Genomic DNA, 71502 nt, shown 5'->3' with positions numbered 1-71502 from the left:
GCGGCTCTTCACGTCATCCCAGATTGGACAGTGCCATATTTGGCTTATATGACCCGGGGCGAGTTGCCTGAGGATGAAACCTTGGCTAGATAGATAACCCGGCGGTCTAAGTCAATGACAATTGCCAATGGTGAGTTGCATCATCATAGTGTCACTGGGGCGTTTCAACACTGTGTCTCTCCTGAGGAAGGTCTGGAAATTCTTCGTGAAATCCATGAAGGAGATTGTGGCCATCATGCCGGTTCAAAGTCTCTTGTGGCCAAAGCTTTCCGTCATGGATTTTATTGGCTGACGGCTCACACTGATGCGGAGGATCTAGTCAGTAAATGTGATGGTTGCCAGAAATTCTCACGACGGGCTCACGTGCCGGCTCAAGAATTGAGGATGATTCCAATTACTTGGCCGTTTGCAGTCTGGGGGCTCGACATGGTTGGGCCTTTCAAAAGGTCCAAAGATAAAAAGACACACCTTCTGGTGGCGGTTGACAAATTCACAAAGCGGGTTGTGGCAGAGCCGGTTAGTAAGTGTGACGCAGCCATAGCGGTGCAATTCATGAAAAAGGTGATCTTTCGCTTTGGCTTTCCACACAGCATTATAACTGACAATGGTACTAATCTGTCCAAGGGTGCCATGGAGGAGTTCTGTCAACGTGAGCATATCCGGCTTGATGTTTCATCAGTAGCTGACTCCCAATCCAATGGTCAAGCTGAAAGAGCCAATCAGGAAATCTTGAAAGGCATCAAGCCCCGGCTTATGGTTCCTTTACAACGGACGCCGGGTTGTTGGGTGGAGGAGTTACCCTCCATGATATGGAGCATCAATACCACCCCTAACAGGTCTACGGGTTACACGCCTTTCTTCATGGTTTACGGAGCCGAAGCGGTTCTCCCTAGTGACATCCGTCATGACTCGCCCCGCGTGGCGGCTTACATTGAAGTTGAAAACGAACAAGCCCGTCAGGATGCACTTGACCTGTTAGATGAAAGCGTGACTTGGCAGCAGCCCGCTCGGCGATTTACCAACAGGACCTGCGTCGTTATCACAGCAGCCGAGTTAAGTCTAGAACCTTTCAAGAAGGTGACTGGGTGCTCCGGCTCATCCGGGATCAAACTGATGCACACAAGTTATCCCCACCTTGGGAAGGGCCTTTTGTGGTCAGCAAGAACTTGAACAACGGGTCATACTACCTTATCGATGTTCGAGAGCACAAAGACTCACGTAAGTCGAAGGAAGAGACTCATCGGCCGTGGAATATCGCTCATCTTCGGCCTTACTATACTTGAGCCACCGGCTCTCATGATGTACATATTTTGACGATGTATATATTATGATAAGTAATAAAGCAGGACCTCTGTCCTTTTCATCCTCAATGATCATATGTCTTCAGCATCATAATTTCAAACGACCAATTGGGGGCTGATCGTGTTCGAATCCAGCTTACCCCTTTGGTCCGGCTCATGATCGTATTCGAATATAGCTGTTAAACCTCATGATCACTAGGGGGCTTCCTGTTCAAACATGGGTCGTATTCGAACCAAAGAGAACATAGCTGTCGGTACCCTCTTGATCGGCACAATGCCAAACTCACTAGGGGGCTTCTTGATCGTATTCGAATCATAGCTTAACCCCTTTTTGGGTCCGACTTTGATCATATTCGAATCAGAGTCGTTAAAAAACTCTTAAGGTCATTTGGGGGCTTCCTGTTCAAACATAGGTCGTATTTGAACCAAAGAGAACATAGCTGTCGGTACCCTCTTGATCGGCGCAACGCCAAAGCCACTGGGGGCTACATGATCGTATTCGAATCCTAGCTTAACCCCTTTGGTCCGGTTTACTGATCGTATTCGAATCAAAAGCCTCGAATTTTTCTTTCTATTTGGTTTAAGTTTTTTGAAAACAATCTTTGTTTTTGTCTTGAGGCTTTTTGTCCGGATCTAAGTATAAGTATGGTTTAAATTTAACCCGGCTTGGTTTTGGACGATCAATCGCGAGCGTATGACAATCATCATACATGTGGAATTGTTGGCTTCTAAAAGGATTGGGTTATCACCCTTACTGTTCAGGTCACATGAACCGGCAGTGCAAATTCAAATATCACAGGTATGACATATTTTGTTGTATTTAAGCCAATCCTGATTATAGGAGTGTTTTGGGCATTATGACCCGTCCTGCGGTAAGCTGTGGGACACTTGTGATCTGCTTTTTCATACAGGAACAGATTCAGAAGCTGCTCTAATAAGCATCAGTGGCAGATATTAAATTGGCAGTCTTCTGCAAGCGCAGAACATGCGCGATGGCACGACAGATTCAAAGTTTCACTATCCTATTACACAGCCTCCATGGGCTAAATAAGACCAAAGTGTTTTTTCAAAAGCTCAAGTTTAGAGCCAACTGGCGGTTCAGTCTTCTTGGCCTTGCCGCTCGGAGTCTTCTGCGTCATCCTTTGCCGGCTCTTCGTCTTCTTCCGCTCGCTGAAAAGTTGGTGATGACCAATCGATGCCAGATAAAGCTTCAAATTCAGCTTCATCATCTATAAGCTCAGACAGATCGACTTCAGGAGCAAAGGTGTGCTTACGGATTAGCGGGATTAACTCCATCACTTTGTAAGCCGGAGTTGGCAGCTTCTTATTCTCCTGGTCATAAGACGGATGATACTTGGAGAGGTCCGAGTCATTGGCAATAAGAGTGGACATTGGATGGATTTCCTTTACACAGGCTGAGAAGTCTTTCTAATCGAAAGGCGTACCATCTTCTTTCAAGCTTGGATAACCAGTAGCTACCTCAGACGGGTCAAGCTCTGGTACCCATGCCTTGGACCGGCTTAAAGCCGTCACATCGCCGGCTCTAGCAGCTGATCGCTTTATCTCTTCAAATCTTACAGGCAGCACAGAGAGTTTCTTCAAAACATCTATCAACAAAGTTGGTACTTGACCTGCTGGTGAAATAGCGGCTAATGTGCGTTGAGTCCCGGTGTACAGCTGCTCAACAAGTGTGTAGACAGCTTTCAGCTGCATCAGCATGTCTTGATTAAGATTGCTGCTCCTGGGACCTGAAGATATTGCAGAATGCTTAAATTGGTGGGTTATATGATCAAAATACTGATTCACTTTAGATGCTTGATAAAGGCGACTTACCAAAGATAGCTGAAACCATCTGATTCACATGGTTTTTTAAACCGGAAAGCTCAGTGGTTACTTCTTGAAGCGCTACCTCGGCCTTCTCAGCACGTTGGGTCAAAGCCGTCTTTTCATCTGCCCAAGTCTTTTTCTCTGCTTCATAGCCAGTCTTCAGTTTTCCGACTCAGCCACGCTAAATTGGAATTTTGACTCAGCCTTCCGGGTCTCGGTTTCCTGAGTCGCCAGCCGGGTCTTGGCATCATTTAATTGGGATTCCAGTTCAGTAGTGGCAGCCTGCATAAGGAGTAGATTTGTCAAATATCAAGTTTATCAGATTACAAGTCCCAAGTCTTTTGCCAGCAAAAACACTTGACACTTGGGGGCTAATGTCTATAGAAGCAAATTTTTCAAACTAACGGCTCTAATGAATTAAAGTCCCAAGTACTTTGCAAGCAAGACTACTTGGCACTTGGGGGCTAATGCATATCATTTGTTTTTTCTTCATCATGAGCCGGAAGTGATATCACCGTCCCAACCGACTCATGGGGGCTATGCAATCTCGATTTTTCTTCATATACAAAGACAACTTAGGACCGGCTCATTCCCATGGATTAAGCCGGCCCTTGGGGGTTACGGACGGAAAGCTCAACTTATACAAACATCTGGTTTATATTTAAACTGGCCAAGGAGGGATTCTAGGACAGAAGCTATGGATTTTTCTGAAGTCTACAATCTATTCAATCTTATCACAGCTAGTCGACTTGGGGGCTGGTAGGATATGTATACAAATTACTTAAAAGCTGAAAGCCATACCTCATATTTTTGGTGCATCTGCTTCACCATATCAATTTCGAGGTCACGGCTAGTGTGGACCTGGCTGAGATAGCCGGAGAGGATCTCATTGCTGCTCAGGTGCGAGTAGTGAGAAATATCAAACTTCTGTTTCCACCTCTCAATAACTTCTTGTTTGGCTGTATGCTTGGCCAGAGCTATTGGATTTCCTGGCTCTACAAAGCCGGTGCCAGTAATCAACACATCATCATTTTGAGGCTCTAACGGCTTAGGTGAACTTGAAGGGGCAGAAATTGAAGGATTAATGGCAGTATCACCAACGCTAAGATCCGGAATCTCAGGAGGGGTGACAGTGATAGTTTCCTCCGGCTGTTTATTGGAGGCCTCAGGGACAGAGATTTGTTGTTCCGGCTCAGGGATTTCAGGTGCTTCTGTTGGCTTGATCACTTTAGCCTTCTTATTTGGCTTTGCTTGACCACTACAGAGGTTATGACAAGTCAGTATTAATATAAGAACATATGAAGGTATAGAGTAAAGCTAATTGTTATTACCCAGGGGCAGTCTTGAAAGCTGGCATTTCAGTTTGTGATGAGCCGTCAGAAGAAGAACGAGCAAGTTCCTGGTCAATGATCATTAAAAGAGTTAAGTGACAAATAAGCAAGACCCATTGACAAATGAGAAGAATTTTTCAAATTTAAGCACCTCGTTTCGGTGTTTCCGAGGAGAAGGGGTGTTCGGTAAGCCGGAGGATAATTCATCACCTCCACTGGTCCGGGTCTGGCGACAGCTTTCATGCTGCTGTCGTTTCAAAAGAAAGTGAGGATCTAAATAAGCCAAGGGGTGTGAAAAACTTACTTTCCGGGTTACTTGTCGAAGTTTCTGTCTTGGCAAAGATTCTGAGCCGGAGGAAATAATAGTTACCTCTTCTTCAGCTGCTTGGCTGGCTCCCGTCTCAGCCTGATAATAATCAGTGTCAATAAGATGGTTAAAAAATAAACCAAGAGAGTCAAGGGCTACCTCCGACTTAGAGGTATCATCCACCTTAAGCATGTCAGAGGCGCTTGGTTTCTTCTTCTTCTTGGTGGTCTTCTTGGCGGTTTTCCTAGCGGCCTTCTTGGCAGCCCTAGCCTTCTTAGCAGCCTTGTGGTCATATTCTGCTTTCCAGAATTCCAATTTAGCCTGCAGAGGTGGTCAAAAGTTGAGTTAACCAGATATTCAAATAATGAGGTGAAGATATAGTAAGGTTCAGAGGCTTACATCTGGTGGCGGGTTAAGCTTGCTGAAAGGAGCCAGGCCCACTTTGACACAGTCCTCCGGGTCTTCATTTAGAAGAGACTTCACCATTTCATTGATTGCTTCTTCAGACAATGGTTTGGAGCTATGGCGCAGTGAATCTATTGTATCACCACTATAGGTACCCATTAAGCTGGTGCGACGACTCAACGGGATGATCCGCCAAGAAACCCAGCACCTGACTAAATCGACACCAGTCAGCCCGTTTCCCAACAGAGCTTTGATTTTCACGATGGTACGTGCAATCTTCTTCCGTTCAGCGGCAGAGAGCTTTTCAGGGAGATTATGTTTGGGGTCCAGGCGCTCAACACGATAACCCGGCAGAGGATTCTCATCAGCCGGAGAAGTGTCTTTGCAGTAAAACCATGTCTGATTCCAGTCTTTAGGGTGACTCGGCAGCATGGCGTAAGGAAAGATGGTGTCTCTGCGATGTTGAATCGAGATTCCGCCTAGTTCCAAGCTAGGGCCATTGGTGAATTCAGTCTGGCGGTGTAAGTAAAAATACTCTCAAAAGAGTTCAACACCGGGCTCCTCTTGAAGATACACCTCACAAAAGACTTGAAAGTTGCAAATGTTTGACAGGAATTGGGTCCGATGTCTTGAGGATGGAGCTGGAAGAAGTGCAACACGTCTCGAAAAAACTTAGAGCCGGGCAGTGAGAAACCCCGGTTCATGTGGTAAGTAAAGACAATGACTTCGCCGTCTTTCGGTTGAGGTTTCTCTTCGCCTGGGTTAGGAGCACAATAATGCATCACGCTCTTGGCGGGTAAATATCCGGTTTTGAAAAAAATCCTTGAGGGTGCTCTCAGTGATGATGGAGGGACCCAATTGCAGGTGTACACTGTTTTAGGTGGCATTGTGGAAGAAAACCTAAAGGAAAGAAAAATTGCCGGTTCAAACTTAAGCCGGAGAGGAAAAATATTACAGTGCATATTCAAGATGGCGGCTTACAAAGGGGCCTAATGGTACATGACTAAATTATGCCGGGTTACGTAAGCTGCCATGAGCAGTGCAAGTTATTTAAGTTGCCATGATAAGTTGGATGATGTCTGTTGAGCATTTCAATTTAAGTCGGCAATTTGAGCCGCCATGGCTAGGTGGATCTAACAAATGCAGTTTTTGCCTAAGTGTTACACAAACAAGTTTCACAGGCTGCAGCTATTATTTTGGATCAACGACTGTTCAGGAAAAGAAAAATAAATCTAGACCTAAAAACCAGTACAGATGAGTTCATGAGCTTTCACAAGATTTTTCTTCTAGGAAAGGGGATCTACTGATATCAAAAGTGGAAATAAAACAACTACCGCATTGGTTGAACACCGTTTTCAGATCAAAGAAGCTCGCGGTACAGCCTGGAAGATGAACTACGATGAACACAGAGAAACTCGCAAACCCTAATGCAGATCTGAGGTATGGGAAGGTAGAAACTTACAGCTGCAGATCTACTGCGGAGGGTCGCTGCCGTTCTCTGGATCGACTCAGGTTGATGCAGCGGCCGAGGTTGAGGAAGACGAGGTGCTCTGCAGCGGCGGCGGAGCTCGAGCAGCAGAAGGGTTGCGAGAGGAAGAAGACACTGGAAAGGGGGAGAATGAGGAAAGACCGATCATGCCTATTTATAAGGAAAGACTCTTAAGTGGGCGCAAAAAACGAGGAGGCTGAAAATATGGTTATCCAACTACCAGGACGCCTCGATTCTCGGGATGGTCATTAAGATAAGGATCCGTTGAGATACGTTGAATGAAGTGTGAAGTAATGGCAGATGACGTCATGGTGGTTATCACAAATCCAGAAGATGACGTCATGGCGGGTTACGAATTCTCGCACAATGAAGAGCAGAAGATTTTCTATAAGTGTTGAAGATTGACATGAACCAGTTCAAATCAATCTGGGGCCTAATGTTGGGGATATAACTATTAGGTATGACCCGCCCAGGAGGGGCCGGGTTATACCTATGGCGATTCATGAAGCCCAAGACAACTCTGAAAGATGGCGGTTCAGTTAAGGGCCCAAGGCCCAAAGGCGACTCAAGGCCCGTAGAGATAAACCGCCATATGTACATAACTTGTATTATAAGGCAGGGATAGTTAGAGACCGAGCCGGATACTGTTTATGAGCCGGCCGGGACTCTGTGAGCCGCTGGGCGTCGACCCGTGTATATAAGGGGACGACCCGGCGGCGGTTTAGGGCAAGTAACATCAGATCAAAAGCTAGGTCAAGCGGATTCGCTCCCTAGTAATCGAAACATAAGCAATACCACCTCAAACTGGATTAGGCCTTTACCTTCACCGCAAGGGGCCGAACCAGTATAAACCCTCGTGTCCTTTGTCCCGTTTTAACCCCTTTAAGCTTCCTAGTTGCGATGGCTCCACGATTAAGTCCTTTCACTAGGACATCTGCCGTGACAATTCCACAATAGTTAAGGTTTCCTAACCACAGACATGTGTTATCACTTGATAACGGGATCACATCATTAGGAGAATGATGTGATGGACAAGACCCATCTGTTAGTTTAGCATATGATCGTTTAGTTTATTGCTATTGCTTTCTTAAATGTCAAATACATATTTCTTCGACTATGAGATCATGCAACTCCCGGATACCGTAGGAATACCTTGTGCGCTATCAAATGTCACAACGTAACTGGGAGATCATAAAGAGGCTCTATAGGTATCTCCGAAGGTGTTTGTTGAGTTGGCATAGATCGAGATTAGGATTTGTCACTCCGTGTATCGGAGAGGTATCTCTGGGTCCTCTCGATAATACACATCACAAGAAGCTTGCAGGCAAAATGACTAAGGAGTTAGTTACGAGATGGTGCATTACGGAACGAGTAAAGAGACTTGCCGGTAACGAGATTGAACTAGGTATGAAGATACCGACAATCGAATCTCGGGCAAGTAACATACTGATAGACAAAGGGAATTACGTATGTTGTCATAAGGTTCGACCGATAAATATCTTCATAGAATATGTAGGAACCAATGTGGGCATCCAGGTTCCGCTATTGGTTATTGACCGGAGAGGTGTCTCGGTCATGTCTACATAGTTCTCGAACCCGTAGGGTCCGCACGCTTAACATTCATTGACGATATAGTGTTATATGAGTTATATGATTTGGTGACCGAATGTTGTTCAGAGTCCCGGATGAGATCACAGACATGACAAGGAGCTCCAAAATGGTCCGTAGTAAAGATTGATATATAGGATGATGCTATTTGGACACTGGAAGAGTTTTGGGAGGTACCGGGTAACCATCAAATCATCCATATTTCCTTGGATTGTTTGGTCGTGTGGTTTCTCTTTTGCTCTATACTGCCATTTTTTGGTAATACGTATTTTTCACTGCCAGGGAATGCCATACATGCTTTATCTTATGCTCGCCTGTTTATCGTCATCTAGTGGATAAAATGTATAGATTAATAATTATTTTTGTCTCCTTTTAGACATGTTCGGACTAGTTGCAGATCTAGAATTATTTTTTTGGGTGTGCATAACTATCAATTCAATTTATCAATTTACATCACATTCACAAAACATTATTATGTTATTAATTTAGTACGTAAAATGTATCAAAATGTATTAAAGTATATATTATTTCATTACTTTACTCGGAAGGTTGTAACCTTATTCTTGAATGGTTAATGGTTTTGTCCACATTGTTTTTCATAGGAGATCTCAGTAGGGTCATAATATGTAAATTTTCATTGTTCCCTCAAATTTTTGTTGCCTATTATTAGTGTGTGTGTGTGCGCGCGCGTGTGTGAACAACTTTCCTACTATTGGGTGTAATTACTCCAACGTATATTTTGTGATAGTTTTGATAGTATCTGTCGTGCTGGAGAGTATGTAACTATAATATGCGGTATAGGATGTTGGAAATATGCCCTAGAGGCAATAATAAAATGATTATTATCATATTTCCCGTTCATGATACATGTTTATTATTCATGCTAGAATTGTATTGATCGGAAACTTAAATATATGTGTGAATACATAGACAACACCGTGTCCCTAGTAAGGCTCTACTAGACTAGCTCATTGATCAAAGATGGTTAAGATTTCCTAACCATAGACATGAGTTTTCATTTGATAACGGGATCACATCATTAGAAGAATGATATGATGGACAGACCCAACCGTAAGCTTAGCACCAGACCGTTTAGTTATTTTGTTACAACTTTCTTCATGTCAAGTATCAGTTCCTTAGACCATGAGATCATGCCACTCCCGGATACCAAAGGAATACTTTGTGTGTTATCAAACATTGCTTCATTACTAGGTGATCATAAAGTTGCTCTACAGGTATCTCCGAAGGTGTCTGTTGGGTTGCATGGATCGAAACTGGGATTTGTAGCTCCGTGTGATGGAGAGATATCTCTGGGCCCTCTCGGTAATACAACATCACAAGAAGCTTCATGTGGCTAATGAGTTAGTCACGAGATCTTGTATTACGAAACGAGTAAAGAGACTTGCTAGGTATGGAGATACCGACGATCGAATCTCGGGCAAATAACATATCGCCGGACAAAGGGAATTGCATACAGGATTACCCGAAACCTAAACATCGTGGTTCAACCAATAAAGATCTTCGTTGAATATGTGGGAACCAATATGGGCATCCAGATCCCGCTATTGGTTATTGACTAGAGAGGAGTCTCAGTCATGTCTGCATCATTCTCGAACCCGTAGGGTCGCATGCTTAACGTTCATTGACGCTAGAGTAGTATTGGGATATGTACAATGGTGACCAAAGGTTGTTCGGAGTCCCGGATGAGATCCCGGACGTCACGAGGAGTTTTGGAATGGTTCGGAGGTAAATATTAATATATGGGAAGCCATATTCAGGGTACTGGAGAAGTTCGGAGGTATAGCAACATCATACCGGGACCACCGAAGGGTTCCGGTGGACCACTAGTGGGTCCTACCACCCCCGGGTCCACCATGGGCCTAGGGGGCACCTTGGCCTAGATGGGCCAGGCGCACTAGCCCCCCAGAGTCCCTATGGCTGGGGGGAGAGTCCCTAAAGGGGAAGGGAGGGGTCCCATCTATCGTACGGGAGAGGGGCTCCTCCCCCCATTGGCCGCACCCCTCCTTAGAGGAGGGTCTAGGGCCGAGCCACCCCTTTGCCCTTGCCCCTATATATAGTGGAGGGAGAGGAGGGTAGCCACAACCTAAACCCTGGGGTAGCCCCTCCCCCCTTTACCACCATATCTCCTCGGTATAGCTCGACGAAGCCCTGCCGGAGCACCACCACCACCATCTCCACCACGCCGTCGTGCTGGTTGAGATCCCATCTACTTGTTCCCGGAGCACCACCACCATCATCTCCACCACGCCGTCGTGCTGGTTGAGATCCCATCTACTTCTTCCCTTTCTCTTGCTAGATCAAGGAGGAGGAGAAGTCACCGAGCTGCACGTGTGCTAAACTCGAAGGTGTCGTCCGTTCGGTGCTAGATCTGTTGGATCGTGATTGGATCGCGAAGAATATGACTACATCAACAGTGTTATATATGCTTCCGTTCTCGGTCTACAAGGGAATGTAGACACACTCCCTCTCTCGTTGCTATGCATCTCCTAGGTTAGATCTTGGGTGTTCGTAGGATTTTTTTGATTTTTATGCAACGTTCCCCGTCATAAGACTCTTAGGTAGTATATATACCACCTTCTAGATACTACTTCCTCTGTAAACTAATATAAGATCTTTTAGATCACTACTTTAGTGACCTAAAAGATCTTATATTAGTTTACAAAAGGAGTACATGGTATTATTTAACATACTCCTTTATATGCAAATATGAAGTTACTTTTAAAAATATACTAAAAACATGTGAACTCGCTTGTGCTCCCTCAAATCCAAAATAAGGGTCACAGTTTTGAACTAAGATTAGTTTAACCTTAGTTTAAAAATGCAACACTTATTATGGATCAGAGGGAGTAATTTTGTTTCATGCAACTTATTTTGTGTGATCTTACACAACGGCGGAGCTATGTATGTCTTTGGGGGGCTGTGGCCCCCAGCCTTGATATAATTACTGAAGAAAAAATATTTTGGGATGAAAGTGTAGTAATTAGCCCCCCCCCAAGCATGCATGTTTTCTCTTTAGCCCCCCTTGACATCTTCGTCTAGCTCCGCCACTGATCTTACATATAGTATTAACATGTTCAAATCACAAAGTACCATATATACTACCTACAAAGGGGATTAAAATTAATTAAAATGGTAACTTTTGTTGTGTGGTTTTATCAAGCCTATTAATAACGGTGTATTTTTTTCATATTTTTAAGTGATATATTTATATATGTTAGTTTTTTTACATATCAAGTCGTGGTTAAATGTAAATACAAAATACCAATAGAGATTGCAGGGACAAAAGCTCGGTCGAGGGGATTGTGACGGCTGCCTTGCAGCACAAATGTTGCATTGGGATGTCTAAGGCGGGAGAATGGAAGCGTGCATGATATGCTGTTGTAACTTGACTCTCGTTTACAAGCATGTAGATGTCATCGAGCACCGACTATCAAATAGACCAACTGGAGGACAAATTCCACCTAAACCAGACTAAGGGGAGTGTCACGATTAAAGAGGAAGTGGTTAAGGTGTTGCTCATCCTAATTGTTTTCCGTGGCAAAAACAAAGTGCACCCCTCCCTCCTTATGTTGGTCGCACAACACCTGAAAGTGTGACCCCCTACGTTGATCACATAACGCCTGAAGTACGTCCCTTCACGTTGATCGCACAACGCCTGAAGTGTGACCCCTTACAATTGGTCGCACAAACCCATCATGGCCCCTCCGAGCATATGCCTGGAGAGAGAAAGACAAGAGAACAACAAATGAAGAGGGGTACTTTGCTCTTTGATTGTGGGCTCTTCTTCAGATTTCAAAGGGCCAAAGAACTATTGTGAGTCAGTCTCCATAAAAACATCCGCACTTTGCCTGGAAGGTCAATCTGCCACAATTATTTCCAGTTCTGCAGTTGCACTGCTTGTCCGTTGGAAGGACTAGCATCCTGGTAGCCTTCCAACATTGATGAATATCAAGAGAAAGCACATCGATCTGGACACTAGATGCCCCATGTGCTTGAGACTTGACGAGGATGGGGGCATCTTTTTTTTGAAGTGCAAGAAGGTGAAGGCTGTGTGGAGGAAATAGTACTTGGAAGATGTTCGGATAGCACTTTGTGAATGCACTGACGCAAATGAAATGATGAGGAGTATATGCTCCCTTCCAACCAAAAAGAAGATGTCTGTGGCGGTCCTTCTCTGGGACTAGTGGATGACGAGAAACAAAACGTACGCGGGCGAGAAACAACGATCAACAGCCAAAGTGAGCGCCTTCATTACTAAGCACCTGACAGACTTTCAGAGTCTCAAAATACAACCCGCCGCGACAGCTCCAGTCTTAGTTCAACATACTTGGACCCCTCCTGAAGCGGGCCTCATAAGATCCAACATGGACGCATCTTTCCATGCTGATTCAGAGTCAAGGGTCTGGGGGTTCGTGGCGCGGAATGAGCGGGGGACGTTCCTGGCGGCTGCTGCTGGCAAGATGGTGCATGTTCGCTCTGCCTTTCAGGCTGAGGTGATCGCTTGTATGAAGGCAATCGAAGGAGCAGCTGGTCTGGAAGCACAAAGGATTATTTTTGAATCAGACTGTTTGACAATGATCACTGTGCTCAAGGGGCGGGAGTACGATGTTGCTGAACTCGGCGTCCTCTTTAGGGAGGCCAAAAGCAGGTGCCATGCATCTTTTGAATTTTATGACTTTATATTCTGTCGTCGAGACTGTAATAAGGTTGCGCACGCTTTGGCGCAGTTTGCTATGGGTGCTGCGACACCTCTTTCTGTGTGGGCTTCCTATGCCCCAGACTTTGTTTCTGGTCTGGTGACCACCGATATGGTGCACCGAGTTTAAGTAGAATACATGATATTCCTTTTAAAGAAAAGGCCAAACAACCGAGACAACAAAAATAGGGCATATCTCTTAGGTAAAAAACTAGGGCAACAAATTCATCACACGAGGTGTACCTACCTTTTCTCTCCCTCCCCGAGTCCTGACTTACCGAGGCGGCTCTAAAATCTCTCTCTCTCTCTCTTTCTCTCTCAAAAGAAAAGCGGCTCTAAATCTCTCCTCATAGTCAACCACCGTGCCCTATATCTGCCGCCGTGCTGTACCTTAGCGTCACCGGCGGTGCCTCGATCCTGCCGGCCGACGCCGACGCCCCACGCCCCCCATCCCCACCGCCACCCCCACCCCCGGCTCCGAACGCCCCCGCCTCTCACGCGTCGCCGCGATCGCCGTTCCCGTTCTCCCTCATCAGCAACATCGGGTCCCTGCTGTCTCCGCCCCGTCCGCAGTCTTTGGGCATTGGTTTTGAGGTATGAAGTTGTTTTTATCCACCGATTAGTTGAATCCCGCTGCGCACCATCTAGATCCGCCTCCGGTATGGATGGAGGGCCGAGCGAGCACGATTTCGCTGCTATCGCACGACACATCGAGCTTTATAGAACCTGAGAATCGTCATCTAATATATTAATCGATTGATGAACTTGCCATGCTTTGGAATCAGATGTTCCATACGTTCTCCGAAGCTAACCATTTATTTTTCTGTAAGAGCTAGGGTTTTGATTATTACTGCAGCGATCAAAGTCAATTTTGCGATTTAGGGTTATATGTGATGCTTCTTTCGCTTGCTTATTTAGCTTTGAACGCATGAACATGTAAACTGGCATACTGAATGTAGTTTCCTTGCCTTTCACAAGATTAAGCTTGTTTGGATGGTGGTGGTTTGGCTCAATACTTTAGGATACTGGTGGTTTGGCATAATTTAACCAAAATTCCCTAACATTGAAGGGGGTGGGTCTAACCCCTGTTTATCTCAAGAGGGAGTTCTTGATGTCAATTCGTGGCTCACTGTTCCTCGAAACAGGATCTTGCCCCACCTTTTTTATATATAAAGCACAAACAACCAAAGTACACTGTTGATGGTTTGATTAATCAGTCATTATCTTTGTGGAAGATTTATTAGATTCTGCAAGATATAAAGATCGGATGCACGCTTGTCTATTTTTTTGTAATAAACAGATGCCTTCTTTTATGGTTACTATGTCCTTACCCCATAATAATTTATCCATTCTGTTTTCTACTATTGAAGGAATCTTATCAATTTTAACTATGTGATTAAACTACCCTTGGTCTTTAACTTCTTTTGTCCTTTTAGACGAGGACTTTTTTTTGGGGTTCATAATCTATGATGTACAGTGCTGTCTGTCTGTCCATGCTTAGCGTTGAACATGCTAGAATGCTGAATGCTGACTTCTCTATGGAAGTAAGAGATACACCTCTGATCGCCAAAGAAGGGCGTACTTTCTTTGTGCTTAGACCAAGGAAGGTCATCGGGAGAGATTTCTTTCCAATTCTATCCCTAATCTCGAGTCCACCATGCACGCGGCAAGTCAATGGCGAACAACGCTTCATCTCCCTCCACCACGCTCATGTCCTGATCTCCTCATAGATTACATGCTGCATGCAGCCAATAGCAAAAAAGAACTCCTTGATTTGGAGGAAGGAATTAACTACATGCTGCATGCAACCAATAGCAAAAAGAACTCCTTGATTTGGGGAAAGGAATTAACTGCACTGCGTTTTTTGGAGAGAGAACCCGCTAAGCATTTTCGTCACTCCACCCCTAAACTTCCTCCCGTCGCCATTCTTTTGGGCAAAACAGATGATATTATCCATGCCCTTCTTTGCGATCAGAGGGAGTAATGTGTACTGTCTATGTCTTTAAGGCTTTCACTTTTTGTAGTACTATATTGTTTTTCTCCTTGATATATGATATACTCGTGTCAACATTCGCATACCACTTGTTCCTGCCTTAAATGTTAAACGAAACCAGGGGCTTTGCTAACTTGTAGATTCAAACTTGATACTCCCTCTGTAAACTTTATCTTTTAGATCACTAAAGTAGTGATCTAAAAGATCTTATAAAAGTTTACAGAGGGAGTAGTTTGTAACGTGATGCAATATGTATCGCTAACTAATGGATTTCACTTTATGTAGATTTAATGAGCTGCAAACCCTTGGAGACTTCCTTGTAGCCAATACAGATATCTGTACTCGATTACAACAAGGAACAGCTGGAGTGTATAGCTGATGTCTGGCCCACCTGTTTTTTCTGTGTTACAGGGTAGCAATACAACCCACAGCATAAAAGGTTAGCTAAATGCTATTTATCAAGCCTTCTCGCAGCAGTGAAGCTGAAATTTATGGCTTTTAACAGACAGTATGCTTTAATATGTATGCATATATCTTTCAGGGCAACAAATCTCAATGATTGGGAATGGTCATTCTTTTCAGCAAGGGGTAATGCCTGATGGTCTTCATATAATTTAATATTCACAAATTACCTTTTTGTTTGTGTTAACATATTAAATGTTACATGCAGGTGTATGTCATGGACCCTTCTTCTTTTAACCAAGGTACTGCACAACCCTTGACATAACTTTCTGATTATGTAAACTGCTATATATGTTTCACTGACCATGGTGTGCTTGGTCTAGGTATTTATGCTGAGAAGCAAAGCAGTTTCGCGGAGCGTGCCAATATGATACAGTTAAATGTAAGCTGCCCTGTCTCCTCAATAATGTTATCCAGTCTAAAAAGTATTTTCTGAGATGTTTGTGTTTTTTTTCTGTACAGAACTTCATGGCAGACAATTCTTCGCCTGGTACGTTTTCTTCTAAACACATATTTTCCAAATTTTATACACTTGTCCAAACATGCCCTTTTTTTCCAGAGTCCATTATTCTCAAAAAAGAAAAGAAATACGAGTAGTCCTTTTCTGCACTTATGTTGGAAACTTCCACCATTTCTTCGTAAATTTCTATTTGCTCATAGTTATCTTGATGTCTTCTCATTGTATGGGAATGGGTTTTAGATATATCTATTGGTGCTAAACCAATATATTTTGGCAGTTTGGATAAGATCAGACTGCATGCATCGGCACAAACAATTGGCTAATTGAAATTCATTCTGGGATGAAAATCTATATTTCTGTAGCGTGTGTAATCTTTCTCAGGCTCATATTTTTTCTTATTGAACAGCTGGAAACCGCTGCCAGAGACTTGGGTGTAATGAAGTTGTTGAAGGCCAGACAGCGTTCTGCAAAAGCCACCGTTTAGGCCAACAATGCCAGATGATTGGCTGCCCTCAGATCCCACCAAATGGCGTAGCTTTGTGCATGTCCCATGGTGGAGGCCATCCTGGTTCCAGTGCAGTACCACTCACTGAATCTGAAGGTTCAATGAAGTACGAAGGAGATGGACAATTTAGAGTGATGGAAAATGCTATGGGTAGCACAGTCATGCCTAATCCTGATGGCGAAGTTGTGATGTGCAAGTACGAAGGATGTAGCAAACGATCCCAGGGAAATACTGTGTATTGCAAGGTCCACAGTGGTGGTTCAAAGGCCTGTATGGTTCAAGGTTGTACCAAGGGAGCACATGGAGGCACTCCTATGTGCATTGCTCATGGAGGAGGCAAGCGCTGTTCCGTTGCTGGATGCCGCAATGCTGCATGCGGAAGCAGTCAAGGTCGCACTGACTGCTGCGTGAGGCACGGTGGTGGCAAGAGGTGCAAACATGATGGATGTGGAAAGGGTGCTCAAGGGAACACAGATTTTTGCATTGGACACGGTGGGGGGAGGCGGTGCAAGTTTGAAGGATGTGGAAAGAGTGCACAAGGGCGGAGTGATAACTGCATCAAACATGGTGGTGGCAGACGCTGCAAGTTTGAAGGATGCAGCGCCAGCGCAAAATGGGGTGTGGATTTCTGCTCTGCACACAGGAAGAGCATGCTGGGTGAAGGTGATACTGCCGATGGAGCACCAAAGCCGAAACGTCGGGCCAAGAAGTCTGGGACGAAGAAGGCCGAGAGGGCCAAGAGGGCAAAGAAGACGGTTGATCCAGCTGGTCCCTCCAGCGGGGATGTTACCATGCCCGCTGTACTTTCTGCTGACATGCCCGAGATGGGCGCTATCCATGTCGCCGCCCCCGTTTCGGACCGTCCCAAATCACCTGAGACCGCTATAGGGCTTCAACAGCCACCGCTTCAGCTTCAAGAACCACCGCCGCTTCAGTCCCCGGCTCCATCTGGATTGGCCGCCTCAGCAGAGGAAGGTCTGCCAGCAACAGGTAGTGTATTCTTTGGTTTATAGAAATCATACTGTCCATGAAGATGAAGGTTGTCTGCATAGAGTTGTCAAACTAAACGGTTGAGTCTGTTACAAAGTGTTGTCCTGCGGATCTTAGGAGTTTAGTGATCCAGTGTCCATATGAACTTGAGTCCTGTGAGTTGACTAAATGGTTGACTGTGAGTTCTGTGAGTTGACTTAAAAAGTATAACTGCACATTGTGGTTTACATTTCGTTTGTCTGTTGTCTGCTCGTTGTCGTTTTTGTCTGTGAACATCGTGAAAGGTGCAGCGGCTCCCGCTAATCCGAAAGATGTTCTCGGATATGCAGATTTTCTTCGCTTTGTTTTGATTATTGCCGCACGTATGTATAGAGTATCTGCTCCAGGTGGCAGATGATCATATTTCTCCATGAGAACTTGCGAACGTAGATTTTTTTAAAGTTATATATATAGGTTGAAGAATAGATTAATAGTCATCTCATAAAAAAATGGATTCATAGTACATACTGTGCTCTAAGAATTCGTCTCACCGAGCGAGCGACCTCCACACACATCTTGTGCTCTTTATTGTAAAGAAGGCGCGGAGAGAGCAGAAACATGCTCAGCGGTGCGGATCTTTGGAACATGGAGCCAATGCACCTGAATTGGAAGACGTTTTTTCCAAAAAGTGTTGAAACTTTCTGAAACCTTTTTTTTTTTACCAAAGATGGCCTAGCCTATTACTTGTGTAATAAGTTTCACAGATGAATGACTGTCGTGGTATCCTCGGCAAAAAGAAAAGAAAGAAGCAAAATCGCAAGTCCAAATAATATGAATAATATCGATTTTGTTTTTTTGTCCAGAATAGGTATTCATTCTCTCGTGAAACTTTTCACACTAGCATTGCACTAAGTCATATTTGTAACAAAAAAGTTTTAGAATTTTTTGACTCCTTTTCATATCTTAAGTTCTTCTTTTCCCAATCCGAGTGCAATGGGGCCGAGACCCATAGGCTATTTCCGAGATGCTCAATGTATTTACTAGTTTGGGAGGGCACAACGGATCAAACTGGAGGTACGGGCTGAGTACAAAATTTGACGTGTGTTCCAATGTTTCGTAGGTGTCAAGAAAGTTAAGTTAGCATCAAAGTTATAGGGACCTACTACATATGTAAGTCGCCTAATTTTTTCCCCTTCCTCCTGCCGTCTTCCTCTTCACTTTGAGTCGCCCTCCGATGCCAGGCCAGTTACCCTGGCTAGGCCGCTTCCACGTGCGCATCGCTGCCTGCCATGTCAAAGTTGCCCCCTCCACCATGCTACAACAATTCCATTGCCATCTCTCTTATCCTTTCCCATCAATACGCTTCTTCTCCGGCGCCGATGTCCCCATCTTCCACTCGTTCCTGGCTCATCATCATCAAGACGTCGCAGCCGACTGTCGCCTCTGTTTTGAAAGCTCCGCACTACCTCAACCTTCTTCACCAAGGAATATAAACCTGCACCTTAACCATTTTCATACAACTTACAAATAGAAAACACGTAAGTTATATAGATACTTTCATCATAAAATAAAAGTTATATGGATACTCCCTTTCAAATTCCTTGTTAGAAGGTTGGCCATGGCTACAACGAGTGGGCGAGGAAAGACCATGGAAGGACTTTAGGATCGGTGTGCCCAAGGTATCTAGGGCACTGTTTCGTGCGGCTACTCGAGCTACAGTTGGTGACGGGTCACTCATCATCTTTTGGGAGGACCGTTGGATGGATAGAATGCGAGTGGAAGATGTAGCACCACTAATATATGCTGGAGTCCCATGACGAGCAAGGGAAGGCGGGAGGCTCCAAGATGCACGGTTGACGGGATCTTGGGTGAACGATGTGCACCCTAATCTATATTTCGAGGCTCTAGAACAATACTTGCACCTGTGGCAACAGCTACAAGCTGTCCAGCCGAGGGATGGAACGCCGGACGTGCAGTCGGCCTGGGAAAGGGATGTCAAATACTCAATTCAGCATATGCCTCCAAGTTCGCGGGGAGAGAGGTGATGCCAACCGCGGACTTCACGTGGAAGTCGAGAGCACCCCTTCAATGTCGGCTCTTTCTGTGGATTGCCATCAAAAACCGGTGTTGGACTTCGGATCGCCTTGCACGTAGGGGCCTCCCCCATCATGACACCTTCCCGTTTTGCGCATAGGAGGAAGAAACCATTGAGCACATATTGTTGACATGTGGCTTTGCAAGGACCAATTGGCGGACTCTATGCACGACCATTGCTAAAGCAGAGTGGACGCCGACGACACAGGACAGACTAGCGGATTGGTGTGCAAGCAAGCCAAAGGAGTTTCGGGCCTTCGCCACGCTAACGCTCTGGGAATTATGGAAGCATAGGAATTCCATGGTCTTCGAGGGTGTCTCCCCCTCGCTCGAGGCTGTCATCAAGAGGATTGCAGACGAAGGGTCAGCTTGGTACCGAGCTGGATGGCTCAAGGGTGACTGAGATAGGATAGCGACGGAGCTCTACTAGTGGGCGAAACGTGAGTAGTACATTGTAGGCAACTAGAGTGGACTTGTAAGCTAGATGTTTAGGGTGTGGCGTTGGTTGATGTTCTTGTTTTGTTGTAACATCAGCTGTGGATTAGGGTTCTGTACCCATCCCCTTTCTATATAATATAATACGCACACTTGTGCGTATTCAAGAAAAAATGAATGTTGAGAGAGATTTGCGGGCTCAATATCCTCCACATGATGGAGGACAAAGACAAGTAAATGGTACCCATTGACGATTCGAGAACTCATTGTTGTTCACAATGATAATGCTAGCTTGATGACAGTCCGGTTCCATCCACGTTGTCAACATAGTTACCGACATAAAAATATGTGAAGGTTGTTTGCCCCTAGCGGACAGTCACTGCCGCTTCACCTTTCCTTAACTATGTAATTCAGATTAGAGACATGGACGAGTATTTAATATTTTCAAATTTTCACAAGGGGATATTTATAACCACATCATGTGCGAGGCACATGCCAACTTGCGTGCACCTTACCCATATGGAATGACCATGTAGGTACTATACGATGACTAAATATAGTTTAGACCGTAGACACTCTCGAAAGGCAAAATTAACCCTAATTTGGTACTAGTGTTTTTCTGTCCCAAAGGGGTTTGGATTGGAGGAGGGATTTGGTGATCCCCTCGCCTTCGCGCAGTCCCCTTCTCTCATCACAAAACCCTTTTCCATCAACCTCTTCGCCTAATATACTAGGTTTTTGTAGTGTATTGATTTCCACTAGAATATGAGGTTTTCGTCAAGGGTATACGACGATGAATTTTCTTTGCTCCAACGGATAATATTTTTTCCTTCCAACCACTGATTTTCATGATAATACGATCAATCAGATACTGGAAATAATCAATTTTGTCCAAATACATATTAGTTGGCAAACCTAAATATCTGCCATTAAGGGCTTCAGTCATGATATTCTGGGTGGTACACATCAGGGATCTCTCGATTTAGACCGATCAATTTGTGTAATGTGGTGTAGAAGATTATTTCAAAAAAAGTGGCCACTCGTTTGAAGGATCTTTCTACTAGAGATTATTAGTCCAACTCAGAGTGCTTTGTGACTAGAAGAATAATTACAAACAATGCATTAGGCTTATGAGTGCTTTCATACAATTCAAAACAAGGGAGAAGGCAAGGGTCTATGTGCTATCAAACTTGATATGCACTGTTGATATGGTTGAGTGGTCTTTCTTGAAGGGGATTATGTTGAAACTTGGCTTCCAAGAGAATTGAGTCAATTTTATTATGCAATGTGTATCTGTTGGGGAGCATAGCGGAAATTCAAAATTTTCTACGCATCACCAAGATCAATCTATGGAGTAATCTAGCAACGAGGGGAAGGGGAGTGCATCTACATACCCTTGTAGATCGCGATGCGGAAGCATTGCAAGAACGCGGATGAAGGAGTCGTACTCGTAGCGATTCAGATCGCGGTTGATTCCGATCTAAGCGCCGAACCACGGCGCCTCCGCGTTCAACACACGTGCAGCCCGGTGACGTCTCCCACGCCTTGATCCAGCAAGGAGAGAGGGAGAGGTTGGGGAAGACTCCATCCAGCAGCAGCACGACGGCGTGGTGGTGATGGAGGAGCGTGGCAATCCCGCAGGGCTTCGCCAAGCACCGCGGGAGAGGAGGAGGACATGGAAGAAGGGAAGGGCTGCGCCAAGAGAAGAAGAACTTCGTGTGTTGGGCTGCCCCTTTGCCTCCACTATATATAGGGGGAGAGGGAGGGCTGCGCCCCCACCTAGGGTTCCCTCCCTAGGGGTGGCGGCAGCCCCAATCCCCATCTGGGGTGGCGGCCAAGTGGGGGGAGAGGGAGGCGCACCAGGCATGGGCCTTTAGGGCCCATATCTGCCCTAGGGTTTGCCCCCTCTTCTCTCTAGGCGCATGGGCCTTGGTGGGGAGGCGCCCCAGCCCACCTAGGGGCTGGTCCCTTATCACACTTGGCCCATGTATGCCTCCGGGGCCCGTGGCCCCTCCCGGTGGACCCCCGGACCCCTCCGGTGGTCCCGGTACACTACCGGTGATGCCCGGAACACTTCCGGTGGCCAAAACCATACTTCCTATATATAAATCTTTACCTCCGGACCATTCCGGAACTCCTCGTGACGTTCGGGATCTCATCCGGGACTCCGAACAACATTCGGTAACCACGTACATCTATTCCCTATAACCCTAGCGTCATCGAACCTTAAGTGTGTAGACCCTACGGGTTCGGGAACCATGCAGACATGACCGAGACGTTCTCCGGTCAATAACCAATAGCGGGATCTGGGTACCCATGTTGGCTCCCACATGTTCCACGATGATCTCATCGGATGAACCACGATGTCGGGGATTCAATCAATCCCGTATACAATTCCCTTTGTCTATCGGTATGTTACTTACCCGAGATTCGATCGTCGGTATCCCGATACCTTGTTCAATCTCGTTACCGGCAAGTCTCTTTACTCGTTCCGTAACTCACATCATCCCGTGATCAACTCCTTGGTCACATTGTGCACATTATGATGATGTCCTACCGAGTGGGCCCAGAGATACCTCTCCGTTTACATGGAGTGACAAATCCCAGTCTCGATTCGTGCCAACCCTACAGACACTTTCGGAGATACCTGTAGTGCACCTTTATAGCCACCCAGTTACGTTGTGACGTTTGGTACACCCAAAGCATTCCTACGGTATCCGGGAGTTGCACAATCTCATGGTCTAAGGAAATGATACTTGACATTAGAAAAGCTCTGAGCAAACGAACTACACGATAGGCTTAGGATTGGGTCTTGTCCATCACATCATTCTCCTAATGATGTGATCCCGTTATCAACGACATCCAATGTCCATGGTCAGGAAACCGTAACCATCTATTGATCAACGAGCTAGTCAACTAGAGGCTTACTAGGGACATGGTGTTGTCTATGTATCCACACATGTATCTGAGTTTCCTATCAATACAATTTTAGCATGGATAATAAACGATTATCATGAACAAGGAAATATAATAATAACCAATTTATTATTGCCTCTAGGGCATATTTCCAACAGTCTCCCACTTGCACTAGAGTCAATAATCTAGTTCACATCACCATGTGATTAACACTCACAGGTCACATCACCATGTGACCAACATCCAAAGAGTTTACTAGAGTCAACAATCTAGTTCACATCACTATGTGATTAACACTCAATGAGTTCTGGTTTGATCATGTTATGCTTGTGAGAGAGGTTATTAGTCAACGGGTCTGAACCTTTCAGATCCATGTGTGCTTTACGAATATCTATGTCATCTTGTGGATGCTACCAGGCGCTACTTGGAGCCATTTCAAATAACTGCTCTACTATACGAATCCGGTTTACTACTCAAAGTCATCCGGATTAGTGTCAAAGTTCGCATCGACGTAACCCTTTACGACGAACCCCTTTTCACCTCCATAATCGAGAAAATTCCTTAGTCCACTAGATACTAAGGATAAGTTCGACCGCTGTCATGTGATCCATTCCCGGATCACTATTGTACCCCTTGACCAACTCATGGCAAGGCACACTTCATGTGCGGTACACAGCATAGCATACTGTAGAGCCTACGTCTAAAGCATAGGGGACGACCTTCGTCCTTTCTCTCTCTTCCGCTGTGGTCAGGTCTTGAGTCTTACTCAATACTCACACCTTGTAACACAGCCAAGAACTCCTTCTTTGCTGATCTATTTTGAACTCTTTCAAAATCATGTCAAGGTGTGCGTTCTTTGAAAGTATCATCAGGCGTCTTGATCTATCTCTATAGATCTTGATGCCCAATATGTAAGCAGCTTTATCCAGGTCTTCCTTTGAAAAACTCCTTTCAAACAACCCTTTATGCTTTCCAGAAATTTTTTACATCATTTCGGATCAACAATATGTCATTCACATATACTTATCAGAAATGTTGTAGTGCTCCCACTCACTTCTTTGGAAATACAAGTTTCTCATAAACTTTGTATAAACCCAAAATCTTTGATCATCTCATCAAAGCGTACATTCCAACTCTGAGATGCTTACTCCAGTCCTTAGAAAGATTGCTGGAGCTTTGCACACTTGTTAGCATCTTTCAGGATTGACAAAACCCTTCTGGTTGTATCACATACAACCTTTCCTCAAGAAAATCTTCGAGGAAACAATGTTTTGACATCCTATCTGCAAGACTGCTAATACAATTCCAACAGACTCTTAGCATCGCTACGAGTGAGAAAGTCTCATCGTAGTCAACTCCTTGAACTTGTCGGAAAACATCTTAACGACAAGCCGAGCTTTCTTAATGGTGACACCTACCATTATTGTCTGTCTTCCTTTTAAAATCCATCTGCACCCAACAGCCTTACGACCATCAAGTATTTCTTCCAAAGTCTACACTTTGCTTTTATACATGGATCCTCTCTCGGATTTCATGGCCTCGAGCCATTCGTCGGAATCCGGGCCCACCATCGCTTCTCCATAGCTCGTAGGTTCATTGTTGTCTAGCAACATGACTTCCAAGACAGGATTACCGTACCACTCAGGAGTAGTACATATCCTTGTCGACCTACGAGGTTTGGTAGTGACTTGATCCGAAGTTTTATGATCACTATCATAAGCTTCCACTTCAATTGGTGTAGGTGCCACAGGAACAACTTCATGTGCCCTGCTACACACTAGTTGAAGTGACGGTTCAATAACCTTATCAAGTCTCCACCATCCTCCCACTCAATTCTTTCGAGAGAAACTTTTCCTCGAGAAAGGACTCGTTTCTAGAAACAATCACTTTTGCTTCCAGATCTGAAATAGGAGGTATACCCAACTGTTTTGGGTATTCTATGAAGATGCATTTATCCGCTTTGGGTTCGAGCTTATCAGCCTGAAACTTTTTCACATAAGCATCGCAGCCCCAAACTTTTAAGAAATGACAACTTAGGTTTCTCTAAACGGTGTCGTCTTAACGGAATTGCGTGGTGCCCTTTTTAAAGTGAATGCGGTTGTCTCTAATGCCTAACCCATAAACGATAGTTGTAATTCGATAAGAGACATCATGGTATGCACCATATCCAATAGGGTGAAGTTATGATGTTCGGACACACCATCACACTATGGTGTTCCAGGCGGTATTAGTTGTGAAACAATTTCCACAATGTCTTAATTGTGTGCCAAACTCGTAACTCAGATATCTCTATGATCATATCATAGACATTTTATCCTCTTGTCACGACGATCTTCAACTTCACTCTGAAATTACTTGAACCTTTCAATAATTCAGACTTGTGTTTCATCAAGTAAATATTCTCAGCATCTACTCAAATCATCCGTGAAGTAAGAACATATCGATATCCACTGCGTTCCTCAGCACTCATTGGACTGCACACATCAAATGTATTACTTCCAACAAGTTGCTCTCTTGTTCCATCTTACTGAAAACGAGGCCTTTCAGTCATCTTGCCCATGTGGTATGATTTGCATGTCTCAAGTGATTCAAAATCAAGTGAGTCCAAACGATCCATCTGCATGGAGTTTCTTCATGCATATATACCAATAGACATGGTTCGCATGTCTCAATCTTCTCAAAAACGAGTGAGTCCAAAGATCCATCTACATGGAGCTTCTTCATGCGTTTTATCCCAATATGACTCAAATAGCAGTGCCACAAGTATGTGGTACTATCATTACTTTTGGCATGAACATGTGTATCACTACGATCGAGATTCATTTTAGGTGCAAGACCATTGAAGGTATTATTCAAATAAACAGAGTAACCATTATTCTCCTTAAATGAATAACCGTATTGCGATAAACATAATCCAATCATGCTCAACGCAAACACCAAATCTCGATGGTAGAGGGAGCATGCAATGCTTGATCACATCAACCTTGGAAACACTTCCAACACATATCATCATCTCACCTTTAGCTAGTCTCCGTTTATTCCGCAGCTTTTATTTCGAGTTACTAACACTTAGCAACCGAACCGGTATCTAATACCCTGGTGCTGCTAGGAGTACTAGTAAAGTACACATTCATATAATGTATATCCAATATACTTCTGTCGACCTTGCCTGCCTTCTCATCTACCGAGTATCTAGGGTAGCTCTGCTTCAGTGACCGTTCCCCTCATTACAGAAGCACTTAGTCTCGGGTTTGGGTTCAACCTTGGGTTTCTTCACTAGAGCAGCAACTGATTTGCCGTTTCATGAAGTATCCCTTCTTGCCCTTGCCCTTCTAGAAACTAGTGGTTTTACTAACCATCAACAATTGATGCTCCTTCTTGATTTCTACTTTCGCGGTGTCAAACATCGCGAGTTGCTCAAGGATCATCATGTCTATCCCTGATATGTTATAGTTCATCACGAAGCTCTAATAGCTTGGTGGCAGTGACTATGGAGAACCATCACTATCTCATCTGGAAGATCAACTCCCACTCGATTCAAGTGATTGTAGTACTCAGGCAATCTGAGCACATGCTCAACGATTGAGTTTTTCTCCCTTAGTTTGCAGGCTTAAGAAATTTGTCAGAGGTCTCATACCTCTTGACGTGGGCACTAGTCTGAAATCCCAATTTCAGTCTTCGGAACATCTCATATGTTCTGCGACGTTTCAAAAACGTCTTTGGTGCCACAATTCTAAACCGTTAGCAATACGCACTGAACTATCACGTAGTCGTCAAAACGTGTATGTCAGATGTTTCGTAACATCTACAGACGACGCTGAGGTTCAGCACACCGAGCGGTGCATTAAGGACATAAGCCTTCTGTGCAGCAATGAGGACACTCCTCAGTTTACGGACCCAGTCCGCATAATTGCTACTATTAACTTTCAACTAAATTTTCTCTAGGAACATATCTTAAACAGTAGAACTAAAGCGCAAGCTATGACATAATTTGCAAAGTCCTTTTGACTATGTTTATGATAATGAAGTTCATCTGACCATTTAATGAACTCCCACTCAGATAGACATCCCTCTAGTCATCTAAGTGATACATGATCCGAGTCAAACTAGGCCGTGTCCGATCATCACGTGAGACGGACTAGTCATCATCGGTGAACATCTCCATGTTGATCGTATCTACTATACGACTCATGTTCGACCTTTCGGTCTCTTGTGTTACGAGGCCATGTCTGTACATGCTAGGCTCGTCAAGTCAACCTAAGTGTTTCGCATGTGTTCCGAGGCCATGTCTGTACATGCTAGGCTCATCAACACCCGTTGTATTCGAACGTTAGAATCTATCACACCCGATCATCACGTGGTGCTTCGAAACAACGAACCTTCGCAACGGTGCACAGTTAGGGGGAACACTTCTCTTGAAATTTTAGTGAGGGATCATCTTATTTATGCTACCGTCGTCCTAAGCAAATAAGATGTAAACATGACAAACATCACATGCAAATCATAAAGTGACATGATATGGCCAATATCATCTTGCGCCTTTTGATCTCCATCTTCGAGGCGCGGCATGATCACCTTTGTCACCGGCATGACACCATGATCTCCATCATCGTGTCTTCTTGAAGTTGTCTCGCCAACTATTACTTCTACTACTATGGCTAACGGTTAGCAATAAAGTAAAGTAATTACATGGCGTTTTTCATTGACACGCAGGTCATACAATAAATTAAGACAACTCCTATGGCTCCTGCCGGTTGTCATACTCATCGACATGCAAGTCGTGATTCCTATTACAAGAACATGATCAATCTCATACATCACATATATCATTCATCACATCCTTTTGGCCATATCACATCACAAGGCACATGCTGCAAAAACAAGTTAGACGTCCTCTAATTGTTGTTGCAAGTTTTTACGTGGCTTGTTATGGGTTTCTAGTAAGAACGTTTCTTACCTACGCAAAAACCACAACGTGATATGCCAATTTCTATTTACCCTTCATAAGGACCCTTTTCATCGAATCCGTTCCGACTAAAGTGGGAGAGACAGACACCCGCTAGCCACCTTATGCAACTAGTGCATGTCAGTCGGTGGAACCTGTCTCACGTAAGCGTACGTGTAAGGTCGGTCCGGGCCGCTTCATCCCACAATGCTGCCGAAACAAGATAAGACTAGTGGGGGGGAGAGGGAGGCGCACCAGGCATGGGCCTTTAGGGCCCATCTGCCCTAGGGTTTGCCCCCTCTTCTCTCTAGGCGCATGGGCCTTGGTGGGGAGGCGCCCCAGCCCACCTAGGGGCTGGTCCCTTATCACACTTGGCCCATGTATGCCTTCGGGGCCCGTGGCCCCTCCCGGTGGACCCCCGGACCCCTCCGGTGGTCCCGGTACACTACCGGTGATGTCCGGAACACTTCTGGTGGCCAAAACCATACTTCCTATATATAAATCTTTACCTCCGGACCATTTCGGAACTCCTCGTGACGTCCGGGATCTCATCCGGGACTCCGAACAACATTCGGTAACCACGTACATCTATTCCCTATAACCCTAGCGTCATCGAACCTTAAGTGTGTAGACCCTACGGGTTCGGGAACCATGCAGACATGACCGAGACGTTCTCCGGTCAATAACCAACAGCGGGATCTGGATACCCATGTTGGCTCCCACATGTTCCACGATGATCTCATTGGATGAACCACAATGTCGGGGATTCAATCAATCCCGTATACAATTCCCTTCGTCTATCGGTATGTTACTTACCCGAGATTCGATCGTCGGTATCCCGATACCTTGTTCAATCTCGTTACCGGCAAGTCTCTTTACTCGTTCTGTAACTCACATCATCCCGTGATCAACTCCTTGGTCACATTGTGCACATTATGATGATGTCCTACCGAGTGGGCCCAGAGATACCTCTCCGTTTACACGGAGTGACAAATCCCAGTCTCGATTCGTGCCAACCCTACAGACACTTTCGGAGATACCTGTAGTGCACCTTTATAGCCACCCAGTTACGTTGTGACGTTTGGTACACCCAAAGCATTCCTACGGTATCCGGGAGTTGCACAATCTCATGGTCTAAGGAAATGATACTTGACATTAGAAAAGCTCTGAGCAAACGAACTACACGATCTTGTGCTAGGCTTAGGATTGGGTCTTGTCCATCACATCATTCTCCTAATGATGTGACCCCGTTATCAACGACATCCAATGTCCATGGTCAGGAAACCGTAACCATCTATTGATCAACGAGCTAGTCAACTAGAGGCTTACTAGGGACATGGTGTTGTCTATGTATCCACACATGTATCTGAGTTTCCTATCAATACAATTTTAGCATGGATAATAAACGATTATCATGAACAAGGAAATATAATAATAACCAATTTATTATTGCCTCTAGGGCATATTTCCAACAGTATCCACAGTTAAATACCGAATCTGATTTAACGCGCAACAAAGTGAGAGTTTAAACCTATAAGAGGTTTAATGCAGGGAAATCCTTTATTTCCTTATTTACATTTGTTATGTACGGAGGGTCGGACTACTCTCTTAACGCATGCAGATGAGAATGGGAACATTTCTAGAGCAAATGTTTGCAGACATGCCCCTGCTATCACCAATTCTCTTTTATGATGACTTGTTATCCTCATGAGAGCTAATATTTTCGATCCCGAGTCTTTGAAGTCAGTTTTGGATTCTTACTGTGCTGTTTCGGGGCAAATTGTATATGTTGATAAGTCCAACATCTTCTTCAGTCCCTAGAGAACCTGCCATGCCAGAATTTGCACTAGCGTGTTCCCAGATGCCATACGAAGGACTTTGTATTATTTCGTGATTTGGATACAAACACACTTTTTCTCTTAAAAAGATCAAAATTTTCTCTAAAAACTAGTTCCAACCCTATGTTCATATCCATTTAAGCACATTGTGTAATTTTCATTTGGTTTAGGACTCTATTGTAAAAGGAAAACGTTTAAATTAAACCGGATGATTTCTTGCTTCCGCAAGCCGCCTCCTGGTGTTGACACGCGCCCCATGCGAACCGTCCATCCCGCAACCCCCAACCTTATCTTCTATCCAAAACGAGTCGTCCTCATCCTCCAGATCTCCTCTCCCATCCCTGCAGCCTAGCTCTCTTTCTCTCAGCGAGCCCAAGCTGCTCTCTCCTCATCCCCTGCAACCCAACCCTCTTTCTCTCCACGAGCGCCTCTCCCCTTCCCTGTCCATGACCTTCCCATCCCGGTCGGCGGAGCTGCTGTTGCTACGAAGGTCGGCGGTGCTGCAAAACGCCGGCGACGAGATCTCCGCGGCGACATCACTCCTGCATACCCCGCTTCATCCCGGCGTCGGAGTTGCAATGGACGCTTCGCGCGGAGCCGTCGGGGTTGCTTTGGAGCTCCGCCGGGCTGCAATGGAGCTTGGCCGGAGTTGCAATGGAGCTTCGTCGGAGTCGTCGGTGTTGCGTTGGAGCTCCGTCGGGGCTGCAATGGAGCATGGCCGGAGTTGCAATGAAGCTTCACCGGAGCTTGGAGCTCCGCCGAAGCTGCAATGGAGCTTGGCAGGAGCTGCAATGGAGCTTCGCCGAAGCTTCGGTGATGTGTTGGAAGCTCCGCCGGAGTTGCAAAGGAGTTCGCCGGAGCGTTAGTGCTGCGGTTGGAGGTCCGCTGAAGCTGCAGTGGAGCTCACTGGACGCCGTCAGTGGCTCGGTGCTACGTTGGAGTCGGTCGGGGCTGCAATGGTGCTGCGCTCAAGCTGTCACACTAGACGCTGCTGTGACGTTGCTGTCATCCAATGGCCAGCAATGCGCTAATCGGACGGCTGAATAGGCGAATTTCTAATCATCCGGCTTATTTGTAGCACTCGCCATTGTAAAAACCACCTGCCGCGAACCCAAGCTATTGCTACATCCACCTTCACCATTCAACACCGAATTCTGTTCTCAAAACCCCAACGCCCCCAAAACGGCAAACGCTCCGTACCGCATTCTCGGCGTCATCGTCGTCGCCATGGCGGGCGCCGGCGGCAGGAGCAGGGAGCGGCTCACGTCGCGCGCGGAGGAGGCCGCGGGGGGCAAGCGGCGGAGGCAGAGGTGGGAGGTGGAGTTCGCGCGCTACTTCGCGAAGCCGCGGCGCGCCCCCTCGACGCCGCCGCCCCCCGGCCTCCGCTACATATCCCGCGGCAAGCAACTCCACCAGGGCACCTGGCTCCTGGCCGCATCCCCCGCCGCCCTCTGCATCTCTCGGCCCACCCACTCCTTCGCCGCCCGCGTCCTCACCGTCTCCATCGGCGACGTCGTCTACGTCCGTACCGCGCCGACCCCCTCCCCCCCTCCTCTTTTCATTTTCGAATGCGTTGCTACATGTTTGTTTGCTTGCCCTCTAGCTAAGCATGTTTGATGATCGCATTTGAAAAATGCTTGTTACTGCTGGGGTTAAGGTTTTTTCCGTGCGCCAACCCGTTTCTGCTGAATTAGGCCCTGTTTGATAGCAAAGTATTAAAAAAAACCGCAGTATCAGCAAACTACAATAATTTAGCCTGTAGGCATAAAATACCGTGGTTTTAACATAACAGAGTATTTTAGAGTATTATCACTACCGTTGAAGCTTTAGTTGATTTGGTTCTATAACTTTCTGCTCTTAGTTGATTTGGTTCTATAACTCAGAGGATTCTGGTTCCGAGCGCACGCATGGGTCGACCTGTGCACATGTGTAATTTGGCAGCTCTAAGATTGTTGCATTAGATCGAGCGGTTGGTGACCCAGGCACCCAGCATTGCTCTTCGATGTGTTGGTGCTCTGATATTGATTGTTTCAAGAGTTTGCGATATGGACTGTGTGTCTGTGCATTGTGTTGGAGCGTAAATAATACTATTAATCATGGTTGTTTGTTGGCTAGCACTTTGATTGTCACAACATTGCTAGACAGGATCATAGCCAGTTAACCACCTCTGGCTCTCAGTTGATTTTCCTCACGTTTGAAATAAAGTATGCATGTAGAACTGATTGATGCCCCAAATGTCACCCAAACAATTAATTCAGTGTTTGAGAGATTATGCTGTGTTGTATTTTGTTCGATTTAATGTCGTTTCCCTCAATTATTGCCTGTTCATATTTGTTTATTTTGTTGTAGCCAACCATGATGCTGCATCCTTTCATGTAGTATAGTTTTTCGTCATATTTTTGTATAACTGCATCGATCATTGTATTATGCGCAATTATATTCGTTGTGCATCAGTTTTACTATTTTAGTTTAGGACCTTTTGATTCTAGACGGAAACCTACAAATGTGCTGCATCTTATAGTTCTATTGGAAACAATGAATTACTCCACAATGGTAGAAAGGTGATGCGAGTGGAAGGCCACCAAAGGTGGAAGAACTCTCTGCATGGGTGTTACCCAGTAGTTCTCACTTTCATGTCACCGAACTGCTACACGTGGAGGAAAACACATACTACCTTGAATCATTTATGGGCTTTGGTCAGAGCAAGATTGACATTCATTGCATTATGGTCCCTAATAATGTATACAAGGGGCAACCCTTGAAATTCCTTGAGTTGAAAGTTTGAACTGAATTGTGTCGGATGAACAATTTCATTGTTGCATGTGGTATTGACGATTTGTGTTCATACCTAGTACTGCTCATCTGCCCACAAATTCTCCCACTGCTATAATTAATTTTTTACAATTCTTGATCTAATATTATTTGATAGAAGTTATGGAGGTTGGAGAAATGAGGATATGATGCGATCTTGAACACAATGTTTATTTCTGCTTCGTCATACATTCTCTTTTCTGTCCGAACAACTCAATGCTGAGGTCTATTTTCATGGCACAGGAGGAGCACTATGTGTCTATCCTCAACTTCTCATGGCCACAGGTTGCATGCGTGACAGAGTGCCCAGTTAGAGGGAGCAGGGTGGTGTTCGTGAGCTTTTGTGATAGGTCCAAACAGGCATGTTTCCTTGCATCGCTAAATGTGATTCTGATGACTGATTAGTTGAATGAAAAGGAATTTCTTTGTTGCAAATTGCTCACATGGATGTTTCTACACGCAAAATTACTTATATGAACACATTTCTATTGGCAAAATTTATATACCACCGATTTCTCTGCAGGTCCAGAAGTTTGCTGTACGTTTCCCTCGTCTCAGTGATGCAGAATCATTCTTGAATAGTGTGAAGGTGCAATTTTCTATCCTTCTGTTATCTTCAGATGCTGTTCATATGTGGCTCAGCACAGTTATGTAGGTCTCTGGAGACAATTCCGCATGCCATTCATACAAACTTCTTTCTTGTATTTGTGTTCATTGGAATGCTCTGTTGTGTTTTATGATTTCTGTCTCTGTATCCAGTGGCTTGCTAATAGTGTAGTACTGTTGACTGCTTTTTGTAGTACTGTTGTAGTGTTGTGACACCTTTTCATTTTATGTGCTTATTCTGCATGTGAACTTACTGTATAAGATAAACATGTTTTATCTTGTACATAAAAAAAATCTGAAGCAGTTTTAGATTCACAATAAATAAAATACTAGTAGAGGTTGATCAACAACCTTGAAAATACTCACGACCATTTCTTAAGTATTTAATTTGCACTTTTCTTGAAGGATTTTTTTTATCGATGGTAGACAGCGCCTCCCTGCTTACCTGCTTTAATGTGTGAACAGGAGTACCATAATGGACTGGATAAGACTATTTAGGATGATTTTCAGATTTTCACATACTGACTACGTGTTACTGAATTTCGCTTACATTTGTTGATCACTTTGTTGTGTGGTACTTTACTTATGCCATAACAGTGGTGCTAGTTACTATCTCTGCCCAATTTAGAATGCATTGGTGCAAGTTTGCTTACATGGGAGTCCAGTAATAATATTTACTATTGTGTTAGCTTAGATTTTCGTAAGAGTGATAGAGCAAGTAAAAATGAGTATTACTGTATTAGGCATGATTTTGCTTTCACTTTGTAAAGTATTATGTTCTCTCAAACACTAAATGCATTTGTTTGATGGACTTTAAAGGAACTCTCAAGCAACACCATGGATATCATGCCATCTGGAAGCGACTATATTCCTTCTAATGGACTTCAATACAGGTAATAAGTAAAGAAAATGATCACGTCTGTAGCTTGCGGGAATACTTCCTTTGCTAACATTATATTCTATGCCTAGGCCTGATGAAGCGGTAAGCTTTGAGGAGCCAACTTCTGATCACAGGACAGATGCACCTGCTGTTGGCTACCACATGGAACCAGATCAGCCTGTTCTTCAATCTCCCATTGCTACAAATATCAATAGCATCTACTCTGGTTTTCCCGAGGGTTACTCTGGCTTCCCTGAGGGCTACTCTGGTTTCGCTGAGGGTTACTCTGGTTCAGTTAAAATTGAGAGAGGTCGGCAAATCATGATAGGATAAATTGACATTGAAACCACAAATATCTTCATTTTGATTTTTGCTGGTCTATTATCAATAACTGTTCACACATATAACACAGATGGAGGACCCTTTCCAGCAACTATAACTGATCATGCTCCTGAAAAGGTAATGCTTGGTTATTTGTAAATCCCACAAGTGGTCTCTAAGGAGGTTTTCTTAATATTTGCAAATTTTGCAGGCCTACATACTGGACACTCGGCTTGATGGTACAGATAATTTTATTACATTGCTACTTTTTTTTGTGATGGTTTCATTCCATCTTTTTCTGACCTGTCAGCAATGCTTGTTGCTACTGCAGCTGCTGGTGGAAATTCGGTTGCTGATAAAGGAAAGGGTGCTGGTAAAGAGATTGATGTTAGTGACGTAACACGTGATATTTTGGCAGGGATAGAGGTATGTTGCTTGTCAAAATTGTTCTGCCTTGGTTGTTCTTCAAGCCTCCAGACCAACTTGTATGCCTAACATGTTCTGTTTTACTTTTACTGCTGTAGACATATGTGGGGGACGACTCTTTTCATGGTATGCTTTCTCTCCCTCTTCCCATGGGAATATTCTTGCACAGTAGTATGCTTGATAAATAACTGCCTTTCTTAGGCTGTTACTGACACATGCCAATTTGGAAAATTCCATGTATTTTTATTTATGTTAACTTTTTTTGCGAGGAATTATTTATGTTAACTAAACCTCGTTTCACACACTTGTATTGATCAAGCACTCTTGCTTCCCCTAGATATGCTGTCCAAGCTCGACAAAGCCATTGATGAACTGGGTGGTGACATGTTGCTTGCCTCTTGAACGCCGCTGAAAGGTCTTACTTGCCTCTGACAATATGTACAAATGTAATGGTAGTTCGCCTTAGTATGCCTAATATCCATGTCAGGTCTGCTCCTACAAGAAATACCTAAGATTATCCTTTATAGCTACAGTCCAGATGATAACATTGTGGGATTAGCCAGCAATATGATGTATGCTTTCTCTGATGTACTAGCACGTAGCATTGGTCGTAGTTCGACAGTTGACGAATTATTAATCCAGAAGCTTTAGACCTGGGCGTCCTTGACTGTTTCTGTAGGCTTGTTATTTCAAATTGAGGGTACGCTCTTTGTGTAGTATCCGTGTCGCGCGTTCTGTCATGTTGTTGCTTTTATGTGTGCCCGAGTACGGAATTCCTGGACTTATGGGAGCCTCTCGTATTTTTATTGCTTTTAGGGTAGAGCTTCTCATAGCTGCTTATTACCCAATGTTATTGGAGCGGTTTTGTTTAGCATGAAGCACATGGGCTCATTAGCCGGTCTAAGGAAGGGCAAAAGGTTATTCGGTTAACTGGGTTAGTGAAAAACATTGATGGGCATCCTGTAATGTATGACCGCCTGGAAAAAATCATCTCATTCTTTTTTTTAACATAAGATCATATCTCATTGATGGGCATCCTGTAATGCATGACCGCCTGGGCCAGCGAGATGGCATGCCACATCACACACCCTATAATTTCGTCGATATCTTTTATTATATGTTCAAACGCACAAGGCACCTTCAGTAACAATTTACATGTGACAACAACCTGACGAGCACCGGGCGTGCTTCATCCGCCCACCTGGTAAAGCCACCGAACCTCATTTCAGAGACATGCGTTTGTACTCCCTCATGGTGTTTGTGATGGCCTGCTCAACCGGCAGCCTTTCCATGCTCGAGGCGCCGTAGAATCCATGGACCCGGTTCGTGTTCTTCAGGACAAACTCCGCCTCTCGGGGCCCTGATATGGGACCTGATGGTGGAATTGTGCATCAGAATCACATGATTTATCAAGACACCATATCTGTTACTTGAGGCCTGCATAAAGCAGAGACTGCTTGCTTACCTCCATGGCAGAGAACAATGATGTCAGGGTTAACGCCGACTGCGGCATCGGCAATGGCTTGAACCCGGGCAACGCTGTCATCTAAAGTGGCGGCCGTCTTTGCGCCGATCGACCCAGCTGTTGTGAGGCCCATATGCGTGACTACGATGTGCGCTCCAGCCTTGGCCATGGCAGCGCCTTCTTCTGGGTTGAAAGCATACGGGGTCGTCAGGAAACCCATGCTGTGAGCCCTTGAGATCATCTCCACTTCCATGCTGGCAAAAGATCAAGATCAGTTTAACATAATCTCCTTGAACACGCACTCAAATGCGGAAGTTAGCACGATTTCAGAATTCAGACATGCAAATCTTCCCCTCAGCGGAAAAATAAATAACGAAAACTAACCATCATGAAGTCACTGAAACAGAAACTATATCCAAAATTCAGTACGGAATTTTTCATCTGCGCATTATATGTTCATGGCATGGATAGAACATGTATCTGAAAAATAAGGATGTGGTGAATCGATACCTGTAGCCCATTCCAGTTTCTTCCAAGTTCTGTCTGAAGTTCCCATCAAACAGACCAACCGTAGGGAAATTTTGGACACCACAAAATCCAATGGCTTCTAGTTGTTTAAGAAAGTAATCCATTCTACGAAATGGATCGGTAGCGCAAACCCCAGCAAGAACAGGGACTTCTTTAACGACCTAAATTAGCATCTCGTTAACTTCCAGCTATACTCAAGTCAGTTGTCAGGAAAACAAAAGAATGAACTCCGTTACTAAAAACAACTTACAGGCAACACTTCATTGGCCATCTCAAGTACAATTGCATTTGCGTCAGCAAATGGTAGGAGCCCTGCTAATGACCCCCTTCCAGCCATTCGGAACCGCCCGGAATTGTACAGCACAATCAGATCAACCCCACCAGCTTCTTCAAACTTCGCAGATATGCCCGTGCCAGCACCGGCTCCAATTATAGGAATACCCTCACCGATTTGTTGCTTTAATTTATGTAGTATTGACTTTGTCTTTTGCAAAGTTTCTGTCAGCATTGAAGTGTAAGCAATTAGAATCATTAGGGCATAGAATTGTGTCAATAGATCTCAAGAACTGAAATGAATGACGAACACCCTTTAACATGTCGTGCCAAACAAGGAGACAATGAGCTGAAAATAAAATTATGAAATTTATGTAACTTGTGTGGTATCACGTGAGGGTTCAGAATGCTTATTATACCCTAGAATCTAACGCCGAACTTCTGACCTTTCACAGTTATTTCATCCGTGCACACCGGTACTATAATGTGTAATATCATTAGAGTCTTGACATTGCCCCTTTGTAAAATCATACTGTACTGCAAAATAGACTAAAACTTAGTGCACTTAGTAGCAGCTGAGGTTAATCCTAATTTGTCTGCAAACACGTGAGGTGACATCGAACATTTATGATCCGGCACAGTAGAGAGGTAATAGGTGACGATAGCATTAAGTATTTGGTGATTGATATCATAAAAGTTAGGCATGTGCGCCGAGCTCGTCCCATGTGCATGTTGAGCTCATCCCCAGCTACCTTGAGTTTCTTGAGGACTACATGATTCCTTTGAAACACAATGGAATCTCTTTATAGAGACTTCTGTTCCCAAGTCAGAACTGTGCCTAAGTGCTGGCACCATTTCTGTGCGTCCTTGGGCCAGTGCCTGCGGTCTTCCCCAAGACAACCCCATAATAATTACATGATACTAAGACTAGAGAAAGGTGGACAACATCAAACGGTGAAGCGTACTACAGATTCTTGAAGCACGGCCCCAAAGGAGTTGTCACTCACAACTATCTTGACCTCTTGGATCATCGGAGACACAGAAATTGTGACAAAAGCCTAGGTATGAAGCATGAGAATAAAAACGAAATAAGAACTTCACCCTGAAGGATTTTCTGTAAGGTGGCATAGCAGATAACAAGGTACATACCAGATAACCTTCCACAATTTTTTTATAAGAAACTAAAACAAGTGATTCAATAAAAAGTCTGTTTGTGTGGGCATAATAAAATTTGGGCGCATAAGATGGGAACAGAATCACCGCTAACCTGGTCTTGCATCAGGGAAATCCACGGGGGGTCTCCATATGATAGAACTATCTGAAGTCTTCTGTCCTGAAGAAGCTTCTTTTTCATTTGTGTCTTGCTTTGGTAGGACCATGTTGTTTTTCTGAGTTGTGGTACTAGATGGCTTTATATCCATGCTCAAGAATGCATCCACCAAGGCGTTGGCAAATTCAGGATCGTTTATATGATAAGGAAGCAGCTTCACCTGTCAACAAGCCAATCAACTTAGTTCATTCGATGACCCTTTGTATCCATACTCTAGCGATGCAACTAACATATTATGTAACATGAAGAAACCTGTCTGTTCTCAGTTTTGACAAGACGAGTATTTAACTCATCCAAGAGTGCAGATGTAGCCTCAGGATCATAAAACGGCATTCCAGGTGCATCTATTGCAGAGATGCCCTTCTGTGGAAGGCAAACAGTAACTGTAGATAAAGATTTGTTCAGCTTGTCAGCAATAAACTGAGCAAATTTCTTGTTCTCCTCCACGGTCGTCCGCATCAACGAAATCTGAAAAAATTAGATGGTCTTTTACTCACCGCAAGAAAACTAGGAAATGTGAAATCCTCATAAACAGCGGCAATAAAGTACATACTTGTAAGGTACTCCCTCCGTAAAGAAATATAAGAGCGTTTAGATCACTAAAGTAGTGATCTAAACGCTCTTATATTTCTTTAAAGAGGGAGTAGTAATTACAGCTTGCGTGTAACAGATGGATTTTCTCAACTGAACATGATGATTCCAATCCTATTCTTATTAGGACTCAAACAGGTGTGGTACCCAGAGGAATCCTAGTCAGGACACGTAGTCTACTTGCTTTAGAAGAGGACCGGTGGGAGCCTATATAAACTCTTGAGGAGATGGCCAACTGATCTCAACGCAAGCAATTGCGCAAATCAAATCAAGGTCAAAGAAAGAGAGGATTAGGTGCTATGTTCCATTAGCTCAATATTCGTTTATAGAGACAGGATCCAAGGGTCCCAAAAGATCTGAGAGGGTTGTGGAAACTGCTGAGTGACAATCCCTTGTACTCTTCTGAGGTCATGCTCTTGTGCTTGAAAAATCAGCAGCCGGGTTTGCCAAGTTTTCTCGTTTGCGTAATTCGGCCGTGTGGTCATTATTTCGGTATGCTCTATCACGTTCATGTTCCCTGTGCACGCTCATGCCGAATCTCACAAATTTGGATCACATTCTTGGGCAGTGCATAAGAATAGTATTCAAGTATAACAATAGATGTTTCTTCAGAGATAAGATACTGTTTTAGGGATAGGTTGGGTTGTCAGAAATAGTGTTTGACTAGACTACGTCTCGTCTATTGATTTACTTGTCAGAGACTCCTGTTTAGAAGGACAAGTGTTGTGTGGTTCAGACTAAGCAAAAAAAAAATTTGATGCGAATTCTTCCTTCATCCTACCCCTCTCCTATATATCTACGTACATATATCCACAACCTTACTCTTGGTAGCATAATAGCATTGTCTGTAATGATATCCTAGCGTATTAATCTGGTAAACATATCATTGTGATAACCTAACAATATATTTAGCGAACATGTACATCATAAATAAAAATTGGCAAAGACCAAGTAAATTTAGGAAACAAAACAAGGTCCAAAATAGGAAAATAATGCTATGTGTAACCTGTTCATTATGTATGTGGATCTTTCTGTCTGAGAAAGCAGCAGGTATTGTATCATGAGCTCCAAAGTTAACCATATCCAAGGCCCCAACACTGAGAACCAGAGGGATCTTTTTATCTATAGCCGCATCAAACCTGGTCTCATCACATGCCATGATACCGCCAACAATGTGATCTGCAACTTCTGTTGTTGTTATGTCCAACACACCCTACATGCAACCAAATGGAATTAAGATGAAAAACTCTACAGACAGTAAATTAACACCAGTGAGTTTCTGCCTGGCAATGAGTTTATCATCAGAGTTCATGAGCTGAAAAACATAGTTTCCACAAGAACAAAATCTTACAGAAAAATAGACAAGGACAAAAATGTACAAAACCACATGAAAGTATTAATTACCTGTATGAAACCACCTCTAACTAGTTCTTCCATTGCTTTGCCTCCGACACCAGTGGCATGGAATACAAGCGTCTCATACCCTTCTTTGTTCAGTCTATGTTTGACCGCATTTGCACATTGTGTGGTAACACCAAACATTGTAATTCCAACAGTCAGCTTTGTGTCTGTTTCATCTGATTCACTGGAAGCCATTAATATCCCACATACCATTCCGGCAACGGCTGAAGCAGCATTCGACAATATAACACGGCTGACACTGTTTATTCCGCATATGTCAACAACTGAAGGAAACAATACCAAGTCAGATGTTCCAACATAGGGTGCAGTATTGCCACTAGCAACAGTGGATACAATAAGCTTAGGCACTCCGAGTGGTAGGGATCTTAGAGCAGGAGCAATTAGTGCGGTTCCTCCACTTCCTCCTAGGCCAACAGCAGCAACCAGGGTGCCGGCCTCATATCTGTTTTTCAGAAAGCTCTGAAGGGCCTTTGACATAAGCGCAATCGCTTCACCTCTGTCATCTGGAAGATCTTGTTGGCTGGAATCCGGATAGCATGAGAGAACTGTATCTCTTGCAATAACTGCAATGTCTTTAGAATCTTGTGTTGGTACTGTTTTAGTTGTGGAGACATCCACTATGCTCACTTTAACCTACCATTTCAATAGACCACATGTTATGCCCGAGTTGGCGCAGAAAATACTAAATCTACAGGACAACTCCAAGGGTGCACTACACACAGGTGCACATAAAGATGTGTCCTGCTTCAGAAGTTTGGATACTCCAATGTTTAACCACGACAAGAATTATGGAACGGAGGGAGTAGCGAATGATTGTCTATTACTGAGAGTAGACAATCGATATTTAAGGCTATTGTATGTGGATAACACAAATTAATGAAGGACTCATGTGCTCTGAGCCTTAAGCAGGAAATGTACTTTCGTGAAAGTTGTATAAGAACTCCTTGGGCAAAACATTAGACATGGCATCTGCTGTCACCTGCTCAATAAGCAGCTACAGTGAATTTCCATAGGCTAAGAACCCAACACGATTGCTAAACTGGAAGAGCGCATGATCACATGATTTCGTTAAACTTGTCTCAAACCTAGAAGCATCGCTCTTTTTATGATATGGCAATCCCAGAATTACCAACCGGAAATATAATAACTAGTTCCAAGAACACAAGATGACAAATAGTACAATCTATATGTTACCCTGCTACTGTAGTTCCCAATGCTATGACGCAGTTTGCACGTTCAGAGAAGGAACTCCGGTTTCTGCGTTCAGTGAAGGAATACTCCCTCAAAACTGCACTGTAGTTCTAATTTCTAAAGTAGGTGACAACGCCAAACCTTGTGGGAACAAATGAATAGAATGGATGCGTGTTAACTCCTTTCTGGATTGAGAACCGACGATCGCTTCAAGTATACGAATGGAAATCAAATTGCGGATAACTGAACTCCTCACCTAGTTGCACGCGGGGACGAGAAGATAGGCGGCCAGTGTAAGCGTAGCAGTACCTTTGGGGCGGAGGCGGCGAGGCTGGAGCGGAGGCGAGTGGCGAGGAAGAGCAGCTCCTCCAGCTTGGTGTCGGCCGTCCCGATGCAGAGCACCTCCATTGCCGACGCCTCGGAGCAGAGATCGGGAGCTCAGCAGGGGGAACCGTGGGATGGGTGGATCATGGCCCATGGGTTGGTGCGTGTATATGGGTAGGCTGGTAGGCAGCTGGGGACGGGCAAACAGTGGAAATGAGGTGTGTTGACTTGCATAGCGGTGTCGTGTGCCTCGCTACCGGCGCCACGTTGGGCACGGCGGGGACAGAGGGGTGGGTGGTGCTGGGGCCTGATTTGGGATCGGATTGCGATTCTCCGATCTCCACGGCTGGCGATTTGCTCCGTTGTAGAGCGTCTCTGCCGTTCGCCTAAATTCCTAATTATTTTTTCTAGTATATATTGACAGGCTTCAAAAACTTTACCCCAAAAACCTTTTTACCATCAAATCTCATTGAAAAAAACCATTTTCTATTTATATTAATCTATTTACATAATAATATATTATATAAATTTTATTTATGCTCCATACGTTGTTGCGGAATCGGTTGCTATTATTTAAATGAGATTTGATGGTATGAAACATTAGCTTTTATATTAACAATAGGGGTATCTCCAACGCCCTCCATCAAATCGCTCGTAAACGTCCGAACCGCGTGGTCCGAACACTTTGAGCCCTCCAACGTCGTCTACCAATCGTCCACGGACCTGTTCGCACGTCCAAATTCCCACAAATCGGAAGAAAACGTGGACGAGCTTCCTACCATCGATCACATTTGGCATCATAAGGCTAATCTGAATTTCTTAGGATTTTACCATGGCTACAAATATGGTTGGTAGTGCAAGTGACAAAAAAGCACTTTACATAGGTTATGAAGAAAAATAATTTTAGGCATCAAGGCTAGGGCTGAAATTTGTACAGAGTTCTTATATGGCATATGAAAGCTACCATAATTTTATGGGGGTTTGATCTGGTCTAGAAATATAAGCTCTAGTACAAAAGTGTGTTTTGGCTAATTTGGAAGGTTACAAAGGAAGGGCATTTTATAGGATGATCTTGGGGATGAAACTTTTACCAAAGATCAACATTGGTATAAAAATGCTATACTGAATTATGAGAATTTTGACAGGGCCATAAATATGATTTAAATTTTTTTCCCCAAAAAGGGCAGGAAAGAAATAATTAAAAATGAGATATATTGACCAAGGCTGGCCAATATAATTATATATCTGGACTTTGCAAGTCCCAGTGAGTGTCTAAGAATTTTGGTGGAATCATCTCATGTCTAGAAATGGTAGCTCCTTTGTAATGCTAGGAAGAAAAGAATCATTCCCAAATATGAAAAGTAGGTTTTAACAAAGAAGGAATAAAGATTTGATGAATTCCAGGCATTGAAATATGGGCAACAATATTCCTTGGATGTAGGATCAACCACGGCAAGCTCAAGTTTCATCTCATACCAAATTCCAAGTTTCAAATAGATCCCAAAAAAGACAGAAGACAGAACAAAGTAAAAAAAATCTCAATTCAGCTTTTTGGCGTGTGACACTTATTCATCATTTAACAAAATGGCAAAGTAAAATATCTAAATCAATTATTTAATTAATGCAGTAATGCTTATGATGCAAAAATTAAATAACAAACAATTTCTAATTTGGCGTAAACCCCCGGGCTGTTACATACGGTATCATGTTCCATCAAGCTAAAATTTCCAAATTTATACAACCTCAGTTTATATATTCTAAGCTCAAGGGAATGCAAGATGCATTCCTCACATGATTGAGGTCTCACACTATTACGTAATTCACGTGCCATTCTAATAAAAATACACAACCTCCAACATTTATTCAAAGTATATGAATATTGGGGACGATAGGATTTAGGAGTTTAAAGGAACCTATTTAGGTATTCATCCACGGTAATGTAAGGCACATCAGGGTAAAGCTGAGTGGCTTCAACTCCAAATGATGGGTCGATCTCAAAGTTAGTGTGGTCCCCCTTCAACCAGACAGAGTGGCTGATTGCCAGTGGTACACTCAGCGGCCCTGACGACTCGGAAACATACCCGAGAGAGCAAAATCAGTACAAAAGATAAGTATAGACGGCAACTACAACATTATGAGAGAAAAAAAGGCTTTTACTCTGACCTTGAATCTTCTTCAGGAGTTCGTCTTCTGGGAGGTACACCCTCTCAAGTGTCTTACCAAGTTTCTTCTCCCAGAGTGAGACAAGCTCGTTATGGGACAAAGTGTTGCTTGGTGGCCTCAGATACAGGATTTTGTTCAGGGTCCTTGGATCATCTACAGCTTTAATAGTGTAGGTTCCCACGTCTTCTTCCGCCGTAAAGACTCCTATTGTCGAAAATACACACATAAGAGTGCAGCCATAATCCCATTCCTTGTTTGATTTAAATTCCGTTCTCAAAATAGAGATTAATTTCTCATATCGTAAAGCTGAACAATCATATTAAGGGCATCTTGATCAGATCTACCTTTTACATTTCCATCACCCATAATGAGAACCTTCTCAGTTGGAGGCTCCGTGACCCCAATCTGCGCAAGGCTTCGCAAGAAACGACCAGCAAAGAAGTTGGAAGAGATATATGTGTAGGGAATTCCCTCAGCCTCAATGGCACGCCTTATACGAGCTTTCCCACCGAATACTGTCTTTGCAGGTTCAACTGCATGGTTACGATCCACATCATTACCATACTCTGATGGGAAGAATCTCTGCAAGAAGCTCATCAATATCAGAGTTCAGTAAGAACTGCTGTAGAAAAATAATAATGACACGAGGAATGCATGGTATCAGTCTATCAGATATGAAAAGGGGCACATTCAACATGTTTTGAACAAAATAACCACAACTAATTCCCGTCCATCTTTATGATTTTTTTGTCCACCATGTTGTGGAAGGCAGGGAACAGCCTAAGTGTCAAACCAGTTTCTTAGTACCAAAATGACTAGTGTTCTCATCAGCAAAATACGAATACTTGAAGAAAATGCAATTCACAAATTGTTTCACATAAAAGAGTTTAGGGTGCACAGTTCGTTGCAATTTACAGGCCATCATTTAACAGTTTTGCATAACCATCAATAACAAAGAAATTTCGAACTATATTATCAGCTAAAGTATTCACAGTAAGCCATAAGGTGTGCGCACGTAACAATTTGATATTGATGATTGGGACTTTGGAAATTACCTTTACATGCCCAACTTCCTTAATTGCCGAGATAATGAGAGTTTGATCCGGTAGCTGTTGATAACCCACGGCCGAGATCACAACATCTGCTGATTTAATGGCTGTCACCAGGCTCTCATGATCATACATATCACCCTAATGATCCAACAGTAATGTAACAGTTATACATCACTATCCAATCAAACTTATATCTTGAGGTCATTATTTTAGTAATCAACACGGGGTAACGACACAATCAGGGATGGCTATCATCCTTGCCAACATTATAGTTTAGTCTTGGATGGCATGAAAGGTCGTTGACTGGCCGCCGCCTTATGAAAACATTTCAGTATTTTATCTAATAGGACAACGACTGTGTTACAAAATATGTCTTTTGTCCCCAGCAAATTGGGGCTTGAACACTGGAGAATCTTAAAAAGCCTAGCAGATTTGATAAAGATGAATTCTGTACATAATCCAAGCAAATCACCTAATCTTTACTTTCTTGAAGCCATCTTACATGACTGTTTATTTGATCGACTGAATCGAACAGAATGAAAGGGCTCCTTGCTCTAGCATATTTCTAAGATTTTTTTTTCGTCTGAAACCTCGAAATTCCTTGATTTCTGTCTTGTTGAATTTATCTATTTTAACCGGGCTAATCCCCTTTCCATTACTCTCATATCTGTCTTGTTCATAGATATGCCACAACAGAAACCAAGTTCGCTGCTTTGTTTAGCACTCGCGCACCGCACATGGGACAAGAAGAAAAAAGAAAGCCGCCATGAAGCAATCCAGAGAATTTCTTATCACTGTTTCTGCTATCATTCTGACCCAAAATGGCGCACCATCCTTAGTGAATGGGCCATGAAGAGGAGACAGCAACACTAAGAACGGTGCGAATGGTGCTAGGTTTAACAACAGGAGAGAAGGTTTCTTCGTAATCAATTCCTTGTTGCTGAGAAAAGCCACGACAAACCCACCTGGCTTTATATCGTGAGAGGCTCCCATCGGAGTGGAACTTTTGGCGAAAAATCCATTTGCCAGAAACAATATTTGTATTGGGAGGACGAGGAACAAGTTGCCAGGTGTTGTTTTGAAGTAAAGCATTATATTCTTCTTGCATGGCAGCGGCCCAATTGGGATCAAGTAGAGCAGTTTTGTAATTCTTTGGAAGAGAAGTGAGAGATACGGAGGTATGAAGGTTTAGGCGGTCTTGGGGTTGATGAAATCTTGATTTGGCCCTAGTACGCATGCGATGATCATTAATCGGGGCTGCTGTAGGAATAGCACGAGGGGGTAAGGTGGGTACTGGTGAGTCCGGCGCAGCGGAAGAGTCGGACGAAGGAGTAGGGCTGGGTGGTGGAGTGGGAGCAGGGCTGGGTGGTGGAGTGGGAGGAGGGGCCGGGGGTGTTGGGGAGGGAGCAGGGGTCGGGGGTGTTGGGGACGTCTCGGGTGGGGTGAGTGTATGGTTGGGATTGGCTATGGTGGGTGTTAATGGTGGTGGTGATAAGTTGTGTTCGGCAGGTAGGGGAGTATATAGTTGGAAAGGACGGGGAGAGGGGGTGTTTGCGGAGCTAGGGGTGTTGGATGGTGTAGTAGTGCGTTGTGAGAAAGGAAAAATGTGCTCAGCAAACGTGACATGACGAGAGACATGAACGTGTCCGGTGTGAAGGTCGAGACAGCGATAGCCTTTGTGCTCGTTAGAGAAGCCGAGAAAAGCACATGGGATAGAGCGTGGTGACAATTTATTTGCAGAAGTGGCGTAGGAATTGGGAAAACAGAGACAGCCGAAAACACGAACCGCGGAGTAGTCGGGGTGGGAAAGAAAGAGGGAATAATAGGGAGTAGTGTTGGGTTTAGTTTTAGAAGGTCGAATATTTAGAAGGAAGGTGGCCATGTGTAGGGCTTCAGCCCAAAACTTGGGAGGCATAGATGATTGAATGAGGAGAGTGCGAACTATATCATTGAGGGTGCGAAGAGAGCGTTCTGCTTTACCATTTTGAGGGGAGGTGTAGGGACATGAGAACCTAAGCAGGATGCCATGTTGTAAGAAGAAAGTACGATTTTTAATGTTATCAAACTCGCGACCATTGTCACATTGGATAAAGCGAATTGGGAGGAAGAAGTGAACAGACACATAGCGTTGAAAATTAAGGAAAAGAGAATGGACCTCGGATTTGTTGCGTAGAGGAAAAGTCCAGACAAAGTGGGTGAAATCATCTAGGATAACAAGGTAGTATTTAAAACCCGAAACACTTGCAATGGGAGAGGTCCATAAATCACAATGTATTAATTCAAAGGGATAAGTGCTACAAGAACTAGAGGAACTAAAGGGAAGACGCACATGTTTGCCTAATTGACAAGACTCGCAAAACACAGAATTATGAGAGTCCCTATTACATGGTATGGTAAATTCACTAAGCATAGAAGCTAAGACGGCGGGGTTGGGATGGCCCAAGCGACGATGCCAAAGATCGACGGAGGCCAGCATGGATGTTGGAGGGGTGGCGGCAGGAACTCCATTAAGAGAATAAAGATCACCGGAGCTATTGAAGCGAGCGATCTCGGCCTTGGTCAGGTAATCCTTCACAGATAGACCAAAAGGGTCAAATTCAACCGAAACTAGATTGTCGCAAGTAAATTGGCGAACAGAGATAAGATTTTTAATGAGGGCGGGTGCAACTAGAACATCGCGAAGTAAAAGAGGTTTGGTGGAAGAGGGAAGTTGAGCCTGACCAACACAATATATAGGAATAGATGATTCATCTCCAAGGATAATGGAAGGGAAAGGAGATTTAGTGCAAGAAGATAACCAATTACTAGATGCAGACATATGACTAGAGGCCCCTGAATCAAAGATCCAATCCGTACCTGAGTTTCCTTGTGCAGCAAAGTTATTCATGGCCTGGAGAAAGGCAGCTTGATCCCAGCTCGGCGTCGCAGGTGAGGGTGGCGTCGGAAGCAGTGCCGGCGGATACGATGGTGAAGGCAGTAGGGCCGACTGGGGAGTGTAGTAGGCATTGGCCGGCTGTGGTGGGGGTGGCGTCGGGAGCAGGGCCGGCTGAGGTGTGTAGTAGGCGCCGCCGTCGGTGCTGTAATGACCATAAGGAGCATACGTCGGGGCGGCGTGATAGGCATTGGCCGGCTGTCGGGGGTTGAGAACCCCGGGAGCACCAGTAGGCGGCCGAAGGCCGGGTTGCCAAGCACCTGAGTATGCCGGCGGAGCACCGAGGATGGACGGAGCGGACTAGGGCATGGGCCATGCTTGAACAAGCCCCGTCCAAGGATCATGAGGAGGCCGCCATGCAACCGCAGATGGAGCACTGGTGGGTGGTGCAGGACTCGGTGCTGGTGATGTCGTAGGCGGAACCGAACGAGTCGGCGGCGGCCTGTAGATAGGGTTTTTGCCGCGGTAGTTCGGACTAGGACGCCAGCCTGGGGGCGGTTCAACAGATGACGATGCGGACGGCCCGGCGGCAGGAGCCGGCCTGGAAGGCGGCGCTGGTGTAGACGACAGAGGAGGACGAGCCGCAGCATGAAAGACCTTGGGGCGAGAGTCCTTGCGAGCTTGTGTTTCCGCCGCGAGTTGTAGTAAGGAACGTACTTCAGCGAAGGTAGGAGGGGGCCGTATCATCGGTATGAACGAGGCTTGCTTGTCAAAGTCTTCGCTGAGGCCGACGACGACGATATTGATTAGCTGTGAGTCGCTAACTGTATCGCCGAGTTCGCGGAGCTCATCGCCAATGGTCTTAACGCGCTGGCAGAACAGGTTCACCGGGGCGTCTCCTTGCACCATATTGCGAAGCTCGGTGTGGAGAGCGTTTTTCCGAGCGTCGGTGTTGCTTTGAAAGAGCTGACAGAGGGAGTGCCAGATGTTGGCAGCGGTGGCGCCGTCGTGATCGAGTATGTTGAAGATCTCGGTGGTGATGCGGGTGTAGAACCACTGGACGATCGCGAGATCGTCTTTCAACCATTGCGGATCGTCGAGGCGGGGAAGACAGTTGGCAGCGACATGCGAGCGCAGGTTGCAGCGGCCGAGGTGGAGATCGAAGAGATGTCTTCAATGGTAGTAGTTGTGGGCGGCGAGATCAAGAACTATGGGGATGTAGGGGCTGACGTCGGAGATTGTGTCAGCAAGAGATATTGGTGCGGCGAGGATGGGTGTAGGATAGTTTTGTGGAGCTATGGTGAGGGCCGAGAGAGAAGCGGCCGCGGCGTTGGCAGCCTTGGCGATGAGTGCGGCCCGGCGCTCGAAGTAGCCGGGCGGTGGCGTTGGCGGAGCCATACCCTAAACCCTGGGACTGGTATCTGATACCATGAAAGCTGGATAAAACTGTTGCTTATTGATGATTTGATGCGGCATACAAGAGTATATAAGAGGGTACAAACCGACTTTGAATAGGGGTATAAAACTGACTTGGACTAGAAGTCGTATACCGTAATGACTACTCTAATACTTAGTACTAGAAGTTAGACCTACCAACTTCATAAAAGGAGAGATAAAAACAGAGGAAGGATCTGGATAAGAATAGCAAAGAAGAGCACGAGGGCTGCTGACCTCGACGATGGCGACGCCGGCATCCCGGAATCCCTGGAGGACGGCGGCCTTGGCTGGGTCGGCGGGCGCGGCGTCGCGGACGAGGACGGCGGTGGGGTGGCCCTCGCGTGCGCTGGCGGCGACGATGAAGCGGCCGATGTAGCCGGTGCCGCCTATCACCAGCACCCGGCTCCTCCCCTCACCTGCAGCCGACGCCATGTACAGCAGAGCCGAAAAATAGAACAAGGCAAGAACAGAACGGAGAGGCAGAATGTAGTGGTTTTCTGAGAAAATAAAAAATGGAAAAGTGCAGTGAAGTGGAGATAGACGAGGCCGCGAGTACAGGGGAAAAGGTGTGATTCGACGAAGAGTCGTGACTCGGAAGGAAGGCGGCATAGTAGAGCTCACGAAATGCACGACTCTTGAAACAGACTTTCGTCTCACTTTATAACTAAAGCAATGATATTAGTAATCAAATTCGAAACAAAAAAAACAAGGGCTGGGACAACAACACAATCATGCCCAATAAACACAAGAGAAATAAGAAAAAAAACATCTAGTGGATGCGGACAAGCGGCCCTACGAGGACGATAGTCGACGCGCTGTAGCCAGAAGCGCATCAAACATGAGACCAAAATGATCGCGGTCACGCTGCCTAGAAAGCAGGTGCCGGTGCAGCAGAAATGGAAAGAATTTGAAGGAGTTAGACCCTTGCCTCGGAAACACCCGCTCGATCACCATTTTATTACGTCTTGTCCAAAGAGTCCACGACATCGTCGCAAAGATAAGCCAGAATGAGCGGCGATGTCGCCCAGGTTGGATAGCCCTGATTTGGAGGAACTTCGCAAGGTTCAGGGCCTCCCAGTGGGGCCCTAAAGCTTCACAGATGAGCGTCCATAGGACCCGAGCCGTCGTACATGCGTACATGAGAATAGGATATGGGTCTCAGTCTCAGGCACCATGCATAAGGGGCACAAGCCATCCCCGGACCATGCCGCTTAAGCACATCGGTCCCCGAAGGGATGCGATTTCTAAGAAGTTGCCAAACGAAAATCTTGATCTTTAAGGGCAAAGGGGCCTTCCACAAGGGAGAGAGCTAGGAATAATGCCTGGTATGCCGAGTTGATGGAGAACTCACCCGACGGTGAGAGCCGCCAGGATACGGTGTCCGGATAGTCCAGCAACACCGGCAGTAAGGCTGCCCACAATCTAGTCCACTCAACATTCTCCACCTGCCCAAACGTCCGATGAAACCGAATATCCCACTGCCCAGATCGGGAAGCCGTGGAGACAAGAAGTGATATGCATGATTACTTATAGCCTCGTATTTTTTTATTCGAATCTTTGGTTTAGTTAGGCCAACTAGATCGATTTTTCTTGCCATGGGAAGATGTGCTGTATGATGGGTTCGATCGTGTGGTGTTCTTTCTGTTGGGGAACGTAGCAGAAATTCAAAATTTTCTACGCATCACCAAGATCAATCTATGGAGTAATCTAGCAACGAGGGGAAGGGGAGTGCATCTACATACCATTGTAGATCGCGATGCGGAAGCGTTGCAAGAACGCGGATGAGGGAGTCGTACTCGTAGCGATTCAGATCGCGGTTGATTCCGATCTAAGCACCGAAGAACGGTGCCTCCGCGTTCAACACACGTGCAGCCCGGTGACGTCTCCCACGCCTTGATCCAGCAAGGAGAGAGGGAGAGGTTGGGGAAGACTCCATCCAGCAGCAGCACGGCGGCGTGGTGGTGATGGAGGAGCGTGGCAATCCCGCAGGGCTTCGCCAAGCACCGCGGGAGAGGAGGAGGAGGGAGAGGGGTAGGGCTGCGCCGAAAGAGAGACGTTCTCGTGTCTTGGGCAGCCCCAAACCTCAACTATATATAAGGGGGGAGGGGGCTGCGCCCCCTCTAGGGTTCCCACCCCAAGGGGAGGCGGCCAGCCCTAGATCCCATCCAAGGGGGGCGGCCAAGGGGAGGAGAGGGGGGCGCCACTAGGGTGGGCCTTAAGGCCCATCTGGACCTAGGGTTTGCCCCCTCCCACTCTCCCATGCTCCTTGGGCCTTGGTGGGGGGGGTGCACCAGCCCACCTAGGGCTGGTCCCCTCCCACACTTGGCCCACACAGCCTTCTGGGGCTGGTGGCCCCACTTGGTGGACCCCCGGGACCCTCTCGGTGGTCCCGGTACATTACCGATATCACCCGAAACTTTTCCGGTGACCAAAACAGGACTTCATATATAAATCTTTACCTCTGGACCTATAGCGACCAGACCTCAAATGGCCTGTGCTGCTGTGCACCAGTGTCATCCCTGGATCAGTAATGCTGACACGCACAGTACAAATGGAGGATTTATAACAGAGTAGCAATCACACACTTATTACATCGAATATCTCCAAAGAGATTAAGTATGATAAACATGGCTTAAGGCCATCTAACAACGATAACAGCGGAAGACTTGGAAGATAAGTGAGTCCATCAACTCCAGCGGCATCACTGAGTATAAGACCACGACCTAGGGCACCTTACTCGTCGTCTGAAAAGTCTGCAACATGAAACGTTGCAGCCCGAAAACGGGTCAGTACATAGAATATGCTGGCAAAGTAACACATAGAGAACAATGAACAATGATAATGCTATACTATATGCATTTATGGCTGGTGGAAAGCTCTATGGTTACAGTTTTGCGAAAAGCCAATTTTATCCTACTGCAAAGGAATAAATTTTGTTTAACTATCATGGTGGTTGAAACATTGAGAAGGTACCTCCAACTCAATCCCAATTAAGTGTCATCATTAACCCAACAAAATTGATTATAAGTATCACGGTGATGAGATTCAAATGAAAATCCAGGTACTAGATACTCAAGTTGTCCATAACCGGGGACACGGCTAATCATGATCAGTTTGTACACTCTGCAGAGGTTTGTGCACTTTTCCCCACAAGACTCGATCGCCTCCGCTTGATTCTCGCACTGCATGATGTTTGAGAAACGGATGACCGAGACACAGTCTTTCAGAAACAATCACTCTTTACTCTGGATGGACCGGTACACCTACTTTCCCCTACATCTGCTAGTCCACCTCTTCAAGAGATCCTGTAACCTACTCAGCTATGCTAGAGCCATAATAGCTTGTGGCTGCACACGGAAGTTTCTAGCATGAATAATCTTATGATCCCTTTGAGCCTGGGTGGCGGACCTTATACATACAGACAACACTGGGTTCTCCAGGTGCCTCAATCCACCCAGATGTGAGTTTTAGTTGCCACCTTAAGTTGAACCATTATTAAACATCTCACATCTGTCATGAATATCACTCAAACCCAATCCACGTCTACGAGCATAGCATGGCAATAATAAAAGCAATGTAGAAGTAACTCCCAAGGGTTTGATAAATGAAACAGGTAATAGGTACTACCTCAACTACTTCCCAATACCCACAGTTTATTTAGATCCTAATCATGCAATGTGTTTGAGGAAATAGATCTAATGCAATAAAACTGGGTAGGAACGGGATATGATCAAAGTGTTACTTGCCTTGCTGATGATCCGCAAAACCTAGCGAGTCGAAGTAACAAGCGGCACACTCCGGGTACTCTATCGCAAACAAACAAGCATACAATCAGTACTCATCTAATGCACAGATAAAACTCGTATGAAAGATCCAACCAGAAAGTTCAACTTAAGAACTCCGGTTTGCAAAAAGAATCAACTCAAAAGAAGCAACGAAAATCAAACGACGAAAGAAAGAAACTTCGTTTGCTAATCTGGATCTAGGTCAAATTTTACTGTAGAAAAAACTTGTTTGAGTAGATTAATCGGAAAGAGAATTTCGAGACGAAACTCTAGGCGCTTGAATCGCCTGATTCCGATAAACGAGCGAGAAGTTAAACAGATTCGAAAATTCGATCAGAAATCGAATCTGAGAAAATAACGAGAAAATCCGACGAAAAAGAAAAACGGACGAACGGTTAAAGAACGAACGTTCGTTAACAGAGAAAAACCGACGAAGGCGTTTGTTAAAACGAACGGTTCGGTGAACGCTCGCAAAATAATAAAACCGAAAAAAAACCGATCTAGGGTTTTTTTTTAAAACAAAAGGGTTTTTTTACAGAAAACCGGCAACGACGGAAAACGGCCGGCGGCAGTACCTCGACGGGCGGGCTCCGGCGAGGGGCTCCGGCAGGCACCGGGCTTGGCAGCGGGGCTCGGGGAGGGGTGCGGCGACGAGGGGGCGGCGGCTCCGGGGCTCCCGGCGGTGGCGGCGGGCAAGGCAACCGGCGGCGGCGGCGATGAGGGGTTCCGGCGGCGGCGGCGGTGAGGAAAGAGAGGGGGCGCGGTATTTAAGGAGGGGGGGTTCCGGTGCTTGGGGAAGGGGGCGGCCGGGGCGGCGTGCGGGCGGCGGACTCCGGCGGCGGCTCGGCGTCGTGTGGGAAGAGGAGAGCGCGGGCGGGCCGGCGCTCGGCTGGGCTTCGGCCCGGTCGGGCGTCGCGCAGTTTTTTTTAAAAAGTTCCGCGGAAAATATAAAAATCAAAAAAATATGAAATAAATTTTCCCCGTCTAGTTAGAAAATCTAGAATAGGGTGAACATTTTTATAAATCAAAATAAATATTTTGAAAACATGCATATTTTTTTAATGCAATGAAAATTGCAAATAAAATCCAAATAAATTCCAAATAATGATTTTAACATTTTTCCTCCAGTATTTCAAATGTTTTGGAGAAGTCATATTTTCTCCTCTCGTTTATTTTAACATGAAATATTTTTCCGGAGAGAAAAATAATTAAAACCCCAATCCTCGTTTGAAAAATCAAATTTAAAAATTTGAGAAAATCCCCAACTCTCTCCGAGGGTCCTTGAGTTGCTTAGGATTTATCGAGGATTTGTCAAAATGCAACAAAACATGATATGCAATGATGATCTATGTATAACATTCCAAATTGGAAATTTGGGATGTTACAAACCTACCCCCCTTAAGATGAATCTCGCCCTCGAGATTCGGGTTGGCTAGAAAACAGGTGGGAGTGGTTTTTCCGTAGATCTTCCTCTCGCTCCCAGGTGGCTTCATCCTCTGTGTGGTGACTCCACTGAACTTTGCAAAACTTGATAACCTTGCTGCGGGTAACTCGACTGGCATACTCAAGAATCTTAACTGGTTTCTCCTCATAAGTCAAATCACTTTCCAACTGAATCGCTTCCAGTGGCACAGTATCTCTCAGCGGTATCTCAGCCATTTCTGCGTGGCACTTCTTCAACTGGGAAACATGAAATACATCATGTACTCCAGACAATCCTTCGGGCAATTCCAACTTGTAGGCAACTTCTCCCATACGTTCCAACACTCTGTATGGTCCAATAAAACGGGGTGCTAACTTTCCTTTAACTCCAAAGCGCTTCACTCCTCGAAGTGGTGATACTCGAAGATACACTCTGTCTCCGACTTCGTGAACTGTCTCCTTTCGTTTAGAATCAGCATAACTCTTCTGCCTGGACTGGGCTACCTTGAGCCTATCGCGAATCAACCTCACTTTCTGTTCAGATTCCTTAATCAAATCTGGTCCAAACAGCTGACGATCTCCAACTTCGTCCCATAACAACGGTGTTCTACACCTCCTTCCGTACAAAGCTTCGAAAGGGGCCATCTTCAAACTGGTTTGATAACTGTTGTTATAAGAAAACTCCGCATATGGCAAATTGTTGTCCCAACTAGATCCATAATCTAGTGCACATGCTCTCAACATGTCCTCCAAAATCTGGTTGACTCTCTCGGTCTGTCCATCTGTCTGTGGGTGGAAAGCTGTACTAAATTCCAGCCTGGTTCCCAATGTTTCATGTAACTGCTTCCAAAACTTCGAGGTAAATTGGGTTCCTCTGTCTGATACAATGGTCCTCGGAACTCCATGCAAACATACTATCCTGGTCATGTATATATTTGCCAACTTAGCACCGGTGTAAGTGATCTTCACTGGAATGAAATGAGCCACTTTCGTCAAACGGTCGACTACAACCCATATCGAGTCATAGCCTGAACGAGTCCTGGGTAATCCTGTGATAAAATCCATGCCTATTTTATCCCACTTCCATTCGGGTATCGGCAATGGCTGTAGCAATCCTGCTGGCTTCTGATGCTCTGCCTTCACTCTCTGACATACATCACAAACTGCTACATACTCCGCAATATCCTTCTTCATTCCGGTCCACCAGAAAGTATTCTTCAAATCCAAATACATCTTGGTATTCCCTGGGTGAATCGAGTATGGTGAATCATGGGCTTCTTGCAAAATCAACTTCCTGATCTCCGGATCATTTGGTACATATACGCGGTCCTCGAACCATAAGGTATCGTGCTCATCCTCACGAAATCCCTTGGCTTTTCCTTTCCTCATCTTCTCCTTTATCTCTTCAATCTCCTTGTCTGACTTCTGAGCTTCTCTGATCCTTTCCATCAAGGTAGACTGAATCTCCAACGTGGCTAAATAGCCCCTTGGGACTATCTCCAAACTTAGCTCGCGAAGGTCCTAACTCCTGAGGTAATTCTCCTGTCATGAGGGTGTTGACATGACTCTTGCGGCTCAACGCGTCTGCTATTACGTTAGCCTTTCCAGGGTGATAATGCAATCTCATATCATAACCTTTAATGAGCTCCAACCACCTTCTTTGTCTGAGATTTAACTCCTTCTGCGTGAAAATGTACTTCAAACTCTTGTGATCCGTGTACACCTCACAATGGTTTCCGATGAGAAAATGTCTCCATGTTTTCAATGCATGCACCACGGCTGCTAATTCCAAATCATGCGTAGCATAATTCTTCTCATGGGGTTTAAGTTGTCGTGAAGCATATGACACAACTCTTCCTTCCTGCATAAGCACTGCTCCAAGTCCTCGACGAGAAGCATCGCAATACACTTCATAGTCCTTGCGTTGATCTGGCAGAATCAACACTGGTGATGTAACCAATCGTTTCTTCAACTCTTGGAAACTAGCTTCACATTCCTCAGTCCAATTGAATTTGGTGTCCTTCTTCAATAGCTCAGTCATGGGCTTAGCAATCTTTGAGAAATTCTCGATAAATCTCCGGTAGTATCCTGCAAGTCCAAGAAAACTCCGGATTTCTCCAACTGTCGTGGGCGATTCCCAACTTGTCACTGTGTCAACCTTGGCAGGGTCTACTGCTATTCCTTCTCCAGAAATAACATGTCCAAGGAATCCAACTTCCTTCAGCCAAAACTCACACTTACTGAACTTGGCATACAACTGATGTTCTCTGAGCTTCTCAAGTACCAATCGCAAATGCTCCTTATGCTCTTCTTCATCCTTGGAAAAGATTAAAATATCATCAATGAACACCACGACGAACTTATCCAAAAACTCCATAAACACTTTGTTCATCAGGTTCATGAAATAGGCCGGTGCGTTAGTCAGTCCAAATGACATAACGGTATACTCATACAATCCATATCTGGTGGTAAATGCCGTCTTGGGTATATCCTGCTCTCGAATCTTTAACTGATGGTATCCTGATCGTAGATCGATCTTGGAAAATACTTTAGCTCCTTGCAAGCGGTCAAACAAATCATTGATCATCAGCAGTGGGTACTTGTTTTTGATGGTCACTTCATTCAATCCTCGGTAATCAACAACCATCCTTAGTGATCCATCTTTCTTCTCCACTAGAAGTACTGGTGATCCCCAAGGTGACGAACTTGGGCGAATATAGCCTTTATCCAGTAACTCCTTGATCTGCTTCTTAATTTCCTCCAAATCCTTTGCGGGCATCCTGTACGGTCTCTTAGATATTGGCCCTGTGCCTGGCAAAAGTTAAATCAAAAACTCAATGTCTCTATCTGGTGGCATGCCTGGCAACTCTTCCGGAAATACATCCGGATAATCCTTCACCACTGGTACTTCCTCCTGTACAACTCCTGTTAAGGAATTCACTTGAGTCCTCTTCGGCATATGCCGGGATACATACTTGATCCTTTTTCCTTCCGGGGTGGTAAGCAAAATAGTCTTGCTGGCACAATCGATGTTTCCTCCATACAACGATAGCCAATCCATTCCCAAAATCACATCCAAACCTTGTGATTCCAAAACAATGAGGTCTGAGGGGAAAACATGCCTACCAATGGCCGACGGTATCTGAAAACATCCTTGGGTGGCCATATACTCTGCTCCTGGCGAGGTTACTAACATAGGGCTTTTGAGAACTTGGGTGGACATCTTCAACTTGTTCACGAATCCCCTTGATATGTATGAATGCGATGCACCAGTATCGAAAAGAACGGTTGCAGTAAATGACTTAACCAAAAACTTACCTATTACTGCATCAGGCTGAGCTTCAACCTCCTCCACGCTCACGTGGTTCACATGTCCTTTGTTGAACGGGTTCGGCTTCTTCCCAGAGCTTCCATTGCCATTTCCATTTTGGGCTTCGGGACAATCAGTAGCATAATGTCCCGTCTTCTGGCACTTGAAACAAGTAATGTGACTTAGATCTCTCTTGGTTGGGGTAGATGGGTTGGTGCGGTTCTGTCCGTTTCCTCCTCCATTCCCATTACCATTCTTGGAGCCATTATGGTTGTGCGAACTACCTCCTCCATGGGTATGCTGAAACTGTCCTCCCGGCTTCGGGGTAAATCGTGGCTTCTGCTGGGCTCCAGAATTGTACTTCCCTTGTCCATACTTCCTCTTGCGGTTTTCAATCTGCTGTTGCTTCCCTTCAATCATGAGAGCTCTATCTACCAGCTCCTGGTAGTTGTTGAAAGTTGCTACCATCAACTGCATACTCAGCTCATCATTCAATCCTTCCAGAAACTTCTCCTGCTTGGCTGCATCTGTAGCAACGTCATCTGGTGCATAACGTGCTAACTTACTGAAATCCTCCACATACTGGCCTATGGTGCGTCCTCCTTGGCGTAGGTTGCGAAACTCACGCTTCTTCATAGCCATAGCTCCTGCTGAAACATGAGCTGTACGGAAAGCTTGCTGAAACTGGTCCCATGTGACAGTGTCAATAGGGTGCGTGGCTGTATAATTCTCCCACCATGATGCTGCGGGTCCATCAAGCTGATGTGCGGCAAAACGCACTCTTTCCGCATCTGTGCATGCTGCAGTGGTCAACTCCCTTCCAACTTTGCGGAGCCAATCATCTGCTACAATTGGCTCGGTGCTACTGGAAAACACCGGCGGGTTTAGCCTTAAGAAACGGGCTAAGTGGTCAACAGGTGGTGGTGGCGGTGGGTTGTTGTTGTTGCCTTGGTTCTGAACTAACACTTGCATTAGGGCATTCTGCTGCTGAATCAACTGGGTGATCTCTGGCGGGAAAACAAATCCGGTGTCGCGTCTCGGAGGCATCTGATAGGTTTAGAAAAGATGAGAGTTAAGAATAGAATGAGGTCTAGAGAGAAAACACTACCCATATGCTCATGAGACAAATTCAATCAATATCACTCAATCAATCCAAACAAGGCAAAACAATCGATCTAGCTAGCGTTACAAAGTGCTTGAACTATACTACTAAATGGGGGAAAACTACTACTGATATGGTGGTCTACTAAAAATTCTGATCCGTTGAGGACTCCATGATGTCTGCTCCAGCTTCATCAATCCATTCATCTTCACTTGGTTCCGAGTCGGTGTCGTCGATGATGATGTAGTTATCCGGACAAGTGCATTCGTCGACTTCTGCTTTTGGCACTGGATTTCCCACGAATGCTCCAATCTTATTTTCCAGGTCGTCAATCTTCCCGACTAGTGCGTTGATTTCCTCCAAGTAATCTTCGCGTGTAGCCTTGAGTTCTTCTTGGAGTTCCTTGATCTTTGTGAATGCCTTCTTCAGTTCTTCCTTGTCCGTGCACATCTGATTCTCCTGGCGTCGAATATGTTGGTTCTGCTCCTGGATGAAAGCTGCAATTGATCCATCCTTCTTGGTCTTGATCATCTCCCATTGCGCGTCTTGACGTCCACAAATTTGGTAGATTGTATCCTTAAGCTCCTGGTGATAGACTTCTCCAATGCGTCCCATGGCGATATGTGCGGCCATGCTCTTCCCTAAACTCCAAGTTGGTGCTTCGAAAACCAAACTCATGGGTTCCGTAATTGGCACAAACGTCCTTCCTGGAATGACAACTTGAATCTTCCAGCTCTCCTCTTCAGGTAATGTGGCGTTGTAGGTTCCGGTGACGCTTGGTATTCCTATGTTCAAGTACTTGGTGACTTCCTTCAAGTGTCGTCCAAACGGCGTGTCTTCATCTGGTTGCATGAACTTGCTCCTTGCATTCGCCATTCCTAAAAGAGTAGAAAGTGGAGAGGGGTCAGAAATGAGAAGAGAGAAGCTTTCTAGGGCTTAAGCTTAGTGGTCGTGTCCTATAGTCAGCGTGTGCTCTGATACCAACTTTGTAGCGACCAGACCTCAAATGGCCTGTGCTGCTGTGCACCAGTGTCATCCCTGGATCAGTAATGCTGACACGCACAGTACAAATGGAGGATTTATAACAGAGTAGCAATCACACACTTATTACATCGAATATCTCCAAAGAGATTAAGTATGACAAACATGGCTTAAGGCCATCTAACAACGATAACAGCGGAAGACTTGGAAGATAAGTGAGTCCATCAACTCCAGCGGCATCACTGAGTATAAGACCACGACCTAGGGCACCTTACTCGTCGTCTGAAAAGTCTGCAACATGAAACGTTGCAGCCCAAAAATGGGTCAGTACATAGAATATGCTGGCAAAGTAACACATAGAGAACAATGAACAATGATAATGCTATACTATATGCATTTATGGCTGGTGGAAAGCTCTATGGTTACAGTTTTGCGAAAAGCCAATTTTATCCTACTGCAAAGGAATAAATTTTGTTTAACTATCATGGTGGTTGAAACATTGAGAAGGTACCTCCAACTCAATCCCAATTAAGTGTCATCATTAACCCAACAAAATTGATTATAAGTATCACGGTGATGAGATTCAAATGAAAATCCAGGTACTAGATACTCAAGTTGTCCATAACCGGGGACACGGCTAATCATGATCAGTTTGTACACTCTGCAGAGGTTTGTGCACTTTTCCCCACAAGACTCGATCGCCTCCGCTTGATTCTCGCACTGCATGATGTTTGAGAAACGGATGACCGAGACACAGTCTTTCAGAAACAATCACTCTTTACTCTGGATGGACCGGTACACCTACTTTCCCCTACATCTGCTAGTCCACCTCTTCAAGAGATCCTGTAACCTACTCAGCTATGCTAGAGCCATAATAGCTTGTGGCTGCACACGGAAGTTTCTAGCATGAATAATCTTATGATCCCTTTGAGCCTGGGTGGCGGACCTTATACATACAGACAACACTGGGTTCTCCAGGTGCCTCAATCCACCCAGATGTGAGTTTTAGTTGCCACCTTAAGTTGAACCATTATTAAACATCTCACATCTGTCATGAATATCACTCAAACCCAATCCACGTCTACGAGCATAGCATGGCAATAATAAAAGCAATGTAGAAGTAACTCCCAAGGGTTTGATAAATGAAACAGGTAATAGGTACTACCTCAACTACTTCCCAATACCCACAGTTTATTTAGATCCTAATCATGCAATGTGTTTGAGGAAATAGATCTAATGCAATAAAACTGGGTAGGAACGGGATATGATCAAAGTGTTACTTGCCTTGCTGATGATCCGCAAAACCTAGCGAGTCGAAGTAACAAGCGGCACACTCCGGGTACTCTATCGCAAACAAACAAGCATACAATCAGTACTCATCTAATTCACAGATAAAACTCATATGAAAGATCCAACCAGAAAGTTCAACTTAAGAACTCCGGTTTGCAAAAAGAATCAACTCGAAAGAAGCAACGAAAATCAAACGGCGAAAGAAAGAAACTTCGTTTGCTAATCTGGATCTAGGTCAAATTTTACTGTAGCAAAAACTTGTTTGAGTAGATTAATCGGAAAGAGAATTTCGAGACGAAACTCTAGGCGCTTGAATCGCCTGATTCCGATAAACGAGCGAGAAGTTAAACAGATTCGAAAATTCGATCAGAAATCGAATCTGAGAAAATAACGAGAAAATCCGACGAAAAAGAAAAACGGACGAACGGTTAAAGAACGGACGTTCGTTAACAGAGAAAAACCGACGAACGCGTTTGTTAAATCGAACGGTTCGGTGAACGCTCGCAAAATAATAAAACAGAAAAAAAACCGATCTAGGGTTTTTTTTAAACAAAAGGGGGTTTTTTTTTACAGAAAACCGGCAACGACGGAAAACGGCCGGCGGCAGTACCTCGACAGGCGGGCTCCGGCGAGGGGCTCCGGCGGGCGCGGGGCAAGGCAACCGGCGGCGGCGGCGGGCGAGATGCGGGCGGCGGCGAGAAGGGGTTCCGGTGGCGGCGGCGGTGAGGAAAGAGAGGGGGAGGGGCGCGGTATTTAAGGAGGGGGGGGTCCGGTGCTTGGGGAAGGGGGCGGCCGGGGCGGCGTGCGGGCGGCGGACTCCGGCGGCGGCTCGGCGTCGTGCGGGAAGAGGAGAGCGCGGGCGGGCCGGCGCTCGGCTGGGCTTCGGCTCGGTCGGGCGTCGCGCAGTTTTTTTTTTAAAAAGTTCCGCGGAAAATATAAAAATCAGAAAAATATGAAATAAATTTTCCCCGTCTAGTTAGAAAATCTAGAATAGGGTGAACATTTTTATAAATCAAAATAAATATTTTGAAAACATGCATATTTTTTTAATGCAATGAAAATTGCAAATAAAATCCAAATAAATTCCAAATAATGATTTTAACATTTTTCCTCCAGTATTTCAAATGTTTTGGAGAAGTCATGTTTTCTCCTCTCGTTTATTTTAACATGAAATATTTTTCCGGAGAGAAAAATAATTAAAACCCCAATCCTCGTTTGAAAAATCAAATTTAAAAATTCGAGAAAATCCCCAACTCTCTCCGAGGGTCCTTGAGTTGCTTAGGATTTATCGAGGATTTGTCAAAATGCAACAAAACATGATATGCAATGATGATCTATGTATAACATTCCAAATTGGAAATTTGGGATGTTACAGGACCATTCCGGAACTCCTCGTGACGTCCGGGATCTCATCCGGGACTCCGAACAACATTCGGTAACCACGTATATGCTTTCCCTATAACCCTAGCATCATCGAACCTTTAGTGTGTAGACCCTACGGGTTCGGGAACCATGCAGACATGACCGAGACGTTCTCCGGTCAATAACCAATAGCGGGATCTGGATACCAATGTTGGCTCCCACATGTTCCACGATGATCTCATCGGATGAACCACGATGTCGGGGATTCAATCAATCCCGTATGCAATTCCCTTTGTCCATCGGTATGTTACTTGCCCGAGATTCGATCGTCGGTATCCCTACACCTTGTTCAATCTCGTTACCGGCAAGTCTCTTTACTCGTTCCGTAACTCACATCATCCCGTGATCAACTCCTTGGTCACATTGTGCACATTATGATGATGTCCTACCGAGTGGGCCCAGAGATACCTCTCCATTTACACGGAGTGACAAATCCCAGTCTCGATTCGTGCCAACCCAACAGACACTTTCGGAGATACCTGTAGTGCACCTTTATAGCCACCCAGTTACGTTGTGACGTTTGGTACACCCAAAGCATTCCTACGGTATCCGGGAGTTGCACAATCTCATGGTCTAAGGAACTGATACTTGACATTAGAAAAGCTCTGAGCAAACGAACTACACGATCTTGTGTTAGGCTTAGGATTGGGTCTTGTCCATCACATCATTCTCCTAATGATGTGATCCCGTTATCAACGACATCCAATGTCCATGGTCAGGAAACCGTAACCATCTATTGATCAACGAGCTAGTCAACTAGAGGCTTACTAGGGACATGGTGTTGTCTATGTATCCACACATGTATCTGAGTTTCCTATCAATACAACTCTAGCATGGATGATAAACGATTATCATAAACAAGGAAATATAATAATAACCTATTTATTATTGCCTCTAGGGCATATTTCCAACAGTCTCCCACTTGCACTAGAGTCAATAATCTAGTTCACATCACCATGTGATTAACACTCACAGGTCACATCACCATGTGACCAACATCCAAAGAGTTTACTAGAGTCATCAATCTAGTTCACATCACTATGTGATTAACACTCAATGAGTTCTGGTTCGATCATGTTATGCTTTGTGAGAGAGGTTATTAGTCGACGGGTCTGAACCTTTCAGATCCGTGTGTGCTTTACGAATATCTATGTCATCTTGTGGATGCTACCACGCGCTATTTGGAGCCATTTCAAATAATTGCTCTACTATACGAATCCGGTTTACTACTCAGAGTCATCCGGATTAGTGTCAAAGTTCGCATCGACGTAACCCTTTACGACGAACTCCTTTTCACCTCCATAATCGAGGAAATTCCTTAGTCCACTAGATACTAAGGATAAGTTCGACCGCTGTCATGTGATCCATTCCCAGATCACTATTGTACCCCTTGACCAACTCATGGCAAGGCACACTTCATGTGCGGTACACAACATAGCATACTGTAGAGCCTACGTATGACGCATAGGGGACGACCTTCATCCTTTCTCTCTCTTCTGCTGTGGTCAGGTCTTGAGTCTTACTCAATACTCACACCTTGTAACACAGCAAGAACTCCTTCTTTGCTGATCTATTTTGAACTCTTTCAAAATCATGTCAAGGTGTGCGTTCTTTGAAAGTATCATCAGGCGTCTTGATCTATCTCTATAGATCTTGATGCCCAATATGTAAGCAGCTTTATCCAGGTCTTCCTTTGAAAAAACTCCTTTCAAACAACCCTTTATGCTTTCCACAAATTCTACATCATTTCGGATCAACAATATGTCATTCACATATACTTATCTGAAATGTTGCAGTGCTCCCACTCACTTTATTGGAAATACAAGTTTCTAACAAACTTTGTATAAACCCAAAAACTTTGATCGCTCCATCAAAGTGTATATTCTGACTCCGAGATGCTTGCTCTAATCCATGGAAGGATCGCTGGAGCTAGCATACATTTTAGCATCCTTAGGATCGACAAAACCTTTCTGATTGTATCACATACAACCTTTCCTTACGAAAACCGGTAAGGAAACTTGTTTTGACATCCATCTGCCAGATTTCATAAATGCAGCTAATGCTAACATGATTCCGACGGACTTAAGCATCGCTACGGATGGGAAAATCTCATCGTAGTCAACTCCTTGAACTTGTGGAAATACTCTTTGCCACAAGTCGAGCTTCATAGACGGTAACATTACCGTCCACGTCCGTCTTCTTCTCAAAGTTCCATTTATCTCGGATTTCATGGCTTCTAACCATTTGTCGGAATATGGGCCCACCATCCCTTCTCCATAGCTCATAGGTTCATCGTTGTCCAACAACATGAATTCCAAGACAGGATCACGTACTACTCTGAAGTATTACGCATCCTCGTCATCCTACGAGGTTTGGTAGTGACTTGATCCGAAGTTTCATGATCACTATCATAAGCTTCCACTTCAATTGGCATAGGTGCCACAGGAACAACTTCCTGTGCCCTGCTACACACTAGTTGAAGTTATGGTTCAATAACCTTATCAAGTTTCCACCATCCTCCCACTCAATTCTTTCGAGAGAAACTTTTCCTCGAGAAAGGACTCGCTTCTAGAAGCAATTACTTTTGCTTCCAGATCTGAAATAGGAGGTATACCCAACTGTTTTTGGGTATTCTATGAAGATGCATTTATCCGCTTTGGGTTCGAGCTTATCTGCCTGAAACTTTTTCACATAAGCATCGCAGCCCCAAACTTTTAAGAAACGACGGCTTAGGTTTCTCTAAACGGTGTCGTCTCAACGGAATTGCGTGGTGCCCTATTTAAAGTGAATGCGGTTGTCTCTAATGCCTAACCCATAAACGGTAGTGGTAATTCGATAAGAGACATCATGGTATGCACCATATCCAATAGGGTGCAGTTATGATGTTCGGACACACCATCACACTATGGTGTTCCAGGCGGTATTAGTTGTGAAACAATTTCCACAATGTCTTAATTGTGTGCCAAACTCGTAACTCAGATATCTCTATGATCATATCATAGACATTTTATCCTCTTGTCACGACGATCTTCAACTTCACTCTGAAATTACTTGAACCTTTCAATAATTCAGACTTGTGTTTCATCAAGTAAATACACTCAGCATCTACTCAAATCATCTGTGAAGTAAGAACATAACGATATCCACTGCATGCCTCAGCACTCATTGGACTGCATACATCAAAATGTATTACTTCCAATAAGTGGCTCTCTTGTTCCATCTTACTGAAAACGAGGCCTTTCAGTCATCTTGCCCATGTGGTATGATTTGCATGTCTCAGGTGATTCAAAATCAAGTGAGTCCAAACGATCCATCTACATGGAGTTTCTTCATGCATATATACCAATAGACATGGTTCGCATGTCTCAATCTTTTCAAAAACGAGTGAGTCCAAAGATCCAGCTACATGGAGCTTCTTCATGCGTTTTATCCCAATATGACTCAAATAGCAGTGCCACAAGTATGTGGTACTATCATTACTATTTTATATCTTTTGGCACGAGCATGTGTATCACTGCGATCGAGATTCATTTTAGGTGTAAGACCATTGAAGGTATTATTCAAATAAACAGAGTAACCATTATTCTCCTTAAATGAATAACCGTATTGCGATAAACATAATCCAATCATGCTCAACGCAAACACCAAATCTCGATGGTAGAGGGAGCATGCGATGCTTGATCACATCAACCTTGGAAACACTTCCAACACATATCGTCATCTCACGTTTAGCTAGTCTCCATTTATTCCGCAGCTTTTATTTCGAGTTACTAACACTTAGCAACCGAACCGGTATCTAATACCCTGGTGCTGCTAGGAGTACTAGTAAAGTACACATTCATATAATGTATATCCAATATACCTCTGTCGACCTTGCCTGCCTTCTCATCTACCAAGTATCTAGGGTAGTACTGCTTTAGTGACCGTTCCCCTCATTACAGAAGCACTTAGTCTCGGGTTTGGGTTCAACCTTGGGATTCTTCACTAGAGCAGCAAATGACTTGCTGTTTCATGAAGTATCCCTTTTGCCCTTGCCCTTCTTAAACTAGTGGTTTTACTAACCATCAACAATTGATGCTCCTTCTTGATTTCTACTTTCGCGGTGTCAAACATCGCGAATAGCTCAAGGATCATCATAACTATCCCTGATATGTTATAGTTCATCACGAAGCTCTACTAGCTTGGTGGCAGTGACTATGGAGAACCATCACTATCTCATCTGGGAGATTAACTCCCACTTGATTCAAGCGATTGTAGTACTCAGACAATCTGAGCACATGCTTAACGATTGAGCTTTTCTCCCTTAGTTTGCAGGCTTAAGAAACTTGTCAGAGGTCTCATACCTCTTGACGTGGGCACTAGTCCGAAATCCCAATTTCAGTTTTCGGAACATCTCATATGTTCTGCGACATTTCAAAACGTCTTTGGTGCCACAATTCTAAACCGTTAGCATTACGCACTGAACTATCACGTAGTCATCAAAACGTGTATGTCAGATGTTCCGCAACATCTACAGACGACGCTGAGGTTCAGCACACCGAGCGGTGCATTAAGGACATAAGCCTTCTGTGCAGCATTGAGGACAATCCTCAGTTTACGGACCCAGTCCGCATAATTGCTACTATCAACTTTCAACTAAATTTTCTCTAGGAACATGTCTTAAACAGTAGAACTAAAGCGTATGACATAATTTGCAAAGACCTTTTGACTATGTTCATGATAATGAAGTTCATCTGAATAATGAACTCTCACTCAGATAGACATCCCTCTAGTCATCTAAGTGATACATGATCCGAGTCAAACTAGGCCGTGTCCGATCATCACGTGAGACGGACTAGTCATCATCGGTGAACATCTCCATGTTGATCGTATCTGCTATACGACTCATGTTCGACCTTTCGGTCTCTTGTGTTCCGAGGCCATGTCTGTACATGCTAGGCTCGTCAAGTCAACCTAAGTGTTTCGCATGTGTTCCGAGGCCATGTCTGTACATGCTAGGCTCGTCAACACCCGTTGTATTCGAACGTTAGAATCTATCACACCCGATCATCACGTGGTGCTTCGAAACAACGAACCTTCGCAATGGTGCACAGTTAGGGGGAACACTTTCTTGAAATTATTATAAGGGATCATCTTACTTACTACCGTCGTTCTAAGCAAATAAGATGCATAACATGATAAACATCACATGCAATCAAATAGTGACATGATATGGCCAATATCATTTTGCTCCTTTGATCTCCATCTTCGGGGCACCATGATCATCTTTGTCACCGGCATGACACCATGATCTCCATCATTGTGTCTTCATGAAGTTGTCACGCCAACGATTACTTCTACTTCTATGGCTAACGCGCTTAGCAATAAAGTAAAGTAATTTACATGGCGTTATTCAATGACACGCAGGTCATACAAAAAATAAAGACAACTCCTATGGCTCCTGCCGGTTGTCATACTCATCGACATGCAAGTCGTGATTCCTATTACAAGAATATGATCAATCTCATACATCACATATATCATTCAACACATCTTCTGGCCATATCGCATCACATAGCGCATGCTGCAAAAACAAGTTAGACGTCCTCTAATTGTTGTTGCAAGTTTTTACGTGGCTTGTATAGATTTCTAGCAAGAACGTTTCTTACCTACGTAAAACCACAACGTGATATGCCAATTTCTATTTACCCTTCATAAGGACCCTTTTCATCGAATCCGTTCCGACTAAAGTGGGAGAGACAGGCACCCGCTAGCCACCTTATGCAACTAGTGCATGTCAGTCGGTGGAACCTGTCTCACGTAAGCGTACGTGTAAGGTCGGTCCGGGCCGCTTCATCCCACAATGCCGCCGAAACAAGATAAGACTAGTAACGGCAAGTAAATTGACAACATCGACACCCACAACTACTTTGTGTTCTACTCGTGCATAGAAACTATGCATCGACCTAGCTCATGATGCCACTGTTGGGGAACGTAGCAGAAATTCAAAATTTTCTACGCATCACCAAGATCAATCTATGGAGTAATCTAGCAACGAGGGGAAGGGGAGTGCATCTACATACCATTGTAGATCGCGATGCGGAAGCGTTGCAAGAAGGCGGATGAGGGAGTCGTACTCGTAGCGATTCAGATCGCGGTTGATTCCGATCTAAGCACCGAAGAACGGTGCCTCCGCGTTCAACACACGTGCAGCCCTGTGACGTCTCCCACGCCTTGATCCAGCAAGGAGAGAGGGAGAGGTTGGGGAAGACTCCATCCAGCAGCAGCACGACGGCGTGGTGGTGATGGAGGAGCGTGGCAATCCCGCAGGGCTTCGCCAAGCACCGCGGGAGAGGAGGAGGAGGAGGGAGAGGGGTAGGGCTGCGCCGAAAGAGAGACGTTCTCGTGTCTTGGGCAGCCCCAAACCTCAACTATATATAAGGGGGGGGAGGGGGGCTGCGCCCCCTCTAGGGTTCCCACCCCAAGGGGAGGCGGCCAGCCCTAGATCCCATCCAAGGGGGGCGGCCATGGGGAGGAGAGGGGGGGGGGCGCCACTAGGGTGGGCCTTAAGGCCCATCTGGACCTAGGGTTTGCCCCCTCCCACTCTCCCATGCGCCTTGGGCCTTGGTGGGGGGGGCGCACCAGCCCACCTGGGGCTGGTCCCCTCCCACACTTGGCCCACGCAGCCTTCTGGGGCTGGTGGCCCCACTTGGTGGATCCCCGGGACCCTCCCGGTGGTCCCGGTACATTACCGATATCACCCGAAACTTTTCCGGTGACCAAAACAGGACTTCATATATAAATCTTTACCTCCGGACCATTCCGGAACTCCTCGTGACGTCCGGGATCTCATCCGGGACTCCGAACAACATTCGGTAACCACGTACATGCTTTCCCTATAACCCTAGCGTCATCGAACCTTAAGTGTGTAGACCCTACGGGTTCGGGAACCATGCAGACATGACCGAGACGTTCTCCGGTCAATAACCAATAGCGCGATCTGGATACCCATGTTGGCTCCCACATGTTCCACGATGATCTCAACGGATGAACCACGATGTCGGGGATTCAATCAATCCCGTATGCAATTCCCTTTGTCCATCGGTATGTTACTTGCCCGAGATTCGATCGTCGGTATCCCTATACCTTGTTCAATCTCGTTACCGGCAAGTCTCTTTACTCGTTCCGTAACTCACATCATCCCGTGATCAACTCCTTGGTCACATTGTGCACATTATGATGATGTCCTACCGAGTGGGCCCAGAGATACCTCTCCGTTTACACGGAGTGACAAATCCCAGTCTCGATTCGTGCCAACCCAACAGACACTTTCGGAGATACCTGTAGTGCACCTTTATAGCCACCCAGTTATGTTGTGACATTTGGTACACCCAAAGCATTCCTACGGTATCCGGGAGTTGCACAATCTCATGGTCTAAGGAACTGATACTTGACATTAGAAAAGCTCTGAGCAAATGAACTACACGATCTTGTGTTAGGCTTAGGATTGGGTCTTGTCCATCACATCATTCTCCTAATGATGTGATCCCGTTATCAACGACATCCAATGTCCATGGTCAGGAAACTGTAACCATCTATTGATCAACGAGCTAGTCAACTAGAGGCTTACTAGGGACATGGTGTTGTCTATGTATCCACACATGTATTTGAGTTTCCTATCAATAAAATTCTAGCATGGATAATAAACGATTATCATAAACAAGGAAATATAATAATAACCTATTTATTATTGCCTCTAGGGCATATTTCCAACACTTTCTTAGTGACAGAAGGGGCAGCAAGACATGCATGTATTGTTGCTATTAAGGATAACAAGCTAGGGGCTATTCCTACATGAATAGTTCCCGTCTACATCATGTCATCGTTCTTATTGCATAACTCCGTTTCTCCATGAACTTAATACACTAGATGCATGCTGGATAACGGTCGATGTGTGGAGTAATAGCAGTAGATGCAGGTAGGAGTCGGTCTATTAATCTTGGACGTGATTCCTGTATAATGATCATTGCATAGATATCGTCATAATTATTCGATCTTCTATCAATTGTCCAACAGTAATTTGTTTACCCACCGTGTGCTATTTTCTCGAGAGAAGCCACTAGTGAAATCTACAGCCTCCGGGTCTTTTTCTTTATCATACTTTCTTTGAGATCTATTTTTATTTGTTTTTGTTTTCAGATCTATTATTCCAAAACCCCAGAAATACCTTGCTGCACCTTTTTGCTATTTATTTTATTTCGCATTTTACCGAGATCTATGTATACAATCTACACATTTTTTATCCTGTCAACTTGACAATTTCGGGCACCGTTACCCGTAGAGGGATTGACAACCCCTCCTAATCGTCGGGTTGCAAGTATTTATTATTTGTGTGCAGGTACCGTTTACATAGTGTTGCTTGGTTCTCCTACTGGATTAATACCTTGGTTTCATAACTGAGAGAAATACCTACCGTAGTTGTGCTGCATCATCCCTTCCTCTTTTGGAAATTACCGACGTAGTTCAAGCGACATCAAAAGGAACTTCTGGCGCCGTTGCTGGGGAGAAATCATCAACATATATCAGGTTCCTAATCACAAATCTCATCTCCTTACAATTTACACTATCTGCCATTTGCCTCTCGTTTTCATCTCCCCCGCTTCACAAAAATTTGCCATTTTATTCGCCCTCTTTTTCGTTCGCCGATTCCTCATCAGATCTCTTATTTGCTTGAACTTGTCATCATGAGTGATTTTGGTATGGCAGAAACCGATGATGACCTAACTCCTGAAATTGGACGATCTGGCAATCTGGATGCCAAAACTTTTGTTTTGGGGCAAGGGAACGTTATGGGAAAAGAACTTATCCAAGAATTTTTCAGTTGTGTTGGAAATTTGACTCTTGATGATACTCCTAT

At 44.8% G+C, this 71502-nt stretch overlaps 4 protein-coding genes across 4 annotated transcripts; 2 read left to right on the top strand and 2 right to left on the bottom strand.

Annotated features, from left to right (window-relative positions):
* Positions 1-13245: 13245 nt before the first annotated feature.
* Positions 13246-17622, top strand: LOC109775958 (uncharacterized). The gene is made up of 7 exons (XM_020334663.4): positions 13246-13579; positions 15264-15417; positions 15520-15566; positions 15649-15682; positions 15764-15822; positions 15903-15930; positions 16307-17622. Exons 2-7 carry the CDS (start codon positions 15357-15359, stop codon positions 17416-17418), a joined length of 1341 nt encoding a protein of 446 aa, XP_020190252.1. The 5' UTR covers positions 13246-13579; positions 15264-15356; the 3' UTR covers positions 17419-17622.
* A 12345-nt stretch (positions 17623-29967) lies between these two features.
* Positions 29968-35362, top strand: LOC109775956 (protein POOR HOMOLOGOUS SYNAPSIS 1). Its single transcript, XM_020334660.4, has 10 exons — positions 29968-31123; positions 32657-32773; positions 32937-33002; positions 33839-33912; positions 33989-34209; positions 34312-34358; positions 34432-34459; positions 34552-34646; positions 34745-34772; positions 34984-35362. Exons 1-10 carry the CDS (start codon positions 30830-30832, stop codon positions 35046-35048), a joined length of 1035 nt encoding a protein of 344 aa, XP_020190249.1. The 5' UTR covers positions 29968-30829; the 3' UTR covers positions 35049-35362.
* Positions 35363-35614: 252 nt separating this feature from the next.
* Positions 35615-42158, bottom strand: LOC109775955 (toMV susceptible protein tm-1(GCR26)). Its single transcript, XM_020334659.4, has 9 exons — positions 41756-42158; positions 40238-40888; positions 39840-40046; positions 38495-38710; positions 38180-38402; positions 36890-37137; positions 36622-36800; positions 36112-36365; positions 35615-36018 (listed from the first exon to the last, which is right to left on the bottom strand). Exons 1-9 carry the CDS (start codon positions 41852-41854, stop codon positions 35867-35869), a joined length of 2229 nt encoding a protein of 742 aa, XP_020190248.1. The 5' UTR covers positions 41855-42158; the 3' UTR covers positions 35615-35866.
* A 1259-nt stretch (positions 42159-43417) lies between these two features.
* On the bottom strand, positions 43418-49922 carry LOC109775957 (phenylcoumaran benzylic ether reductase Pyrc5). Its single transcript, XM_020334662.4, has 5 exons — positions 49529-49922; positions 44989-45123; positions 44278-44515; positions 43934-44137; positions 43418-43831 (listed from the first exon to the last, which is right to left on the bottom strand). The coding sequence occupies exons 1-5, from the start codon at positions 49901-49903 to the stop codon at positions 43674-43676; spliced, it is 1110 nt and encodes a 369-aa protein (XP_020190251.2). The 5' UTR covers positions 49904-49922; the 3' UTR covers positions 43418-43673.
* Positions 49923-71502: the final 21580 nt, after the last annotated feature.

The sequence above is a fragment of the Aegilops tauschii genome, chromosome 7 (genome assembly GCF_002575655.3).
Source record: "Aegilops tauschii subsp. strangulata cultivar AL8/78 chromosome 7, Aet v6.0, whole genome shotgun sequence".
NCBI classification, from domain to species: Eukaryota; Viridiplantae; Streptophyta; class Magnoliopsida; order Poales; family Poaceae; genus Aegilops; species Aegilops tauschii.
This window is presented reverse-complemented; position numbering and strand designations above follow the sequence as displayed.

Bases quoted from the DNA above. Each gene is read 5' to 3' on its own strand.
- LOC109775955 (XM_020334659.4), bottom strand. From the start codon at position 41,854: ATGGAGGTGCTCTGCATCGGGACGGCCGACACCAAGCTGGAGGAGCTG. The intron at 38,711-39,839 runs GTTACACATAGC...TAATTTTTTCAG, and splicing joins TCCACATACATAATGAACAG to ATTTCGTTGATGCGGACGAC. The intron at 36,801-36,889 runs GTAAGTTGTTTT...ATGCTAATTTAG, and splicing joins TGGCCAATGAAGTGTTGCCT to GTCGTTAAAGAAGTCCCTGT.
- LOC109775957 (XM_020334662.4), bottom strand. From the start codon at position 49,903: ATGCCGCCTTCCTTCCGAGTCACGACTCTTCGTCGAATCACACCTTTT. The intron at 44,516-44,988 runs GTAATTTCCAAA...AGCTTCTTGCAG, and splicing joins AGGAAGTTGGGCATGTAAAG to AGATTCTTCCCATCAGAGTA. The intron at 44,138-44,277 runs GTAGATCTGATC...TTTCGACAATAG, and splicing joins GGGTGATGGAAATGTAAAAG to GAGTCTTTACGGCGGAAGAA.
- LOC109775958 (XM_020334663.4), top strand. From the start codon at position 15,357: ATGTCTGGCCCACCTGTTTTTTCTGTGTTACAGGGTAGCAATACAACC. The intron at 15,823-15,902 runs GTAAGCTGCCCT...TTTTCTGTACAG, and splicing joins CCAATATGATACAGTTAAAT to AACTTCATGGCAGACAATTC. The intron at 15,931-16,306 runs GTACGTTTTCTT...CTTATTGAACAG, and splicing joins GGCAGACAATTCTTCGCCTG to CTGGAAACCGCTGCCAGAGA.
- LOC109775956 (XM_020334660.4), top strand. From the start codon at position 30,830: ATGGCGGGCGCCGGCGGCAGGAGCAGGGAGCGGCTCACGTCGCGCGCG. The intron at 34,359-34,431 runs GTAATGCTTGGT...CAAATTTTGCAG, and splicing joins CTGATCATGCTCCTGAAAAG to GCCTACATACTGGACACTCG. The intron at 34,460-34,551 runs GTACAGATAATT...TTGCTACTGCAG, and splicing joins ACTGGACACTCGGCTTGATG to CTGCTGGTGGAAATTCGGTT.